This window comes from Capra hircus, chromosome 17 (assembly GCF_001704415.2).
Source record: "Capra hircus breed San Clemente chromosome 17, ASM170441v1, whole genome shotgun sequence".
Taxonomy (NCBI): domain Eukaryota; kingdom Metazoa; phylum Chordata; class Mammalia; order Artiodactyla; family Bovidae; genus Capra; species Capra hircus.
In genome coordinates, this window is record NC_030824.1 from 27,055,377 (window position 1) to 27,127,465 (window position 72,089).

The 72,089-nt window shown below is 40.4% G+C and overlaps 2 protein-coding genes across 3 annotated transcripts in view; both read right to left on the reverse strand.

The window, feature by feature from the left end:
• Positions 25,855-40,604, reverse strand: ZNF84 (zinc finger protein 84). Its single transcript, XM_018061461.1, has 4 exons — positions 40,451-40,604; positions 34,704-34,830; positions 33,348-33,443; positions 25,855-31,937 (listed from the first exon to the last, which is right to left on the reverse strand). The coding sequence occupies exons 1-4, from the start codon at positions 40,502-40,504 to the stop codon at positions 29,965-29,967; spliced, it is 2,250 nt and encodes a 749-aa protein (XP_017916950.1). The 5' UTR covers positions 40,505-40,604; the 3' UTR covers positions 25,855-29,964.
• ZNF26 (zinc finger protein 26) overlaps positions 71,560-72,089 on the reverse strand; it is a 20,312-nt gene continuing 19,782 nt past the window's right edge. For both annotated transcript variants that reach the window (XM_018061470.1, XM_018061469.1), the window contains one exon: positions 71,560-72,089. This exon is cut by the window's right edge and continues 1,973 nt beyond it. The gene's annotated coding sequence lies outside the window, so the exon portion shown is untranslated.

The following is a 72,089-nucleotide window of genomic DNA, read 5'->3' on the forward strand; positions in this document are numbered from 1 at the left end:
ATTTGGCAATAAGGAGTTCATGATCTGAGCCACAGTCAGCTCCTGGTCTTGTTTTTGTTGACTGTATAGAGCTTCTCCATCTTTGGCTGCAAAGAATATAATCAGTCTGATTTCGGTGTTGACCATCTGGGTATGTCCATGTGTAGAGTCTTCTCTTGTGTTGTTGGAAGAGGGTGTTTGCTATGACCAGTGCATTTTCTTGGCAAAACTCTTGCCCTGCTTCATTCCGCATTTCAAGGCCAAATTTGCCTGTTACTCCAGGTGTTTCCTGACTTCCTGCTTTTGCATTCCAGTCCCCTATAATGAAAAGGACATCTTTTTTGGGTGTTAGTTCTAAAAGGTCTTGTAGGTCTTCATAAAACCGTTCAACTTCAATTTCTTCAATGTTACTGGTTGGAGCATAGACTTGGATAACTGTGATATTGAATGGTTTGCCTTGGAGACGAACAGAGATCATTCTGTTGTATTTGAGATTGCATCCAAGTACTGCATTTTGGACTCTTTTGTTGACCATGATGGCTACTCCATTTCTTCTGAGGGATTCCTGCCCGCAGTAGTAGATATAATGGTCATCTGAGTTAAATTCACCCATTCCAGTCCATTTTAGTTTGCTGATTCCTAGAATGTCGACATTCACCCTTGCCATCTCTTGTTTGACCGCTTCCAATTTGCCTTGATTCATGGACCTGACATTCCAGGTTCCTATGCAATATTGCTCTTTACAGCATCAGATCTTGCTTCTATCACTAGTCACATCCACAGCTGGGTATTGTTTTTGCTTTGGCTCCATCCCTTCATTCTTTCTGAAGTTATTTCTCCACTGATCTCCAGTAGCATATTGGGCACCTAATGACCTGGGAAGTTCCTCTTTTGGTATCCTATCATTTTGCCTTTTCATACTGTTCATCGGGTTCTCAAGGCAAGAATACTGAAGTGGCTTGCCATTCCCTTCTCCAGTGGACCACATTCTGTCAGACCTCTCCACCATGACCCACCCATCTTGGGTTGCCCTGCAGGCATGGCTTGGTTTCATTGAGTTAGACAAGGCTGTGGTCCTAGTGTGATTAGATTGACTAGTTTTCTGTGAGTATGGTTTCAGTGTGTCTGCCCTCTGATGCCGTCTTGCAGCACCTACCATCTTACTTGAGTTTCTCTTGCCTTGGGCATGGGGTATCTCTTCACGGCTGCTCCAGCAAAGCACAGCCGCTGCTCCTTACCTTGGATGAGGGGTATCTCCATACCGGGCCCTTCTTGACCTTCAACGTGGCATAGCTCCTCTAGGCCCTCTTGTGCCCGCCCAGCCACCCCTCCTTGGGTCGCTCCTCCCGGCCTCTGGCCCTGGCCTCAGGCATGGGTGGCTCCTCCCAGCTGCTGCCCCTGGCCTTGGGCTCGGGGTGGCTCCTCAGGGTCACTGCCCCTGGCCTCGGGCGCGAGGTGGATTCTCCCGGCCGCCTCTGACCTCAGACGCGGGTGTCTCCTCCCAGCCGCCCCTGACCTCCGACGCGGGGTGTCTCCTCCCAGCCGCCCCTGACCTCGGACGTGGGGTAGCTCCTCTCAGCCGCCGCCCCTGACCTCGGACACACAGTGGCTCCTCCCGGCCATTCTTGCGCCGTCGCAGCCTGGCACTCTGGGCCGCTATCCCTGACTTCAGACGTGGGGTAGCTCTCAGCCAAACATTCTCTTTACAACAAAACTGCTTAGTCTCACCCCCCTTTTCTTGAGATATAGATTGTCTCTTGACCTTGTGACCATTATTATCCCTTGTTCCCTTGGTAATGGTTACTGTACGTTTGGTTTTCTGATCTTTATCATTGTCAAAAAAAATTTCTTGTACCACAGCCTATATATACTCACAGAAAAATCATTAAAGCACCTTTGCTCCATCAGAGCTCAGGTCCCCGTGTCATTTTTGTTTCTTTCTCTCCCCCCATCCCCTCTCTCTCTCTGGCTAATTCTCTGGAGCGTTAGAGACCTGTTGTGCTCACTTTCCTGTCTGGGCTTCTAAGACCCTCTTGTGAAGGCGGTCTGTGCCTTCACCCCCTCAAGAGGGCGCCTGGTGCCTTCGTGAGTGACACAAGCTCTGTACCAAGAGCTTTATTGGTTTTCTGCATAAACCAAGAAATATCAGCCTCTTCCTCTCTTTCACTTTCTTATCGTCGATTCCAGACCACCAGGTTCTGGTCCATTAAAGGACCCCAACCAAGTGGCTCCCAAACAGGGACTCTGATATACGTGACATTTCAGACAGAGTGACTCCAGGAGGTCAGGGCCTATTGAGGTTGGTAAGTACTAAGACATGGGTCAAACGGCTGGAAAGCCCCATCATTTCTCCACTTTACTTCACCATTTGTTTAAAGTTCAGGGATTTCTGGTTTCATGCCAATGAATAGAGGCTTGCCTTCAAACAGTAGTCAAACATAATCCCTGGTTCCCTGATAAAGACAGTTTTGATTTAGAAATTTGGCACTGGGTCAAAAAAATGTTGAATGAGCCACTGGACAAGGAAAAAATATTCCAATTGATTTCTGGCCTCTATGGGCTCTCATTAAAGCCATAATGTTGCCATTTCAAGATAAATCTAGCCCTCACGATATTCGATGACAGACAGAACACTTATTGCATAAATATGAATTAGATGATGAAACTTAACAAAAGGCCCAATTAGAACAACATAAATATTTCAAAAATTTCCTTCTAGCCCTGTCCCGGCTGTTCCAATTCCTCCTCCTCTGCCAACAGACATGAATCCAAAAGTCTCTCCTTTGTTAAAATGCAATGATTCTGACAACGACTCTCCTGAGACGTTTTTTGACACCAAAACTGACAACGCTCTTATAGGCAATTATGATAAGTCCTTGACACAGACTCATATTTACAAAAAATCAACACTTACTCACTCTCCTCCACAACAGAAGCTCTCTAAATCACTGGCTTTACAATTACAAGTTTCTGACGCTGATGGTTTTTCCGTCTTTCCAGTTTTAAAAAAATTCTGACACTCAAAGATAATACCTCAATATGACGGTATTAATCTTTTTCACATACAACAAATAAAAAAAGCTGTAACTATGTATGGCCCACATTCGCCTTTTACTAGACAGCTTCTAAATGTTGTGACATCTTCTACTAAAAACTTTATTCTCTATGATGGACAAACTTTAATAAAAACTCTCCTTAAACCGAAAAAATATCTTCAATAGACAGTGTGGTTTCATGATATAGCCAAAGATCATGCTAACAAAAATGCTTGAGCGGACACGTTCCCAAAACCAAATTACTTATAAAATGTTAACTGGCTCCAGACAATTTGATACCATAAAAGATACCAAATACAATGCCCTCCCTTGTTACATAAACAATTAAAAACAGTGGCCCTTAAAGCTTGAGATCAAATTACTCCTCAAAGGGAACCTACAGGTAGCTACACTAAAATATTACAAAGACCTAATAAAAGTTATGCTGATTTTTTAGCTAGATTAGAAACTGCTATTTCCCATACTGTAAAAAAAAAAAAGCCAAAAAACAGCTAAAACAATTACTTGCTTATGAAAATACAAATGAAAAATGTCAAAGAGCTGTCGCTCCAATTCGTGAGACTGAGACTATTATTGATTATTTGAAGGCTTGTCACAATCTAAGATCAAAAACTCAAAAGATACAAATGCTAGTTGAGACAATGGCTGCTGACTTTAAGAAAGAAAATAAAAGATGCTTTACATGTAGAAATAAAAACCATTTAAAAAGAGACTGCCTTAAAAAGGCTAATAAAAAACCTCCAAAAACTTGCCCTCGCTGCCATAAAAAAATACACTGGGCCAAAGATTATAAATCTAAATTTGATATTGATGAAAAACCTATTCCAAAAACTCCAAACAGGGGACGCGCACCCCTCCCCCCCCACGTCCCCTACAACAAAAACCAGAGACAAATTCTGTCTTTTCCCTCAAACCCTCAACATCTGACAGTGCTGCTATCGATATACCAGCCCTAAATGATTTTTTCCTTTACTCTCAAACAGTCCCTTCTAGAGTACCTACCAGACTTTTTGGACCACTGCCCCCACAAACCTTCAGTCTTTTGCTTGGCCGATGTAGTTTGACTTCTAAAAAAATTACTGTTCACCCTGAAATAATTGATTCAGATTATAAAAATAAAATTCAAATTATGATGTCATCTCAGATTCTATGACAATTCAAAAACAGAGACAAAATTGCTCAATTACTTCTTTTGCCTTACATTTCTATTAACTACTCTAATAATGTACAGACAGACAGATTTGACAGTACAAATAAAAAACAATCCTTATGGACATCATTGATACCTAAATATGCCTGACCAAATATAAATATCAAAATTAATGGTAAAAGATTTTCTGGTCTCCTTGACACTGAATCTGATATTACCATTATTTCCAAACACTTATGGCCTAAATCCTGGCCCGTACAAAAGGTCTTTTGCCAAATTGCAAAAGTTTTTCAAACTAAAATACAAAAAGTCTGTCAAGGTGTTCAGATATACCCATGTGAGAGACCAAAAGGCCAACCTACAACATTAAGACCTTATGTGATAAATGCCCCCTTAATCTAATAAAAAGAGACTTACTTATACAATGACAGACTCAGATAAACATTCCACATTTTTTCCTAGGGGTCACTGCTCATTTAACAAACAAAACAATTATTAAAATAACTTAAAAAAATGAAGAGCCTATTTAAACAGAGCAATGGCCCCTTACAAAAAAAAAAAAAAATTACAGGCTGCTAAAAAACTTATAGACACACAATTAAAATTAAAACATATTGAAAAATCTTGCTTTCCTTGAAACTCTCCTATTTTTGTTATATAAAAAAAAATCTAACAAGTGGCGCCTTTTAACAGACCTTAAAAAAGTTAATACATCTATAAAACCTATGGGAACATTAGAACCAAAAATCCCATCACCTGCTATTATTCCTCAAAGTTGACATATTGTTATTATTGATTTACAAAACTTCTTTTTAAATATACCTTTACACCCTTTAGACCGAGAGAGATTTGTTTTCTCTCTCCCTTTTCCTAATCACATCGGGCCTCATAAGCGATATCAATAGATTGTGCTGCCTCAAAAAATGATAAATTCTCCCACCATGTGTCAATACTACGTGGCTAAAGCCCTTGAGCCTGTGAAAAAACAATTTTCTGACTTTCTTGTTGTTCATTATATAGATTATATATTGTTTTCAGCTCCATCTGTTTTAAAAACTCAACATATGTTTGATATAGCTCAAGAATGCTTAAAAGCTCTTGGTTAATCATTGCCCTTAAAAAAATTCAAACCTCTACACCTTACCATTGCTTAAGATTTATTGTTGATAGACAATAAATTATTCTTCAATTAACTCAGATTCATACTGATAAATTATCAACTTTAAATGATTTTCAAAAACTCTTGGATGATATAAATTAGATTACACCCTCATTAGACATTGCTAATTATCAACTGACATCTATTTAATACTTTAAAAAGAGATCCTAATTTAGATAGCCCTCGTTCACTTTCTCAAAAAATACGAGAAAAACTCTATTTAGTACAAAATAAATTACAAAAACAGTTTATTACTCACATGAGATTAAATTTACCTCTAAAATTATTTGTACTCCCTTCTCTTCATTCTCCCACAAAACTTCTCGTGCAACAAAAACACCCAATAAAATAGATCTATACCCCTTAAAAAAAATAAAGTCACTTACACCTCACCTTGATTTAATTGCTCTCATCATTATCAATAAAAAAACCCCTAAAACTCTAATTGGCTTTGATCCTCATAAAATTGTAATACCTATCAATAAATCTCAATTTAAAAACACATTACAAACTTCCACCGATTTTCAAATAGCCTTTCTAAAATATTTTGGAGAAATTTCATTCTAACAAGCTATGAAATTTCTTCAAAAATACTAAATTTATTATTTCCCATATCGTCAGCTCACAGCCTATACCACAAGCTAAAGTTTTCTATATAGATGAGACTAACAACGCCAAAGCCTCATTCTGGTCTCTCAAAAAATATAAAGTCTCTTACACTAAATTCCATTCTGCTCAACAAAATAAATTATATACTCTTATTCAAGTTATTTGCCTACATCCTTACCCCATTAATATAGTCTGATTCCTTATATTCAGTTTTTGTATTAAAAAATATAAAAACCTCTACTATAAACTCCAATCAACCTATTATTCAACAACATTAAAAAAATTACAATCCATTATTAAAAACTGTACTTCTCCCAATTATATTACCCATACTCAGACACATTCCTACCTTCCTCGTCCTATGACTATGGTAATAAAAAGACTGATAAACTTGTTTCTTTTGCTACTCCAAAAAACGATATGCTCTGTTACACAACAGTGCTGGCTCCCTACACCAGCTATAAAAACTCCCATACCGCCAGGCTAAAAAAGTCATTAATAATTGCTCTACTTGTAAACCCCTACATCTTCAACCCATTACACAAGATATTAATCCTCAAAGATTACAGCCTAATAAACCATGACAAATGGATGTAACTCATTGTTCTAAACTTTCTCCATCTTCCTTCCTACATGTCTGTGTTGACACCAATTCCTTTATATGAGCCACACCTCTTCATGGTAAAGCTACACATCATGTTATAACCCACCTATTAGCCTGCTTTGCTATAATAAGAACTCCTAGTTCTATTAAAACAGACAATTGCCCTGCCTACACTTCAATACAAACAATTTCTACAATCCTTTTCTATTAAACATATTACAGACATTCCTTATAACCACAGACACAAGACATAGTCAAATGAACACAGGACACACTAAAATTACAAATAAAAAAAATTAAAAAAATACACAAAAACACTGCTGTCTTCCTTATCTAAAGGAGTCTTTACTAAATTCCAACATAAGATATTTTCTAAACCTACAACTATTGTTCAGTTCAGTTCAGTTGCTCAGTCATGTCCGACTCCTTGCAACCCCATGAATCACAGCACGCCAGGCCTCCCTGTCCATCACCAACACTCGGAGTTCACTCAAACTCAGGTCCATCGAGTCTGTGATGCCATTCAGCCATCTCATCCTCTGTCATCCCCTTCTCCTCCTGCCCCCAATCCCTCCCAGCATCAGAGTCTTTTCCAATAAGTCAACTCTTCGCATCAGGTGGCCAAAGTATTGGAGTTTCAGCTTCAGCATCATGCCTTCCAATGAACACCCAGAACTGATCTCCTTTAGGATGGACTGTTTTGATCTCTTTGCAGTCCAAGGGACTCTCAAGAGTCTTCTCCAACACCACAGTTCAAAAGCATCAATTCTTCAGCACTCAGCTTTCTTTAGAGTCCAAATCTCACATCCATACATGACCACTGGAAAAACCATAGCCTTGATTAGACGGACCTTTGTTAGCAAAGTAATGACTCTGCTTTTGAATATGCTATCTAGGTTGGTCATAACTTTCCTTCCAAAGAGTAAGCGTCTTTTAATTTCATGGCTGCAGTCACCATCTGCAGTGATTTTGGAGCCCCCCCAAAAATAAAGTCTGACACTGTTTCCACTGTTTCCCCATCTATTCACCATGAAGTGATGGGACCAGATGCCATGATTTTCATTTTCTGAATGTTGAGCTTTAAGCCAACTTTTTCACTCTCCTCTTTCACTTTCATCAAGAGGCTTTTTAGTTTCTCTTCACTTTCTGCCAAAAGGGTGGTGTCATTTGCATATCTGAGGTTATTGATATTTCTCCTGGCAATCTTGATTCCAGCTTGTGCTTCTTCCAGCACAGCGTTTCTCATGATGTACTCTGCATAGAAGTTAAATAAGCAGGGTGACAATATACAGCCTTGACGTACTCCTTTTCCTATTTGGAACCAGTCTGTTGTGCCATGTCCAGTTCTAACTGTTGCTTCCTGACCTGCGTATAAGTTTCTCAAGAGGCAGGTCAGTGGTCTGGTATTCCCATCTCTTTCAGAATTTTCCACAGTTTATTGTGATCCACACAGTCAAAGGCTTTGGCATAGTCAATAAAGCAGACATAGATGTGTTTCTGGAACTCTCTTGCTTTTTCCATGATCCAGTGGATGTTGGCACTTTGATCTCTGGTTCCTCTGCCTTTTCTAAAACCGGCTTGAACATCTGGAAGTTCACAGTTCACGTATTGCTGAAGCCTGGCTTGGAGAATATTGAGCGTTACTTTACTAGCATGTGAGATGAGTGCAATTGTGCAGTAGTTTGAGCATTCTTTGGCATTGCCTTTCTTTGGGATTGGAATGAAAACTGACCTTTTCCAGTCCTGTAGCCACTGCTAAGTCTTCCCAATTTCCTGGCATATTGAGTGCAGCACTTTCACAGCATCATCTTTCAGAATTTGAAACAGCTCAACTGGAATTCCATCACCTCCACTAGCTTTGTTCTTAGTGATGCTTTCTAAGGCCTATTTGACTTCACATTCCAGGATGTCTGGCTCTAGGTGAGTGATCACACCATCGCGATTATCTTGGTCGTGAAGCTCTTTTTGTACAGTTCTTCTGTGTATTCTTGCCACCTCTTCTTAATATCTTCTGCTTCTGTTAGGTCCATACCATTTCTGTCCTTTACAGAGCCCATCTTTGTATGAAATGTTCCCTTGGTATCTCTAATTTTCTTGAAGAGATCTCTAGTCTTTCCCATTCTGTTCTTTTCCTCTATTTCTTTGCATTGATTGCTGAGGAAGGCTTTCTTATCTCTCCTTGCTATTCTTTGGAACTCTGCATTCAGATGCTTATATCTTCCCTTTTCTCCTTTGCTTTTTGCTTGTCTTCTTTTCATAGCTATTTGTAAGGCCTCCTCAGACAGCCATTTTGCTTTTTTGCATTTCTTTTCCATGGGGATGGTCTTGATCCCTATCTCCTGTACAATGTCACGAACTCCTGTACAATGTCACGAACCTCCATCCATAGTTCATCAGGCACTCTGTCTATCAGATCTAGTCCCTCAAATCTGTTTCTCACTTCCACTGTATAATCATAAGGGATTTGATTTAGGTCATACCTGAATGGTCTAGTGGTTTTCCCCACTTTCTTCAATTTAAGTCTGAATTTGGCAATAAGGAGTTCATGATCTGAGCCACAGTCAGCTCCCAGTCTTGTTTTTGCACTAACACTTGTTTTGTATTTATAACTATTGTTAATACAGCTTTATTTGTTTTTTTTTTAATTTACCACAAGAAGACATCTTGACAAGAACAAAAAAACATTTCAAAAAGTTAAAAGACTCTTTTCCTCCTCTGCCCATTTGATACCAAGATGGGTTAAATAAACAATGAAAATCTGAAAAATTAATCTTATAGAAAAAATGGTATGCTATATTTCCCCAGAGAGATCCAACAAACTCACATGGCTTCCTTTTCAAAAGATCCAACCCAAGGGGTCCCCCAGCTTTCAAGATAGAGAAGAAACAACAACCCCCCCTGAAAAAAAAAATTCCAACATGGGCCATGGTGGCTCTAAATATCTCCAAAAAACATCACCCTCGGCAATATCAACCTTATAATCTCCCCTCTTGGAGACAAATAAAAACCCTTACTAATCAAACTAAAAATCTGGTTTCTCAACAAAAAATGCCTAAAAATCCTAAAAACCTCACTATGCTCACTTTGCTTGCGCCTCCTCTGCTCAAAATGAACCAATTAATCACACTTACTGGACTTACATACCCAACCCCCCTTTACTTCAGGTTGTAAAATAGAAAAAAACCCAATCATATTAACCAATGACTCTATACATATGCCTTCTCCTTAGAGCCTTAAAGGGCCCTCACACCCTTAAAAAAAAAATAATTAATATCTCTCTAAGTTATAAAGTTCTTCCTTTGTGTATGAGCCAAACAGAATTATACATAAACATTAGCCAACAAACTTGGGCTTTCGTCCTGCCTCCAAAAAAAGACTTTCAGACACTACTTAGATTACTTACTGCCCTTTGTCCATAAACCATATTTATACTACTAAAACTTTAGAAAAAAAGTTAGAAAAAATAACACTATACAAAGAGTTTACTAATAAAAACTTTAAGTATATTCCTGTTCATTGGGACAAATGTCAGGCCAAATCAAAAAAATTAATGTTTGTGGCTAATCATACAATTGTCGATTGGAGACCCCATGGTATGTGGTTATCTAACTGCTCAGATGATATTAACAAAACTATATATGATTATGTTACTCAAGCAATATAAAAGGTCACTAATACTACAATAAAACATTACCATGACAAAAGACTTCTTAGATGGTTTGATGGTAAAATGGCCCCCCCTCATCCTCAAATCATTCTTGATAAACAGATTGGGCCTGAACAATGAGACATCTAAAAATTTGCTACAAACACCAAAAAACTTGAGACTTAGACCAGACATTTCACAAAAACTAGTCATAGCCATAAGAATTATTTCTTTCACTACAATCAATCATATTTTATACAAGCCTGTGTTCCACTTCCTTTTGTTATAGCTATAAAAATTTTACAATTCAATAAGACTTTACGTTCTGTAACTTACATAAATTGTAAATTATATACTCATCTTAACTCTTCTATTTCCTTAAAAATGACTCCCTTTTGATTCTTCAATCGCCACATAATCTGTTCAGTTCAGTTCAGTTCAGTTGCTCAGTCGTGTCCGACTCTTTGTGACCCCATGAATTTCAGAATGCCAGGCCTCCCTTGTCCATCACCAACACTGGAGTTCACTCAAATTCACGTCCATCGAGTCGGTAATGCCATCCATCCATCTCATCCTCTGTCATCCCCTTCTCCTCCTGCCCCCAATGCCTCCCAGCATCAGGGTCTTTTCCAATGAGTCAACTCTTTGCATGAGGTGGTCAAAGTAATGGAGTTTCAGCTTTAGCATCATTCCTTCCAAAGAAATCCTAGGGCTGATCTCCTTCAGAATAGACTGGTTGGATCTCCTTGCAGTCCAAGGGACTCTCAAGAGTCTTCTCCAATACCACAGTTCAAAAGCATCAATTCTTCGGTGCTCAGCTTTCTTCACATCCATACATGACTACTGGAAAAACCATAGCCTTGACTAGATGGACCTTTGTTGTTGTTACCAATAAATCTCCCGTGGCCCTGAAAAAAGGTCCCACGCCTAGACTTGCTTCCCAGTTACTTACTAAATTGCTTTGATGATCTAAACAATTCATTAGATGGCTGATTTTTGACATTTTGAAATTAATAGCTATTTACACCACTGCTGCTGTCACTGGTGTTGCTTTACAAACCTCAATTCAAACACATAATTTTATTCAAAATTAGACTAAAGATCCCCAAACTATGTGGGCCACTCAGGCTCAAATAAATAGAGATATTAAAAAAAACACCCAAACTAAAAATGGCCATCAAATGGGTTAGTAATCAATTAACAGATATACAAAAACAGGTGATGCTAAAATGTGATTAAAATTCTACTCACTTTTGTGTTACTCCTCTTCATTTCAATAATAGTGCCTACAACTGAAAACAAAGCAAATTTCATTTACAAAACTTACATGATAATGCCTCTATAAATATACAATTATTACAAAAAATATTTAAAACCTTTTCTAATAATCTGCCCTCTTCCACTAATTAAGAAACTCTAACTAAACAACTAACTGATCAATTATCGGGGCTAGACCCACACAGATGGTTTCAAAACATTACTCACAACATCAAGTCTTAATTTTAGTGTTTGTCTTGACAATTATATTTGTCATCTACCGTTGCCTTCATACAAAGATTGCTAAAACTAAACAAACTCTTATAGCCAAAACTCTTTTTACAAATATTATAAATAAAATTTTAAAAAATGGGTAGAAATGGGTAGAAGTAAGGGTAAATATAATGGACTAGTCTCATGAGCTTTTAAAATCACATTTGATAGTCGAAACAGAAAATTACACCACCATCTGATGTGGAAATCCAATGTATGTTGAGGAAACCCTGAAGGTAGTTATATTAGTGAGTGAGGAGGGAAGTAAGGTTTTTGCACTTCATTCTAATGGGAAAATGTCAAAAACCAGTAGACTATGTTAAGTAGGATGTGTAATATCTAATGAAACCACTAAAAAAAAAAAAAAGAAAACTGTAAAGAGACACTAAAAAATACTTTCAATAATTAAGAATAGAATTCTAAAAAATGTTCAAGTAACCCACAGAAAAGTAAGAAAATTGGAAAAGAGGTATGATAAACAAGGAGCAAAAAATGTAAAAGTCCCAACTCATGTTTATGTACGAAACCAGTACATACTCATACTTAGCTATGAAAATGAAAGTGGAGAGTGAAAAAGTTGGCTTAAAGCTCAACATTCAGAAAATCAAGATCATGGCATCTGGTCCCATCACTTCATGGGAAATAGATGGGGAAACAGTGGAAACAGTGTCAGACTTTATTTTGGGGGGGCTCCAAAATCACTGCAGATGGTGACTGCAGCCATGAAATTAAAAGAGGCTTACCCCTTGGAAGAAAAGTTATGACCAACCTAGATAGCATATTGAAAAGCAGAGACATTACTTTGCCAACTAAGGTCCGTCTAGTCAAGGCTATGGTTTTTCCTGTGGTCATGTATGGATGTGAGAGTTGGACTGTGAAGAAGGCTGAGTGCCGAAGAATTGATGCTTTTGAACTGTGGTGTTGGAGAAGACTCTTGAGAGTTCCTTGGACTGCAAAGAGATCCAACCAGTCCATTCTGAAGGAGATCAGCCCTGGGATTTCTTTGGAAGGAATGATGCTAAAGCTGAAACTCCAGTCCTTTGGCCACCTCATGCGAAGAGTTGACTCATTGGAAAAGACTTTGATGCTGGGAGGGATTTGGGGCAAGAGGAGAAGGGGACGACAGAGGATGAGATGGCTGGATGGCATCACGGACTCGATGGACGTGAGTCTGAGTGAACTCCGGGAGTTGGTGATGGGCAAGGAAGCCTGGCGTGCTGCAATTCATGGGGTCGCAGAGTCAGACACGACTGAGCGACTGAACTCAACTGAACTGATACTCTATTTTTGTTGCTATTTTTCTTCTCTTTCTCAAACATACTAAGATAATTGTTACCGATTTCTCTTTCCTCTGCCTACAACATTCTGTGGTCTCCACTCAAATTTATCTTCTCAAAAGGTTCTTTAAAACTACTCCATCCAAGAGCAGCTTATCTCACACTCAAATTATTCTACATCATATTGCCCTGTTTTGTTTTTATCATAGCATTTGTTTATACTAGATAACTTCTTCTGTTTTTAAAAATTTAATGATTATTGTCTATGTTCCTTCATTAGAATATCAGATCCTGAGTGCAGAAAACTTTTTTGTCTTATTTGGACCTTTACTTCATTGCCTAGAACTGTGGTAAATGGTATGTATAGGCTCATAAATTTTTTGCATAATTGAATATATTCAATAAGTATGTTTTTGTAAATGTGCATTCCTTCAATGTATCAATTTACTGTAAATTAGTCAAATAGATAAAAGATTTAAATGTTAAAAATAAAATCATAGTCAAGTAATAGAAGACAATTTTATAGCTTATAACATTGAATTTGTAAGGTGAAATCTATGCTTTATAATTGATCTCCTCAATATGCCTTAAAAATCTTTTTCATCCATAATATTATAAGTATCCATATGATTGTATATGATACTTTTGTTGTTTCTTATATTGCAATTACAAATTACCCCTTTTGGAATTGGTGTTTTTTAGTGTAACTTAGGGGTGAAATGGGGCTTCCCAGGTGGCTCAGTGGTAGAGAATCCACTTGCAATGTGGGAGACTTGGGTTCTATCTCTGGGTTAGGAAGATCTCCTGGAGAAGGAAATAGCAACTCACTTCAGTATTCTTGCCTGGGAAATCCCATGGACAGAGGAGCCTGGTGGGCTACTGTCCATGGAATGCAAGGGTTGGACATGAACTAGTGACTAGATAACAACAGCAAGGAATGCGATGCTATTATATTGTCCAAAATGTTTGGTTGAAGGTCCCAACAACATATATTTAATGAAACATCCTGCTCTTAATTTTTAAATTTACTTTTTAGTTGGAAGAAAATTGCTTTACAATGTTTTGTTGGTTTCTGCCATACAATTTAAATTTAAGTGACCCAGAGATTACATAAGCACAAATCAGAAGTATTATGTTCACATGGGCTCCCAGACTCTGTCACATGAAGGTAAATTCCTGAACAGATTTTTAAGAATAAGAATGTATAGGTACACCCCCTCAGGTTTCTCCTTTTATTGACTTTTTCTTGTTCTTTGACCCTCAGATCATAGTTTCAGCAAGAGACCAGAAGCAGAGACAAATCAAACCTTCATTAAACTGATCTTATGAGCTAGGTATACAAGCTTTTATGGACATTTTCATTTTCCTTGGGCATATAGCTAAAAGGAGAATTGCTGAATCCTGTGGTCAGTTCATGTTAATCTTTTGAAGAAACTGCCAAACTGTTTTCCAAAGTGGTTGCATGTTGTTTTATATCCCCACCAGCAGTGTATGAGGGTTTTGCTTTCTCACACGATTGCAACACTTTTCTTGGAGTCTTTCACGTCTGGCCATTCTGAGTATCATGTTGCATCTTTGGTTAATTCTTAAGAGTTGAAAACATGAAACAGACCAAATGTCCATCAGTAGGTGAACGGATGGACTAACTGGTGTAACCATACAATGAACTACTCAGCAATAAAATAACAGGCTACTGATGCCCACAAATTTCAAAAACATTCAGCTGACACAAAGGATTACCTATTGTATAATTCCATTCATGTGAAAGTCTAGAAAAGATAAAAATAATCCATAGGGTTGAATATGAGATCAATGGTTGCAGTTAGCAGTAGGAGTAGATCTGACTGGGAAGAGGCATAGGAAACATTTTGAGTGCTGGAAAGTTGTACATCTTGGTAGCAGTGGTGGTTATATAGACTCAGGCATTTACCAAAATGCATGGAACTCAGGGCTTCTCTGGTGTTCCAGTGGTTAGGATCCCGTGCTTCTACTCCATGCAAGGGGCACAGGTTTGATTCCTGGTCGAGAACTAAGATTCCACATGCTATGTGGCAAGGAGCCTCCCCGCCCCCCAAAAAGGCTTGGAACTTGACCTTTACGTTAAAATAGATATATTTTACCAAAAAAATTTATTTTTTAAATGTGGTTCTGAAGAAAGAATGAAAATAGGTAGACTAAAACTTGTTAAAGGAACAATTTAAAAAATTTCGATTTATGTTTGGCTGTGTTGGGTTTTCATTGCTGTGCAGGCTTTTCTCTAGGTACAGTGAGCAGGGGCTACTCTCTAGTTGCAATGCTTGTGCTTCTCATTGCAGTGGTTCCTCTTGTTGCAAAGTAGAGGCTCTAGGGCTCTCAGCCATCAGTACTTGGGGCTCCTGGGCTCTAGAGCACAGGCTCAATAGTTGTGGCTCAGGGGCTTAGCTGCTCCATGATATGTGGGATCTTCCTGAATCAGGGATCGAACCTGTGTCTCCTGCATTGGCAGGCAGATTCTTTACCACTGAACCACCAGGGAAGCCCTTAAAGGAACAGTTTTTAAAATAGCAGGTCTAACCCCGTTAGAAAGCAGCAATTGATCAGAGCCTGGGCCCTGTGGAGGACAGCTCTATTGCTATTTTTTAAGGGGTAGCAAGTACAGATGCACTGGTAACACACATATGCCCCAGAGGTGTAAGGCAAACCCCAGAAAGATTTAGAAGCCTGATATCAATGATGTTTTTAGATGTTTAGTGAACTAGGAATGCTGAGACAGCCCTGTAAAGTAAGGGAAAAGTTATTTAAATTTACACTTGACACCACAAAGAGGTATAACACTTAGTGGACCTCTCCGCATTAGGAAGGCAGTTTGGAACACACTCGGAAATTCTACTGTGAACAGTTTCCAATTCTGAGTGAAGCTCAGATCAAGAGCTTGGCAGCAGGCCCAGCGCAGTTGCAAGATTTCCTCCAGATGAAACTGCAAGATGCTTCAGCTCTTGCTGTGTTAGGACAGGAGGGAGATGGGATGCTGTGTGGAGTGGACTTCAGTCTCTAATAGACTTACAAAGGCCTCAGATTTGGGACGAAGACCATGACTTCTGTGGCAGAGAACTATTTCACTATATCACTGGAGAAATAGATTCTGTGGCAACACACTCTAATAGAGACCAATCTCGTCACCACCATGTGGTCCTTGAACAGTGACAGCCATCCTCTGATGGATTATCAGGTTCGTTGACTGCTGCTGCATCTCATCATATTGTGGAAATGATCTATTTGGAATTGGGCCCTGGAAAGTCCATAAAGTAAAATGAATAAGTGGGGAGTCCAGAGCCCTATGTCTTTCATGGGGACCTCCCTACGACCACTGGCTGAGGAGGAGACAACTCAGGCCTAATTCACAGATACATCAGCACCATATGAAGGGCACCACTGATACATGGAGCCCCCATTTTGTGAAGACTTCCTAGTGGTCAAAGCTATGAGCAGGATACTTGGAAATCTGCTTTATGTAGGAGGAGGGATGCCTGCGAACATAGATATGAATCAGTTTCTTGGCAGAAGTAACTCACTTGTCTGGTTGTTAGAATCCCAGCAGGACACAAAACTGGGACACCAGGGACAAGGAAGTGTGAAAGAAAGGCAATGTGGTTGAACTTGGTACTTTGGTCATGGACATAAAGCGTGTGGAGTTTTGTGTTTCACACTGATGCCTAAAAGAGACAGAGAAAGCAAACAGGACAGAGAGGCTCATTTTGTGCAAATGCAACAATATCTTTTTAGGCAGAGAAAGTGTAGTGATAGAATCATGATCATGGGTAAGTCCACTAGTATTAACATTTATCTGCTGCCCAGAAGCAGTCAGTCTGACACACAAGAAAGTGGCCTGTTGACTGTTCCTAAATTTTACTGTATGTACTTGTGACCCAATGACAGGGTCTGTCCTCAATGACATCCAACTATATTTTTGATATTACAAAGATAAGTCCTTCATAAGTTGTCCCTCTATTTTGATCCTTAAGATCCCACGATCAATCAACCACTTCCAAAGACTTCTGTAGGTCAAGCAATTCTGATTACCACAATGACCTTGAGCCCACTGTAGTTGTAATGGATGAGGTAGGTGCATGGCCACTGGAACATGATCATTACCACAAGGCCCTTAAGGAGGGACCATTAACTCAGCAGTTAGAAGTCCTACTAGGTCAATAGTTAGACTTGCAGGGGTCCTGGGTCAGAGAGAGTTCGGTGAGAGACGGCTGGTGGCCTTCTCCCTGGGGCCCTTCAGACTTTCTGGCCTTGGGACAATGGGTGAACTGGGGAGCCCAGGGACAAGTTGGGGGCCAACTGGGTCCTGGACACCTGGCTCCCTCAGTGATGATTGCTGGACAAAGCCTGGGGACCTGACCCTGAGGGCCCTGCCAGCTGAGATCTGCCTCCTCAGCCAGGCGTGGGCACTGGTGGGAGGACTCAGACTAGGTCCTGGACAAAAACTCTCAATCAGGGTGACCAGTCCATACAGGAAACCCCCGTTATTAAGCAGGGCCTGGACTTCAGAGGGTGAAAGTCAAGGCTCAGGACCTTAAACAAATAAAGTGAGGGATAATAATGCTGCTTTGCTTACAGGGTTTGCTAAGTATTAAAAGCTGCAAGGAGGAATGGAGACAGAATTAAATGCCTCCTCTTTTCTTTCTTCTTAACAGAAAATAACATTAAAAAACATTTATTTATTTGTTTTTGGCTGCTCCATCTTTGTTACTACATGTGGGCTTTGTCTAGTTGAAGAAATCAGGGGCTACTCTCTTGTAGTGTGTGGGCTTTCCGGTTCGGTGGCCTCTCTTGTGGAGCACAGGTTCTATGATACATAGGCTCAGGAGTTGCAGCTCACAGGGTCTAAAGCACAAGCTCAGTAATTGTGGTGCTCAGGCTTAGTTGCACCAAAGCATGTGGAATCTTCCCTGACAAGGGATTGAACTGGTGTCCCCTGCATTGAAAGGGAGATTCTTAACCACTAGACCACCAGGGAGGCCCTGACATTTGTTTTGTTAGAGGTTTATAGGCTCACTGTGACCTGACCGTGACCTGACCATGACCTGACCTCAAGAACTCATATTTTTCTAGGATGCTGGGGATCCAATCACCCAGCATTTTCTCAGGGTCCTGGCAGAAGTGTCTTCTAGTCCCTCTTGGAGGTCAAAATTGGGGGAATTGGTGAGTAAATTACTCATGATAAATCTTCATCAACAACCATATTTCCTTCAGTATTTATATTATGCCAGGGCATTTCTGATATCTTAGTATTGGCCTCTGCCCAGTTCAGCTTTCAGCTAATTAATTAAACAGAAACAAAGGTACCGACAGATCAACAAAATCAAAATCTTGCTCACTAAAAGCTAATAGACACACTCCTACCAAAATGGAATAAGAAAACAGAATTTATTGAGATTATTAATGAAAAATTCAATGTAAGCACTGAGAAGATTCCAGTTAGTAAGAACCTATAACTTGATGTCAATACATCACATAAATTACTAAAAATCCAGCCCTGAATAATCTATGAAGCAGGGGCTTCCCTTGTGGCTCAGTGGTAAAGAATCTGCCTGCCAATGAAGGAGATACAGGTTTGATCCCTGATCCCATATGCTGTGGAGCAACTAAGCCCATACACTACAACTACTAAGCCTGTGCTTAAGAGTAACTCTGAGCCTATTAGCCGAGGCTACTGAAGGCCACATGCCTTGATCCCATTTACCACGAGAGAGGCCACCTCAATAAGAAGCCTGTGCACCGTAACTAGAGTAGCCCCTGATTGCCACAACTAGAGAAAGACCATGCAGCATTGAAGACCCATCACAGCCAAAAATAAAACAAGTGAAATTATCATTTTCTTAATTTAACAAAAATCTATAAATCAGTGTGCAGAAATGTGAGTCCTATGGTATCTTCTGTGCTGCTACTGCTGCTAAGTCACTTCAGTTGTGTCCGACTCTGTGTGACCCCATAGATGGCAGCCCACCAGGCTCCTCCATCCCTGGAATTCTCCAGGCAAGAATACTGGAGTGGGTTGCCATTTCCTTCTCCAGTGATGAAAGTGAAAAGTGAAATCAAAGTTGCTCAGTTGTGTCCGACTCACAGCGACCCCATGGACCGCAGCACCAGGCTCCTCCATCCATGGGATTTTCCAGGCAAGAGTACTGGAGTGGGGTGTGAGTTGCTAATCCTTCTCAGGGTGTTGCCTAGCTTCTGGAATGGATGTGGTGCATCAGGTCTCCAAGCTACTGGCCACTTCCTGCACAACTTGTTTGACTGGCCTGATTTCACTGCTGTGGTGGAGCATGCTGATGTTCTGTGCATGTTCAGATAGTCTGGATCTCTTCAAGCTATATTACAACAATCCAGGAGTAAAACTGAATGTGTAGTGCTGTCTGCTCCGTGGTAATGAAAATATTTCCTTTTTCCTGAGAAGGATACAAAGAATGAAGTTGTGAAATCAAAGGCTGCATATTATGTATCTTAGGGCATGAAAATCTGCTTTAGAAACAATCCCATGTGTGCAAATTGGATCACTACTTGACGGAGCTTGTGTCCAGTCTATAGTCATTCTCTAGGCTACCTTGGGCTTCTACACCATCTATGCTACCTAATTAAACAGGATTATTGTGGGGCCCTAAATGGGAAACCTTAAAGATGGGCTAGCTTTGCAGTTGGAAACTAAGATGGCGCCTGGTGGAAGAGATAGGGGCGTGGTCTATGTTACAGTTTTTGATTGGCTCTCTTGATTTCCGTGCACGTGGACAGCGCGTGATCACCATAGACTCCTGTTATAATGAAGGCACATGACGATTTGATCTTTAACGTGATTGGTGCAACTATGGCACATGACAATTTGACCTTTAACATGATTGGTGCAACTATAGAAAGTCCCTCACAAAACCCCCTTGCTTGCCTATATAAACCAAGAGTTTGTGGCAATAAAGCGGAACTGCTTAGATGGAACCCCTGTCGCGTCTGATTGTCTCTCACTCGCCGCTCGACGAGGGGCTGGGTTGGCGGACAGCAGGCTCACCTCTCCTCGGGACCCCTTGGCTTTGCTGAGGGAAGTTCCACTGCCTCTCTCTTTCTGCGGAGCGCCCCCCGCAGAAACTGGCGTCCAACGTGGGGAGCGAAGTGGATGGACAGAGGTGGTGACACCATGTGGCTCTGAAAGAAGGAGCGACGAAGGACTCTAGGCTGGTCACATCATGGCGCTCCCCTTTAGAGGAGTATCGCCCGAGGTAATCCGGATTTCAAGGTGGGCCCCCCTCTGTTTTGAGGGAAGTGGCAAAAAACTCTCCTGACTTTTCATTCTCCTCTTCTTTTCTGATCTGCCCTTGACTCCTTTTTCGGGAGTTTCAGTGAACAGGAGAACGGTTGTGGAGGCAATTGATAAGTCCTGGCTAGGGCCACTCTCTGGCAGACTTTGAAGGCTCCGCAACAAGTGAGCCTCAGTAACTAGAGCCCGACCGGGTGAAACTCCCCTTTAATCATTGTTAACTGAGGACATGGCCTAGAATCTTCCCTGTGGGCACGGGTCAGGCACTGAAAGGCCATTAGGGCGTCTGCCACTTGAAGACTCCCGTGACAGGATAAGGGGGTCACGGACCGGGCAAGAAACCTCTAGGGTGCCCGCCCCCAGCAAGAAAACTTCCGTGCAACAATGCAGGCACATAAAAAGTTTCAAAAGCATACCACAAGCCCAACTTTCTGGCCGCCACCACTCCCGGTAGGATTTTTGGTGGTTGTCCTCAGTGACTTTTCTTTCTATTCTCTCTCAGCAGCATGGGAACTAACATTGGGAAATCTGATGAGCCCACACTCAGGGCACTGAGATATATGCTCATAAGCAGGGGACTTGAGATTTCTGACGCTCAGGCCATTTAGGTCTGGGGGACCATTGTACGGTTAGCCCCCTGGGTTGCTTCGGCCAATCTGTTCTCTTGGGACACTTGGGATCGAGTACAGACCCTTGCTAGGCAGCGAGAGGTTCAACACGGTGAGGGCCCCCCCTTAGGGTTCTGTCTGACCATTTTGGCCCTCAAGCTCTGCTTTTCACGGAGCGAGGAGCATGTCACTGATACCGGTACCCACAATTCAAAATCAGAAAAACAATGGGAAAAGTTTGACGAGGAATGACTCATGTCGGACCAAAATATAGCAAAAGAGACTGTTGGGAATAAAGACTCTAGAGTGAATAGTGGGCCATGGGAGCCTTTTGGGGATAATAAAGGGGTGAAAGAGAATAGAGACCCCTCTGATGCCCTGAGACCGGGAGCCCAGGGGAGAGACCTGTGCCCCTCCCTGACTCCCCGATTTGAGGAAGTTTTGGGAGCACCTTGGGTGGGAAAGACAATGAGGTCACCTTGGGAAAGGAGAACCTATCCCGGGGACACTTGGAGATCCTCGCTGCCCTTTACCGGCCCGACTCAAGCCTTTCCTGTAAATGTTAACCCGGGGGGGAATAGGCCAGCAGCCTGGTACCCCTGGGAGGCCAATGATTTAAAAAGAGCTCAAAAAGGCAGTGGCAGAGGATGGCCCGAACTCCCTGTGGGCAGAAACTATTCTCCAGGGCCTGGCTCATCAACCTTGTACGACCCAAGACTGGAAGATGCTATGTAAGGCAGTGCTCCCCAGTAACACCTATATCAAATGGTGTGCCTTTCTTAAGGAAGAGTGTCATGCTCAGGCAGAAAGAAATCAAGCTGCCAACCCTGTTATACTGGTGACTTTCGGGATGTTGTCAGGGACGGCAGATCAATGGAGTACGGGACCTTAACAGGCCACCATTCCTGCTCCTTATACAGATTAGGTTAGGTCCATATGCCTGGCTGCCTGGAAAAAGCTTGCGGAGGGTCCCAGTGAGCCCCCTATATTGGGCATCACTCAAAAAAATAACGAAGACCTCTCCACCTTCATAGATCGGGTGGAAAAGAGTACACAGAGAAAATTCCCTCCAGGGCCTCTGAGAGATCAATTTGTTAGGCTATTAGTCTGGGAAGGGATGAACTCAGACCATAAGTTGGCTTGCGCAGGGCAGAAAGACTGCTCTATGGAGCGATGGATTATAGCCACCAAAGACATGGGGATACAGAGCCATCAGACCTGCTCTATTTCGACTGCCCTTCAGGCTCAAACTGAAGCCCTTACTGAGGCGATGACCAAGGCCCTCTCCGCTATGATGGCCTCTGGGGGGACCACATCCAAGGGACCCCAGCCCTATATGGGTGCCAGCAAGAAATCTTAAAATTTACATCACAAGAGAGAGGTCAAATCAAAATCTGACACAGATTAAAGAGACACTCACATATTGAGCCCAAGAACAAAAAGTTCTTGAGGCGACCTTTTCTTCCCTTTCAGATCATCGATGCGGTGACCCTGGTGGACACTGCTCCTGGTGATCGTTGGATTACCTATCCTCTCCTTGCTGACCTTCATCATGCTGACCATGGCTGTGCAACAGTTTTTAGAATCTTTGAAGCCTGGGTTTAATGACACACAAGGCCATCAACCATGAGGGTAAAACAGTGTCAGCATCCATCGAGTTCAACAAGCTCAGACCATCGAGGTTGTAAACATATCCACTGCCTCTGCTCAAGGATTTCAAACCAGCTCGAACACCTGAGATCCGCCATAATGGGACTCCAACAGCAGCTTGATCTCCACGCCAGGGCGATCGAGACGTTGAGTGTCTTGGCGCGCACAGACTGCGATGTGAGATACCCCAGCTTTTGTCTGACAGCTTTTCCAGTGTTAAAAGAGACTCTAACAGGTGAAAAAGGGAGCAACGGATCTATGGGACTGTACAAAGTCCATTTACCTGGTTTAAAAATGCCTTCTATTTGCTTGTTTTTGTCATTCGCTTGTTTTTGTTATTCCGCTTGTTGTAATGTTTAAGGTAAAAAATCTCACAGCCCGCAATAGGCGCTTACAACAAAAAATAGTTATGCTTGCCCAGGTCACGGAAAAGGAGCCCCACATTAGGCGCCCACAAAACCCCTGGATTAATTTAGCCCTTCGAGAGGTTAACCGAGACAGATAAAGAGTTCTAGATGCCCATCTAGAGAGATTCCGCCTAGCCCCCAAGAGGTGGCTGGATAGCCAATGATGGGTAAGACCCTCAGAGGAGGGCAACCTAAGACAGGCACAGCTGCGAGAGGGGCTGGTGAGGCTGGAGGTTGGCCGCCTACAGCTTTACGCCTTGCTCTACAGAACATCAATATAAATGTCTGGAGGGCTTAAATAAAATAAAAAAGGGGGAGATGTGGGGCCCTAAATGGGAAACCTTAAAGATGGGCTAGCTTTGCGGTCGGAAACTAAGATGGCACCTGGTGGAAGAGATAGGGGCATGGTCTATGTTACAGTTTTTGATTGGCTCTCTTGATTTCTGTGCACGTGGACAGCGCGTGATCACCATAGACTCCTGTTATAATGAAGGCACATGACGATTTGATCTTTAACATGACTGGTGCAACTATGGCACATGACGACTTGACCTTTAACGTGATTGGTGCAACTATAGAAAGTCCCTCACAAAACCCCCTTGCTTGCCTATATAAACCAAGAGTTTGTGGCAATAAAGCGGAACTGCTTAGATGGAACCCCTGTCGCATCTGATTGTCTCTCACTCGCCGCTCGACGAGGGGCTGGGTTGGTGGACAGCAGGCTCACCTCTCCTCGGGACCCCTTGGCTTTGCTGAGGGAAGTTCCACTGCCTCTCTCTTTCTGCGGAGCACCCCCTGCAGATTATGATAGGAATAGTCACCTTGCCAGTCTTTGATGCTGCTGCTAAGTCGCTTCAGTCGTGTCTGACTCTGCGCGACCCCATAGATGGCAGCCCACCAGGCTCCCCCGTCCCTGGGATTCTCCAGGCAAGAACACTGGAGTGGGTTGCCATTTCCTTCTCCAATGCATGAAAGCGAAAAGTGAAAGTGAAGTCGTTCAGTCATGTCTGACTCTTCGTGATCCCATGGACTGCAGCCTAACAGGCTCCTCTGTCCATGGGATTTTCCAGGCAAGAGTACTGGAGTGGGGTGCCATTGCCTTCTCCTTGCCAGTCTTTAAGAACACACTAATCTCTGCCACCCTCCCTGCTGAGCCCCTTACCTGGAATGCTATATATATATATATATATTTTTTTTTTTTTCATTTACTATCTTACCTGGGGAGTAAGTTTCAGAGCCATCCATCTGGCCTCCTCACCATGGTGGCCCTTAACAAAAGACCAGGGTTCCAATGCAGGGGTTACTCTAATGGCCGAGAATGTCAATCCTGTCCAACAGCAGTCTCTTCCACCAGGGCTGATTTGGCCACTACTGAATGTCTAAAATAAGAGACGAAGACTGAGCCCCCAGTATAGCACCATTACTAGGAGAGACCAACTAGCATTTGACTATTTTGGCCCTCAAAAGGCCAATGTTTGTCCTCACAGGAAAATCTAATATCCCAGGCATGTGTTTTCTTTCCTGCCCCCAGGGCCTCTGCCGGCACCACTATCCAAAGGCTTACAAAATGTCTGGTCAGCCAGTATGCTATCCCATATACACTGCATCAGTCCAGAGGACCCACTTTGCATTAAAGGATGTGCAAGACTATGTCCAGCACAAAAGGACCCACTGCATGTACCAGTAGCTGCTTCTGCAAGAGAGCTTTGGAACAGCCTCGTGAAAGCACAGTTGAAGCCCCAGCTCAGAAGCAATATTCTGACAGGACAGAGTGCTTCCCTTCAGAGTGCAGTCTACGAAATGGACAAAGGCAGTGCTGTGTTCTCAAAGTGGAAGAACCCAGCAGTGAGGGTAGGCCTCACCAACCACCACTACCAAAGACCCTCCAGGGGCCGTTGTGCTTCCTGGACACTCCACTCCAGGCTGCAGAGTTAAGAGGTCTCTGCACAGGAGACATACATTTCACCAGGGACAGAGCGTTTCCCACTTAATTAATAAAGACAGACACGACTTGAGGATTGTGCTCCTTATAACCTGGGACCAGCAGGAAAGAGGAGCTGTTGTCTATGCAGGTTATCTGATACATCATGAGGAGAATGGGCTGCCATCATACATGGGGCAGAGAATCTGAGTTGATGCAGGTAACCCACCGAGATCCTCCTTGGCGTTTCCTTGCCCACTTGTGATGGTAACTGGAGAAACACAGCAGCTTGGGTGTGAGAAGGGCATGGTGACCAGGGCCCTTAGGAATGAGGATCTTGCTCTCACTGACGTTAGCAATGGTGGCAGCTGTGAGAATCTGGAATGCGTAACAGGTGAGAGCAAACAGTTGCAACAAGAGGGCTGTAGTTCTTCCGGATTTCCCTCTTCTTAGTCTCTCTCTAGACAAACCCAACCTTGGAAGGGATGCTCTGTGCAGTTGTGGAGCTGAACCACCCAGATCCCTCTTCCAGGAACAACCTGCTGCCCAGAGGCAGGGACTCCCTCCACTTGTCAGTTTGTCCAGAGTTGGTCTCAGGGGAAAAGGGCTGCTTCACCTGAGATCACTCTCTCCTCAGGGCAGCCTGCCTCTACTGACTGACAGCTCAGGGTTGTAAGGGCCTGAATGTCATGCCAAATATGAGATACTTTTATGAGTGATTCTCTTCAGAGCCTCTGCTGGTCTGGCCAATGTCTCCACAACCTACAGTGCAGTTTTGACTTTTCCTTTGACCAATCCATTCCCTTCTCTTCTCCCATTACTTCATGTTGATTCTCAATAAACATCTTGCACCCCAAACTTCACCTCAGTATCTGCTTCCAGAGGCCGCAACTTATGATATAGTCTGACCTTGCTGTCAGTGAGGAGCAGCACTTGGGTTGTAATAATGAACACAACTTGAACCAGCTGAAACAAACATGGGGATTTATTATAAGGATATTTGGGATATCTCACAGAAAATCCAATAATCAAGGCAAGAAAATGGTAGAGATAAACCCAGACTTCAAGACAAGAACCAGATCCTGGAACCCAGCCAGGACGCTCATGACTTGGCTTCCGTGGTGGCTTCACACTTCTCTCATTGCAGCTATGCCTCCTCATGTGGTAGAAAACACAGCCACTGACACCACTCACATTTATGTACCAAAGCTTCAGTTGTTAACATTATATAGACAAATAAGAGAGTCCTAGCTTTCCAGAAGCTTCCTAATGGGAAAGAGAAAACATGCAACGATTTTATCACCAGTGAAATACATGTACAGGTTCACATAGGTTGAATAGCTATTAACAAGGAACAAGGGCATTTCAGTGGCAGTAGATTGACAAAAAAGCACACACACACAAAAGCATAAAGACAGATTGTAGAGATTGTAGAACTCTCAAGTAGGTTAAGGACACAAAAACAAAACAAAACCAAGACTGTAAGAGGAAAGATAAAGTATTCAGAAATTATGAACAGGTATGGTTTTGTATAAAAGTACTCATATACCACGAGGACATTACAGCTTCAGTCCACAATTGTATGTGTGTGTGTGTGTGTGCACGCACATGTGCTCAGTCATGTCCAGCTCTTTGCAACCTCATGGACTGTAGCCCACCAGGCTCCTCTGTCCATGGGATTTTCCAGGTAAATACTGGAGTGGGTTGCCATTCCTTCTCCAGGTGGATCTTCCTGATCCAGGGACCAAAGCCATGTCTCCTGTGTCTCCTACACTGGCAGGCAGATTCTTTACTGCTGAGCCACCTGGGAAGCCAAGTCTATAATTAGCCACATGGTATTTCAATAGAAGAGTATATAATCAGAATTGCATCTTAAAATAAATAGTATGTATATAAGTGCAAAAAATGAACTGAAAGTACGAAAAGGGCAAAAAATATGCATACAGCTGCTGAGTCATAGCTGAATTAGTTAATTGGCATGCAGGCCACCACTAGGTGCTCAGCATCTGAAAACTTGTTGGTATCATGTTTGTAGGCTAACAAACTCAATGAAATTGACAATCTGGGCACATACTGGAGTAAATGACCAAATGACTGAGATCTCCAGTGTAGAGTCCAAATGTCTATGGATGTATACTTTGCTATGTAATGCAGATGTTGGTAGATATGTCTGGTATTCTTTGGGTTCCTTTCATCTCAGGGTTCTACATGTGATCAAAAAGTCACATGAAATAAAAATGTCAGGAACATATATATCCATACAGATAATGGTGTCTGAAAATATCAAAGCCCACAAAGAAAAGCTGAACACAAGGCAATCCTGGTATAGGTCTCAGAATTCATAGATAGGACCTCCAGAAGATCCAGTATTTAATGTAAGGAATATAATAGAAAGTATGCTCTGCAGGATTGCTTCCACACCAGTGGAGGAACCTGGGAGGTGAACGAGGAAAGGGAAGGCGATGCTCCTCCTCAAGTATTCCATCTAAATCTCATTTATTGAGCTTCACAAAACCAAAAGTAAATCCAGCCTAACTTTAAAACTGGCTTTCTTGATGCAGCATTTGTAGTAGGAATCAGTGAGGGAAAATATATTTTTGTGGTTTACCAAGGTGTCTTAAAAATGTAACACTAAGAATCTCTAATTTCAGAATCAGAGGCCTCTTGCGACTCTTCAGAAGACAGAATGCCAAGTGAGTTCTACACCACACACTTGGGAGGTGGAACATCAGGTATTTTGATAAACAAAACCCCTGCTGCCAGCATCAGCCCTGGCACAGGATGACTGACATCAGACCCTTAGGAAACACATTTGCCCTTGGGATTCAATCAAAAGGCCAGTGAAGTTTCATCATCTCAAAAAGGAAGTTCTAAGATTAACTGCTTAATAGTTCAAAAATAATCTAGAACAGGAGTGAGCAAAACTAGGAAGTTTTTAGACAACAGACTCCTGGACCCAATCCAAGACCCAACAAGCCAATCACTGGGCTGAGGAAAGAGACCCAGGATAGATGGAAAAGAAAAAATGGAAAACAACAACAGCAACCCACAAAGTAAACCACCACACTGTAACTACTTGTTCTTTTACAAAGGTCTGTTTCACCAACCTGGTAAAATGACCTTAAGGTATTAGGGAGAAAAGTAGGAAGTCCATAAATTTATGTATGAATAAAAATTTGGGAAATAGGACTTTGTTGAAATTCTGGTACAACAGTTCATGAATTTACCCTCATTTATTTAATATTCCAATTTTCCAACAATGATGTAAAATTGTACGTAAAGAAAAAAATACTGCTAGAATCAAAGGTACCAAACACCACACTGTTAAAATGACTTGTGCATGAGAGAAGGCCTGATTTTTCCAAGTATGGAAACTAGACTAGACTTTTCTGAATTTCACCATCATACAAAAAACATAGTTGATTTTGTCAAACAACATTATAGAGAGATTGCTACAAAAGTCTAAATAAACCTAGGCATGGGCCATGCATTTTCAGAAGGAACCACCCTTATAAAATGGTAAGCACACATAGGAAATTTCTCTTGGTGCATGATATGACAGTTGAAAGGCAAGTGAAACACTAATATTTCCAATGATGAAATAATAAACACTTGTTTTCTGATACCTGTCTGGTAATCACAGAAATCTGCAGGAAGGCAAAATAGGCTTCCTGGGATACACAAAAAATATGGTTCTCACCACGAAATCCTCTATATTTTATATTCTCTGCATAGTGACTCTCAAGTACTAGTTTCTTCATCTAATTTTTACAGGATATTTTACGAAACACCAAAACATCATAGCAGCACACAATATTCATGACAATTCATCACAGTAAATTAAAATACAAGTTGTACGTGGGTGACATAGCACTTAAGATACACACACTGGATGCATGGAGGCACCTTGTTACATAAGGAGGGCATTCTGCTCAAAGTTAATGCCACTGAGCAGGAGTGCAGAGCCACAGTGCCCACTCCTCACAATTCACTCGTGCCATTCTGCAGTTCTACACTAGAATACTTATTAACCAGGTTATATATAAACTGTTTCTCAGAGTCTAGGATCCAAAAGACTTTATATAATGTTGGCTTTTGCTACTAAAGAGAAAGGTCAGTGACAACAACAGAGCCTTTTATTAACTAAGAAATCATAAGGAAATGTGTTGATATTACATGCTACTTATTGAGCAGTAAGACATATCCTATGAGTTACCATTTTTATAGTATTATTGAAATAGAAAAACCAGTGGCACATGGTATGTCTTCATAGACATCAGAGGCACTACAAGGCATGTACATCTCATGCTCCCAATTACATTACCATATGTAATTCCAAAATACAAAACACAGCCTGTGACACAGGAAAATAAGCCATTATTATATACCATGGAGAAATTTTGTATTCCAAAGACTCAATTTATTCACATTTTTAGAAACTTCATACTTGAGCCTTAATATAATTTAGAACCAGTTATTTTTGGTACCCATGTCTATAAAGAGTGCATGGCTTTCCATTATAGCATTATATCTAGGGGCATGTATTTCTAATGTCTCTAAACCACAGGATACAATATGGTGGGGTTACTTGCAGAAGATTGTCCCATATTTAGTATTTTCAAAGAATTCATTCCTGAGGGCATCTTCTTATGTACAATGAGCTGTTATTTCTTGACGAAAATATCACCTCACTTGCTGTATTCATGAAGTTTTCCTTAACTCACTGGAATAGGGTTCATTTTCAGTGGTAATTTTTCCAATGGCTAATGAAATTTGATCTCTGGAAAGCTTTCTGATAGTCACAGTATTCTTCTGTACTGTTAATTTTCTACTGTAAAAGGTTTGACAATGGTTTGAAATGTTTTTGAAATCCACTGCAATTCATAGGGTCATTCTACCTCTATGGATTCTAATATAAGAAACACATCAGTCTGCTGAAAGCTTCCCCGACATAACCTATTTAGAGTTCCTAACTTAAAAGTGTATTCAGACATATAATGTGATGTAACTATTATCTGAAAGATTTACCATAACTGATGAGGTAAGATCTCTTCAAAGACTAACATTAATACTATTCTTAGGATTTCTTTACTGTATGAGTTCTCCGATGATTAATGAGCTGTGACTTTTGGGAGAAGGCTTTCCCACATTCACTGCATTGAAAAGGTTTCTCTCCTGTATGGATTCTCTGATGATTAACAAGCTGTGACTTCTGAGAGAAGGCCTTTCTACATTCACTGCAACTGTAGGGTTTCTCTCCTGTGTGTGTCCTCTGATGTGGTATGAGATGTGACTTCCGAGAGAAGGCTTTGCCACAGTCGCTGCATTCAAAGGGTTTCTCTCCTGTATGTGTCCTCTGATGATTTATGAGACTTGACCTCTCCCTGAAGGCTTTCCTACATTCACTGCATTCATAAGGCTTTTCTCCTGTATGAGTTCTCTGATGTCTAATTAGTTCTGATTTTTCAAAGAAAGCTTTTTGACAAAGACTGCATCCATATGGTTTCTCTCCTGTGTGAATTCTCTGGTGAGTATTGAGCTGTGACTTCTGGGAGAAGGCTTTTTCACAGTCCCTGCATGCATAAGGTTTTTCTCCTGTATGGGTTCTCTGATGTGTTGCAAGGCTTGACTTTTCACCAAAGGCTTTCCCACATTCACTGCATTCATAGGGTTTCTCTCCTGTGTGTGTCCTCTGATGTGATATAAGATGTGACTTCTGACAAAAGGCTTTTCCACACTCACTGCACACATACGGTTTTTCTCCTGTATGAATTCTCTGGTGATTAGTGAGGCTTAATTTTTCACTGAAAGCTTTCCCACACTCACCACACTCGTAGGGTTTTTCACCTGTATGAGTTCTCTGATGTCTGACAAGCTGGGATTTCCTACTGAAAGCCTTCCCACACTTAGTGCATACAAACGGTTTCTCTCCTGTGTGTGTCATCTGATGTGATAAGAGGTGAGATTTCTGGGAAAAGGCTTTCCCACACTGGATGCATCCATGAGGCTTCTCTCCTGTATGGGTTCTCTGATGGTTAATAAGACTAGACCTCTCTCTGAAGGCTTTCCCACATTCACTGCACTCATAGGGTTTCTCTCCAGTATGAATTGTTTGATGTCTAATTAGCTCTGATTTCTCAAAGAAGGCTTTTCTACAATCGCTACATCCATAGGGTTTTGTTCCTGTGTGGGTCCTGTGATGTGTGACAAGCTGTGACTTCCTGCTGAAGGCTTTTCCACATTCTCTACATTCAAAAGGTTTCTCTCCTGTATGAATCCTTTGATGATTGATGAGATTTGACTTTTCACTAAAAGCCCTCCCACATTCAGTGCATCCATAGGGTTTCTCTCCTGTGTGTGTCCTCCAATGTGATATGAGATGTGACTTCCGGGAGAAGGCTTTCCCACACTCACCACATTCATATGGTTTCTCTCCTGTATGTGTCCTCTGATGGGATGTCAGCTGTGACTTTTGGGAGAAGGCTTTCCCACACTGGCTACAATTGTAAGGTTTCTCTCCTGTATGAGTTCTATGATGTGTAATAAACTGTGACTTCTGGGGAAAAGTTTTGCCACATTTACCACAGCCATAGGCTATTTCTCTTATATGTCTGCTCTGATGTTTAATGAGACTTGATTTCTTACTGAAGCGTTTCCTACATTCACTGCATTCATAGAGCTTCTCCCCTGAACGACTTCTGTGATATATGATGATCTGTGACTTCTTATAGCTAATTTTATCACATGCATAGTATTTTAACCAAGTATCAGTTTCCTCAGTCTTGGTATGGAGAAATAATTTATCAAATATGTTTAAGTCAGCTGGTTCCATTCTTCCATAGTTTGCTTTTGGAATAAGAAAATCTAAATGATGTTTTAAAATTAATCCATCTATGTCACCTTCTTTGTTTGATTTCCTTAAAGGAATAAAGTTCGTGCTCAGATTAAACTTTTTTCCAAGTGCATCACATTCATGATCTTGTTTCATATTTTTAAACTTCTTGTTATCCTTGTGCCAAGTCATGTGACCGTTTACTTGAAAGACTTGATCTATGAAGGAAAAAAAAAGTCCTATAAGTCCTTTCATAGTTGTGTTTATTGAATAAAAACCTAGAAATGCTATTTGATGGAATTAAGGCCTTTTAATGTTTAGTTTCCTAGTATGACTGCAATATCTAACCTCTAGGTATTGAAAAACACTTTAAACACTGTAAACAAGAACAGAAAGCAGACAGTAGATTAAGTTTAAATGAAACTGACCACCAACTTGGGGCAAAGGGAGTAATCACTGAACAGGCTACATGGGCTCACTCCACAGGTCCTCAGTGTCACCTGGCCCCCTTCAGCCACACTCAGAGGACACTGCAGCTCAGGTCAATTGTGGGACACAACCAGCATGCCCACATCTCTCCACCAAGAGACGGAGAGATGGGCTGCAAGTGCATTCTTGGGCCATGTGCAGGGATGCCAGATACTCTGGAGCCTTAATATTCCCTGGGGCAATACTCAGTCACTGAGAAACAGGAGACAGAGGGTGGTACTAGCTTTCTGGTTCCTCAGAGGGTTCCCAGAAGCACACTGTTCATGCATTTCTCACTTCCTCTTCTCCCACTAACACTGTAGAGATCACAGTCCCACTAAGTATCTCAGGGTCTGCTTTTGAGGGACCTTGAATTAAGTCAGTGTCACACAACAGGAAATGAGGAGGAGGGCCCAGCTCTTCAGAGCAGTGCTGGATGCTTGGTGGTGCCACGTAACTCACAAAAGAAGATGAGAACTGGGATCTACACTAGCTAGTAATTTCGGAAGTTCAGACTAGGCTTAGTTTAAAGTGGGAATAGAGAAGTCTTTCAAAAGATGTTTTGCAAAGGTAAAAAACTTAGTTAAAAAAAAAAAAAGGTAGAAAAGAGGTAATTCCATATACTCCATGTCTAAGCTACAGAAAAAGCACAACAGAACTTGACCAACTAAGGGGAGAAGTGGACCAACAGTTTGGGAGGAATAATAATCCACTTTCTGATATAATAAGGCTGAACAGAGAGGGTTTCACATCAGAGACACCCAAAGTGGGAAAAATAAAGCCCTGATGGTCAAGCACAGGTGTCTTTGACCACAGGAGAAGGGAGGACAGAAGGAGATTAACCACATCAGGGGACAGAATACCTAACAAAAAGTCAAAGTCCCAGATGTGAAAGACTGGGAATAACATCATGGGCCAAACCAGCTGGAAACATTTCACTTCAAGCTACGAGCAAAGAAGCCATATGTACTTCAAGCTATGAGCAAAGAAGCCACATGTAATGTGATTCACTTCAGTAGCTCATGTTAACTGTTCTGAATCACCATTAAGGGTTTGAGATTTTGAAAAGAGCCCTCTAAGGCACATTTCAAGGATGCCAAGCACCACCACCTGAGAATGACTTCCACCTTCTCTCCTCTGTCTGGTCTTCATACACTCACCTAACGAGTCTGAACTTGGAATTTCTCCATCTCCTGTCCATGGTTCTTCTCCTTGCTCCAACTTAAGGATGACACCAGGTTTCATAACTTCATAACCTGTTCAGGGAAAATCACAAAAACCTTGGCCCCTACTGCATGGCCTTTGAGGCCTCTGAAGAAGAAGCAAGGTTTGGAATTAGCTGACCCAGTGAAGCCACCCACATGAATACCAACAAAGTAAACAATCCTCAGAGGAATGGTAACAGTCTCCCCAGTGGATAATATGGTCTAAGAATCTTTGACTTCTATAACTCAAGTCCAAAACCATAAACCTTTCAGAGGCTCTGTAGTTGGTCTGCCCTGGTTCAAATTCAGGCTCTTTCATTTCCTAGCTGTCAGGCCTTGGGAAAAATACTTAACTCTTTTCTTTGTTTCAATTTCCTCATTAGAAGAAAAAAAAAATAGTGCAACACACCTGCCACACAGGATTACTCTTACAATTGAGCCAATATAAGAACAATATGTGAAATTCGGTAAATTACATGCCTCAGGAGCTTTGTTGCTGTTCAGTCACTCAGTCGTGTCCGACTATTTGTGACCCCATGGACTGCAGTATGCCAGGCTTCCCTGTCCTTTGCCATCTCTCAGAGCTTGCTCAAACTCATGTCCACTGAATCAGTGATGCCATCCAACCATATTCAATCTTTCCCAGCATCAGGGTCTTTTCTAATGAGTTGGCTCTTCATATTAGATGGCCAAAGTATTGGAGCTTCAGTTTCAGCATCAGTCCTTCCAATGAATATTCAGGATTGATTTCCTTTAGGATTGACTAGTTTGATCCTCTTGCAGTTCAAGTGACTCTCAAGAGTCTTCTCCAATACCACAGTTCAAAAGCATCAATTCTTCAACACTCAGCCTTCTTTATGGTCCAACTCTCACTCACATCCATATATGACAACTAGAAAAACCATAGCTTTGACAATATGGACCTTTGTTGGCAAAGCCTCAGGAGCCTCACTACCACTATTGCTATTAACTTCAGAGGTGGCACAATGAAATTAAGACTTCATTATTGGAAGGTGAGGTTCAAATACTTTCCCTGGGACTGTCATAGTCCAAGAACTTTGATTTCTAAAATTTAGGTCCAAAATCATTAAAAAATTTGCAAGTCCCAGAACTCTCAGAAACTAAAAAAGAACAAGCAAGGTACTAGACACAATATGAGATCTTCTGGGAAGTTTTTCTTTTTTTTCCCATGCCACAAAGCTCTCAAGATCATAGTTCCCTGACCAGGGATTGAACCCAGGCCCCCCTGAAGTAGAAGCACAGAGTTCTAACTGCTGGACTGTCAGGGAAGTCCTGGGTAGCTTTTCTTACCTAGGGACACGAGACTGCTATAATTCTCCAACATGACATCCTTGTATAAGTCCTTCTGATGGGGGTCCAGTAGCTGCCATTCCTTCTGGGTGAAGTCCACAGATAAATCTTCAAATGAGAATGACCCCTGTAAGAGCATAGTCCTAGTGAATCAGAAGCAGAAATCACTAGGTGATATAGGAAACAAGTATCAGAGCTTAAACACATCATTTTTATCATGGCAAGTTACAGAATGTCTATTGGGTCCCAACTTTTGCACTCTATTTTGTGGGATAAAAGGCAATTATGCATTCTTTCAACCTCTCATTTACATGAGAACTGAAATACATGAGTTTAAATTTTCCAAACCACTAACAAAGTTTTCACTGAATGTCAAATTTGGCACCAGAAGAGGCAGCAACAAAAGAAAGATAATAAAACAATATCCTCAAAAACTTCTTAGGTTGTAGACATATACAAATGTGTACACTTATAAATAAAGCAAGTTGCTTTAAGAGTTGAGGCAGAAAGTCCAGTGAGGGCATGACATGGGTCAGAGAGGGAGCCCAGCACTCCATCTATGGTCATATCAGTCTCTACTGAAGATGTGATACATGAAATAAAGTTTTAGGAAATTAGTAGTGGTTTCCATAGAAAGGGGATGCAAAAGCATTCTGAGTGACATCAGGTCCAAAATGGGGACCCAAACTGCTAGGGTAACACAGTATAACCAGTTCAGTCAAGACAAGGTCCCAGGGTACCTGTAGTGACTGGACTGCAGGCCACAGTGGGAGCAAGGCAGATGTGGTTACCACACCTTCTCACTGCTGACAATTAGCCATTAGAGATTTTACAGGATGGAAGTGATATAACCTAATTTACATTGCAGAAAGATATTCAGATATTAAAAAAATTAATTTTATTTATTTATTTTTATTTTTGACTGCTCTAGATCTTTGTTGCTGTGTGTGGCCTTTCTCTTGCTATAGTGCACAGGCTGCTCAGTGTGGTGGCTTCTCCTGTTGCAAAGCACAGGCTCTAGGGCACATGGGCTTTTGGTAGTTGTCGCATGCAGACTCTAGAGCAAGCAGGCTTAAGTAGTTGCAGCTCACAGGCTCTGGAGTGTAGGCTCTGTAGTTGTGGTGCATGGGCTCAGTTACCCCGTGGCATGAGGCATCTTCCCAGACTGGGGATCGAACCCCCATCTCCTACATTAGCAGGCAGATTCTTAACCAACGGACCACTAGGGAAGTCGTGGTATCTGGATTTTAAATCAAGATGGATTTCTGTCCCAAAGTCTCCTAAGATGACAAGAAAGCACAAACATACTCTTTCAAAAATTCAAAATACCACCAGAAAATAAGAAACCTGACTGTAAACAGCACATCACACACTTTGAGAGTGATGAAAGGGAAAAACCTACAATCAAGAATACTCTGCCTACCAAGCAATCTTGTTCAGATTTGACAGAAATCAAACACTTTACAGACTAAAGAAAACCTAAAAGAATTCAGCAGCACCAAACCAGCTTTACAACAAATGACAAAGGAATGTCTCAAGGTGAAAAAGAAAATTAAGAAACGAGAAAGTCCACCAGTAAAGGCAAACACACAGTAAAGCTGGTAATCCACACACAAAGCTGGTGAGAAGGTTAAAAGACAAAGCTGGTAAAATCATTTATCAATAAGCAGTTAAGGGATCATAAAATAGATGTAAAATATGGTAACAACAGTAATTGTGAGGGGAGGAGAACATAAATGCAGGCTTTTAAAAATGCATTTGAAATTAAAAGATGAGCAACTTAAAGTAATCACTTATATATACAGATTGCTATACAAAGACCTCATGGTAGCCACAAATCAAAACATCTGTAATAATAGATATACATACTAGAAAAGAAAAAGGGATACAAGCCTAACATTAAAGAGAGTCATCTAATCACAAGAGAAGAGAACAAAAGACAGGAAAAAGGAGACCTACAGAAACAAATCCAGAACTTCTCTGTTACAAGACAAAAGAGGACACTATATAATGATTAAGGGATCAATCCAAGAAGAAGATATAATAATTGTAAACACATATGCACCTAACATAGCACCTCAATGTATAATGCAAATGTTAACAGACATAAAGGGAGAAACTGACAGTAACACAATAATGTGCTGTGCTGCTGTGTTCAGTCACTTCAGTCATATCCAACTCTTTGCAACCCTATGGACTGTAGCCCACCATGCTCCTCTGTTCACTGGATTCTTTAGACAAGAATACTGGAGTGGGTTGCCATTTCGTTCTCCAGAGGATCTTCCTGATCTAGGGTTTGAACTTGCCATCTCCTGTGTCTCCTGCATTGCATGTGGATTCTTTACCGCTGGGCCACTGGTTTTATATATTACACCCACACACAAACACATAAAATAGGGGACTTTAACACTTCACTTACATCAATGGACAGATCATGTAGACTAAAGAATCAGTAAGGAAACACTGGCCTTAAAAAACAGACTAAACTAGTTAATATAAACATAGAGAACATTACACTCAAGACCAGCAGAATATACAATCTTTTCAAAAGCATATGGAACATTCTCCAGATCACTGCAAAACAAGCCTGCATAATTTTAAGAAAACTGAAATCATATCAAGCATCTTTTGCAACCACAACATGGTTGACGTTAGAAATCAACTGCAAGGAAAAAAAAAAAAAACTGCAAAAAACACAAGCACATGGAAGCTGTAATATGCCAGTGATTCAATGGACCACTGAACAAATCAAGGAGGAAAAAAAAAACCTAGAGACAAATGAAAATAAAAACATGATGACCCCAAACCTACGGGATGCAGCAAAAACAGTTCTAAGAGAGAAGTTTACAGTGATACAAGCTTACTTCAGAAAACAAGAAAAATCTCAAATAAACAAGCCAACCTTACATGTGAAGCAACTAAAGAAAGAAAAACAAAATCCAAAGTTAGTAGAAAGAAATCATACAGATCAGAAGAGAAATACCTGAAATAGAGATAAGGGAAGAAAAAACAAAAAAGGAAAAGATCAATGAAACTAAAAATTGGTTTTTTGAAGAGACAAAACTGACAAACCTTTAGCCAGACTCATCAGGAAAAAAGGGAGAGGGCCCAAATCAATAAACTCAGAAATGAAGTTACAACCAACACTACAGAAATAGAAAGGCTCATAAGAGACCACTACAAGTAACTATATACCAATAAAATGGTCAACTTGGAAGAAATGCAAGAAAAAGACATAAAAAGGCAAAATGGTTGTCTGAGAAAGCCTTACAAATAGCTGAGAAAAGAAGAGAAGTGAAAGGCAAAGGAGAAAAGGAAAGATATACCCATATGAATGCAGAGTTCTAAAGAATAGCAAGGAGAGATAAGAAAGCCTTCCTCAGTGATCAGTGCAAAGAAATAGAGGAAAACGATGGAATGGGAAAGACTGGAGATCTTTTCAAGAAAATTAGAGATACCAAGGGAACATTTCATGCAAAGATGGGCTCAATAAAGGACAGAAATGGTATGGACCTAATAGAAACAGAAGATATTAAGAAGAGGTGGCAAGAACATACAGAAGAACCATATAAAAAACATCTTCCTGACCCAGATAACCATGATGGTGTGATCACTCACAAAGAGCCAGACATCCTGAAATGTGAAGTCAAGCGGTCCTTAGGAAGCATCTCTACGAACAAAGCTAGGGGAGGTGATGGAATTCCAGTTGATGTATTTCAAATCCTGAAAGATGATGCTGTGAAAGTGCTACACTCAATATGCCAGCAGATTTTGAAAACTCAGCAGTGGCCACAGGACTGGAAAAGGTCAGTTTTCATTCCAATCCCCAAAAAGAGCAATGCCAAAGAATGCCCAAACTACTACACAATTGCACTATCTCACACGCCAGCAAAGTAATGGTCAAAATTCTCCAAGCCAGGCTTCAACAGTACGTGAACTGTAAAATTCAAAATGTTCAAGCTGGATTTAGAAAAGGCAGAGGAGCCAGAGATCAAATTGCCAACATCTGCTGGATCATGGAAAAAACAAGAGTTCCAGAAAAACATCTACTTTTGCTTTACTGACTATGCCAAAGCCTTTGACTGTGTAGATCACAACAAACTGTGCAAAATTCTTCCAGAGATGGGAATACCAGACCACCTTATCTGCATCCTGAGAAATCTGTATGCAGGTCAAGAACCAACAGTTAGAACCGAACATGGAACAACAGACTGGTTCCAAATTGGGAAAGGAGTATGTCAAGGCTGTATATTGTCACTCCGCTTATTTAACTTATATGCAGAGCACATCATGTGAAATGCTGGGCTGGATGAAGCACAAGCTGGAATCAAGATTGCCAGGAGAAATATCAATAACCTCAGGTATGCAGATGATACCACCCTTATGGCAGAAAGTTGACAGGAACCAAAGAGCCTCTTGATAAAAGTGAACAAGGAGAGTGAACAAGTTGGCTTAAAACTCAACATTCAGAAAACCAGGATCATGGCATCTGGTCCCATCACTTCATGGCAAATAGATGGGGAAACAATGGAAAGAGTGACAGACTTTATTTTGGGGGTCTCCAAAATCACTGCAGATAGTGACTGCAGCCATGAAATTAAAAGATGCTTGTTCCTTGAAAAGCATCTTTTCAAGAAAAGCTATGACCAAGGTAGACAGCACATTAACAAGCAGAGACATTACTTTTCCAACAAAGGTCCATCTAGTCAAAGCTACGGTTTTTCCAGTAATCATCTATAGATGTGAGAGTTGGACTATAAAGAAAGCTGAGCACCAAAGAATTGATGCTTTTGAACTGTGATGTTGGAGAAGACTCATGAGTGTCCCTTGGACTGCAAGGAAATCAAGCCAGTCAATCCTAAAGGAAGTCAGTCCCGAATATTCATTGGAAGGACTGATGCTGAAGCTGAAGCTCAGTACTTTGGCCACCTGATGCAAAGAACTGACATTAGGAAAGAGCCTGATGCTGGAAAGATTGAAGGCAGGTGGAAAAGGGGACAACAGAGGATGTGATGGTTGGATGGCATTACCAACTTGACGGACTTGAGTTTGAGCAAGTTGCAGGAATTGTGATGGACAGGGAAACCTGGCGTGCCGCAGTCCATGGGGATGCAAAGAGTCAGACACGACTGAGTGACTGAACTGAACTGGAAGAAATGGAAAAATTCTTAGCAAAGTATAATCTCTTAAGACTGAACCAGAAAGAAATAGAAGATATGAACAGATCAATTACCAGTAATGAGATTGAATTAGTAATTTTAAAACTACCAACAATAAAAGTCCAGAAGCAGATGACTTCACAGGTGAATTCTACCAAACATTTAAAGAGTTAATACCTATCCTTATGAAACTATTCCAAAACTTGCAGATGAACACTTCCAAACTCATTCTATGAGGCCATCATCACCCTGATACCTAAACCAGACAAAGGTATCACACACAAATAAAGAGAATTACAGGCTGATATCACTGATAAACATAGATGCAAAAATCCTCATAAAAATACTAGCAATGTGAATCCAACAATATAGTAAAAGGATGGATCATACACCATGATCAAAAGGAGTTTAACTCAGGGAGAGAAGGATTTTTCAGTATCTGCAAATCAATCAACATGATATACCACATTAACAAACAATAGAATAAAAACCATATAATCATCTCAATAGATGTAAAAAAGGCTTTTGACAAAATTTAACAACCATTTATGATAAAAACTCCAAAAAGTAAGCATAGGGGAAACATACCTCAACACAATAAAGGCCATATATGACAAACCCACAGCTACCATCATATTCCATGGTGACAAGCTGAAAGTATCCCTTCTAAGATGAGGAACAAGACAAAGATGCCCACTCTTGCCACTTTTATTCAACAGTTTTGGAAGTCCTAGCCATGGCAATCAGAGAAGAAAAAGAAATAAAAGGAATCCAAATCTGAAAAGAAGAAGTAAAATTATCAGTTTTCAGAAGATATAATACTATACATTGTTGTTTAGTTGTTCAGCCATATCTGACTCGTTTGCAACCCCATGGACTATAGCCCACTAAGCTCCTCTGTCTGGGACCCCCTGGGATTTCCCAGGCAAGAATACTGGAGTGGGTTGCCATTTCCTTCTCCAGGGTATCTTCCCAACCCAGGGACTGAACCCTTGTCTACTGCCAAGTCTCCTGCAGTGCAGGCAGATTCTTCACTGCGGAGCCACTGGGGAAGTCCCTGATACTATACACAGAGAGTCCTAAAGATGCCACCAGAAAACTACCAGAACTCATCAATAAATTTGGTAGAGTTTCAGGATACAAAATAAATACACCAAAATCCATTGCATTTCTATATACGCAAGAATACACAGAACTGTACAAAAAAGATCTTCATGACCCAGATAATCATGATGATGTGATCACTAATCTAGAGCCAGACATCTTGGAATGTGAAGTCAAGTGGGCCTTAGAAAGCATCACTAAGAACAAAGCTAGTGGAGGTGATGGAATTCCAGTTGAGCTGTTTCAAATCCTAAAAGATGATGTTGTGAAAGTGCTGCACTCAATATGCCAGCAAATTTGGAAAACTCAGCAGTGGCCACAGGACTGGAAAAGGTCAGTTTTCATTCCAATGCCAAACAAAGGCAATGCCAAAGTATGCTCAAACTACCACACAATTGCATTCATCTCACATGCTAGTGAAGTAATGCTCAAAATTCTCCAAGCCAGGCTTCAGCAATATGTGAACCGTGAACTCCCTGATGTTCAAGCTGGTTTTAGAAAAGGCAGAGGAACCAGAGATCAAATTGCTAACATCCACTGGATCATGGAAAAAGCAAGAGAGTTCCAGAAAAACATCTATTTCTGCTTTATTGACTATGCCAAAGCCTTTGACTGTGTGGATCACAATAAACTGTGGAAAATTCTGAAAGAGATGGGAATACCAGACCACCTAACCTGCTTCTTGAGAAATCTGTATGCAGGTCAGGAAGCAACAGTTAGAACTGGACATGGAACAACAGACTGGTTCCAAATAGGAAAAGGAGTTCGTCAAGGCTGTATATTGGCACCCTGCTTATTTAACTTATATGCAGAGTACATCATGAGAAATGCTGGACTGGAAGAAGCACAAGCTGGAATCAAGATTGTTGGGAGAAATATCAATAACCTCAGATATGCAGATGACACCATCCTTATGGCAGAAAGTGAAGAGAAGCTAAAAAGCCTCTTGATGAAAGTGAAAGAGGAGAGTGAAAAAGTTGGCTTAAAGCTCAACATTCAGAAAACGAAGATCATGGCATCCAGTCCCATCACTTCATGGGAAATAGATGGGGAAACAGTGGAAACAGTGTCAGACTTTATTTTTTGGGGCTCCAAAATCACTGCAGATGGTGACTGCAGCCATGAAATTAAAAGACGCTTACCCCTTGGAAGAAAAGTTATGACCAACCTAGATAGTATATTCAAAAGCAGAGACATTACTTTGCCAACAAAGGTCCGTCTAGTCAAGGCTATGGTTTTTCCAGTGGTCCTGTATGGATGTGAGAGTTGGACTGTGAAGAAGGCTGAGCACCGAAGAATTGATGCTTTTGAACTGTGGTGTTGGAGAAGACTCTTGAGGGTCCCTTGGACTGCAAGGAGATCCAACCAGTCCATTCTGAAGGAGATCAGCCGTGGGATTTCTTTGGAAGGAATGATGCTAAAGCTGAAGCTCCAGTACTTTGGCCACCTCATGCGAAGAGTTGACTCATTGGAAAAGACTCTGATGCTGGGAGGGATTGGGGGCAAGAGAAGAAGGGACGACTGAGGATGAGATGGCTGGATGGCATCACGGACTTGATGGATGTGAGTCTGAGTGAACTCCGGGAGATGGTGATGGACAGGGAGGCCTGGCGTGCTGCGATTCATGGGGTTACAAAGAGTCGGACATGACTGAGCGACTGAACTGAACTGAACTGAATAATGAAATATCAGAAAGAGAAATTAAGGAAACAATCCCATTTACCACTGCATCAAAAAGAAGAAAATATCTAGAAATAAACTGATCTAAGGAGGCAAAAGACCTGTGCTCTGAAAACTACAAGATGCTGATGAAAAAAAAGGTGATACAAATAGATGGAAAGATACACTATGTTCTTGCATTGGAAGAATCAATACTGTTAAAATGACCATAATACTCAAGACAATCTACAGATTCAATGTAACCCCTATGAAATTAGGGCATTTTTTTCACAGAACTATTAATAGAATAAACAGTATTAAAATATGTATAGAAACATAAAAGATCCCAAATAATCAGTAAAGAATCTTTAATAGAGCTGGATGAATCACACCCTCCGACTTCAGACTATACTACAAAGGTACAGTAATCAAAACATTATGGTACTGGCACAAAAGCAGATATATACATAAATGAAACTAGATAGAAAGCCTAGAAACATACCCACACACTAGGGTCAATTAATCTACAACAAAGTAGGGGAAAACATACAACAAAGAAAAGATAATCTTATCAATATGCAGTGCTAAGAAAACTGGGCAGTTACACATAAATGAAAGTAGAACCTTCTCTAACACCACATATGAAAATACACTCAAAATGGATTAAAGACCTAAATGTGAGACTGGATACTATAAAACTCCTTGAGGAAAACACAGGGAGAATACTTTTTGATATAAATCTCAAAAATAATTTTTTGGATCTGTCTCCTAGAGTAATGGAAATAAAGCAAAAATGAACAAACTGGATCTAATTAAACATAAAATCTTTTGCACAGCAAAGGAAACCAGAAACAACATTTAAAGACAACCTACAGAATGGAAGAAAATATTTGCAAATGATGTGACTGACAAGGTCTTAGTTTCCAAAATATACAAACAGCTCATAAAGCTCAATATCAAAAAAACAAACAATTCAATCAAAAAATGGGGCAGAAGACATTAGTAGACATTTTTCCAAAGAAGACATATAGATGGTCCAAAAGCACATGAAAAGATGTGCACCATCACTAATTATTTAAAAAGTGCAAATCAAAACTACAATAAGGCATCACCTCACAGCAGACAGAATGGCCATCATCAAAAAGGCTAAAAATAATAAATGCTGGCGAGGGCATGGATCAAATGGAACCCTCCTACACTGTTGGTTGGAATGTAAATTTGTGTAGCCACTCTGGAAAACAGTATGGAGGCTCCTTAAGAAACTAATAATAGAGTCACCACAGACTTGGCAATCTCACTCCTGGGCATATATCCAGAAAAGATTAAAACTCTTATTTGCAAAGATACATGTGCCTCTTAAGTTCACAGCAGCACTATTTACAATAGCCAAGGCATAGAAGTGATCTCAATGTCCACGGAAAAATGAATGGATAAAGATATGGTATATATATACAGTGGAATACCAGTCATAAAAAAGAATGAAATCATGCCATTTGTAGCAACATGGATGGACCTAGAGATTATCATGCTGAGAAGTAAGTCAGATAGAGAAGGACAAATATTATATATCACTTATAAGTGGAATCTAAAAAAGTAATACAAATGAACTTATTTATTAAACAGAAACAAACTCACAAATATAGAAAACAAACTTATGGCTACTAAAAGGGTAAGGAGGGAAATGTGAAGGGATAAATTAGAAGTTTGGGATTAACATATACACACTACTATATATAAAATCCCATTGATAACCAACAAGGACCTGCACAGGGAGCTATATTCAGTATCTATAATACCCTATAATGAAAAAGAATCTGAAAAAGAATATATGTATATATATATATATGCATATACATATAAACGCTATAACCTGAAAGTAACACAACATTGTAAAATCACCTATACTTTAATAAAATACTTATAAGTGATTGTTCATATTAGTACTACTTATAGAAATTTATTTATATAACAAATATACCAAAAAGTATAAATATTCCAAGTGTCCATCAAGTGGTGAATGGATAAATAAAAAATGATATATTCAATACAATGGAATACTATTCAACAATAAGAATGTGTTTCTGACATATACTAAAACATAGATGGACCTCAAAAACACTATGCTAATTGAAAGAAGCTAGAAACAAAAGATTATGCTTTTATAAAAATCAATTTATATGATATTTCCAAAAGGAAAACCTGTATAGACAGCAAGCAAATTAGTGGTTGCTTCAGGCCGGGGATGGGAGGAGAAACCGACTGCAAATGTCACAAAGATTCTCTTGGGATGATAGAACCCTTCTAATACTGGATTTTGATGATGGTTATATAATACAAAGTTGCTAAAAAATTACTGAATTATATACTTGTCAGTGATGTCAGTGGATCCTACTGACATAGTTCAATAATGGTGTTAAAAAGATAATATTAATTTATGCCAACATACATGGTAACTTAGATAAAATAGATATATTTCTTGGAAGACAATGTACTCAAAAGTGACAGAAGAAAGAAGGTCTGAATTAGTCCTTTAACTATTACAGGAATTGACCCTCACAATTAAAAACCTTCCTTCAAAAAAACCGCAAGTTTTAGATGGCTTCAGAGGTGAATCCTTCCCAACATTCAAGGAATAAATAAAATGATCTCATATAAATTCTTTCAGAGAATAAACAGTGCAAACTTCTCAATTCATTTTGTAAGGCCAGCAGACCTCTAATCCCAAATGAGACATGAACACAACAAAAGAACATTACAAGCTCTTAGAGAATCAAAATTCCTAACAAAGTGTTAGCAAACTGAATTTAGCCATGCAGAAAAGGGGCTTCCCTGGTGGCTCAGATGGTAAAAAATCTGCCTGCAACGCAAGAGACCTGGGTCTGATTCTTGGGTTGGGAAGACCTCCTGGAGAAGGGAATGGCTATCCACTTCAGTATTCTTGCCTGAAGAATCCCATGGACAGAGGAGCCTGGAGGGCTACCGTCCATGGGGTTGCAAAGAGTTGGACGCGACTGAGCAATTAACAAACACACATGCATAAAAAGTATAATGTGGCCTGACCAAATGAAGTTTCTTTCAGTTATTTAAGATACTGATTCTGAAATCACTATTATATTAACAGAATAAAGGAGAAAAGCCATTATCATTTCAAAATGCAGAAAAGGCATATTGTGAAAATCTGTTCATTGTAAAATACTATCAACAAACTAGAAATAGAAGGAAATTTAATCTGATAATCATAATCTATAAAATATGTACAGCTAGCATCATCAGTTCAGTTCAGTTCAGTCGCTCAGTCGTGTCTGACTTTTTGCAACCCCATGATCGCAGCACGCCAGGCCTCCTTGTCCATCACCAACTCCCGGAATTCACTCAGACTCACGTCCATCGAGTCAGTGATGCCATCTAGCCATCTCATCCTCTGTCGTCCCCTTCTCTTCCTGCCCCCATTAGAGACTTTTCCAATGAGTCAACTCTTCGAATGAGGTGGCCAAAGTACTGGAGTTTCAGCTTCAGCATCATTCCTTCCAAAGAAATCCCAGGGCTGATCTTCAGAATGGATTAGTTGGATCTCCTTACAGTCCAAGGGACTCTCAAGAGTCTTCTCCAACACCACAGTTCAAAAGCATCAGTTCTTTGGCACTCAGCTTTCTTCACAGTCCAATTCTCACATCCATACATGACCACAGGAAAAACCATAGCCTTGACTAGATGGACCTTTGTTGGCAAAGTAATGTCTCTGCTTTTCAATACACTATCTAGGTTCATACTTAATGGTACAACACTGAGTGTTTGGTCTCTGAGGACTAGAATAGCACTGTCCAATAGAATTCCTTGTGACGACTGAAATGCTCATATCTAGATCATCCAATATAGTCACTGGCAGTCACCAGTGTCTACTGAATATGTCAAAGGTGACTAGAATCTGACTTTTCTATTTTACTTAATTTTAACTAAACAGTATGTGAAGCTAATGGCTATAGGTTATATAACTGGTTTTTGTGCCGTTTTTTGGGATGGCAGGTTTCTGTGCTGTTAGTGGTGGGTCCCTCCTGAGTTTATGGAACAAGGTAACTCATGGTGGGCTGCTGGAGTCTCCAGGTGAGCACTGGCCATGCTGGAAGAACCAACCATTGGATTGGAGGGTTGCGGCTTTCAGAGAGATGCTATCAGTCCAACCTCCACGGAGCAGACAGGACTGGAGGCTGAGTTCCATCAAATGGCCAGGGATTTAATCAATCATACCTACATAGTGGACACCCAATAAAAACTCTGGATATTTCTGCCTCAGGTTAGCTTTCTGGCTGGTAAGCAGACACACACCAGGAGGATGATGTATCCTGATTCCATGGGGAGAGGGCACAGCAGCTCTGTGTTTGGGACACTGCCAGACCTCACTCTGTGTCTCTTCATTTGGCTGGTCCTAACTTGTGTCCTTTGTAATAAAACTAGTTTTAGGTATAGCACTTTCCTAAGTTTTGTGAACTGTTCCATTGAACCTGAGGGGGTCATAGGAACCCCCCAAATTTGCAGCCAGTTGGACAGAAGTGTTGTGTGTGGCCTGAGGACTCTCGAACTTACAGCTATCAACTAAAGTGAAGGCACTCTTGTTGGGGATGATGCTCTCACCCTGCAGAGTCTGTGCTAACTCCAGGTGGCTGGTGTCAGAGGTGAGCACCTGTGATGTGCTATGTAGTGTACAGTGCAGGCCTGGGTGTTCCTAATGAGACAAGGGTGTTCCTAATGCCACCTCTAGTCCACAAAGTACTGCAGGAAGTCAGAACAATACAATGCGAGGAATAAGTATAAATATTGAAAACAACATGTAAAACTGTCATAGATGTCATGATTGCATAAAGAAAATCCAAAAGACTCCACAACAATTAGAATTAGTTCATTGTGGACATTCTTTGATATCACATCAAAACTAATCAACTGGTCTCACAAAAATGAGCTGCAATGTAGAATCTTCATTCTACACTGAAGACATGAACTTCTCACATGGTCACATTAAAATCTATTGTTTTATCTTGCTTCTTAAATGGATCATTTACTCATTAATGATTTTACAAATCATGCATTGGCCATGTGGAAAACTGGTCTCCTGAGTTTAAATCTCACAAAAAATGGCTTTACCAGTTAATTTTATAAACATTTAATGCTGAAATAATTTCAATTTTATTAAACTCTTATATAACGTGGAAGCAACTTTTGATAAACTTTTTGACACTTGCATGATCTTGATAACAAAACTCAATAGGGATACCGCAAGAAGGGAAAAGCAAAGGCCAAGTTACACATGAACACTGATGTAAAAATCCTAAGCAATATCACCAAGCTACTATACTGAATAAAATATAAAGAAGAAAATATATCAAAAATAAGCTGGAGTTTATCCCCAAAATTCAAGGTTGATCTAATACTTAAAAAAAAATCATTGATATTTACTATATTAATAGATTAAGGAAAAACATATTATCACCTCAGTAGATACAGATAAAACATATCTGTAAGTGGAAGAATGTACATCACAAGAGCTACAGATAACAGAAAAATCTAACAGCTTTAAAAAAGCACATTTATGTTTTTCAAAAAGAAGGACTAGATTTCATAAGGGAGAATATAAAAGTATGAAAAAGAACAAACAGATGAAACAACACACCAAAAATTGAAAAATAATCAACATTTATTTGTTATAGAAAGTCTTAGCAAACTAGGAAGTCAGTGGAATTTCTTTTTATTAAAAAAAAGTATTGCTGGTATTTTTATAAACATGGAAATCTAACCAAATCTAAAGAAAAATTATTAGTTAGTTTAAATGGGCTTATGAAGTTCCTGAATACCAAGCCAATATGCAGAAATCTAGTATATTTCCATGTTTTGGCCATACTTTTAAAATTATAACAAAATTTTACGATGACTAAATTTTAAGCTACTAATTGTAGGGCAGATGTACAAACTGAGCCTTGAGGTATTTTGTGGTACTAGAGAACAGCATTCTAGTTAGTAAATAAGAAAAAATGTTACAAGGAGGATGTTATCATTCTGCAGCTCCTAATGAAATGATCCATACAAGCAGTGATCATTTAAAGCCATAGCAAGACAAAGAGGGACCTGTGGGCATCGTGCACCTCCTGAAAGAAGTACCACAACAACTTCTGAAGCATTCTTGCCAAGAAGTCACACTTGAACCTGATCAAACCTCAGTGTAGAACTTGCTATGATGATGGAAACATTCTTTACCTGTTCTACCCAGTTCGCGGCTGTCCAATCTGTGGCTACTAAGCACTTGAGAGGGAACAACCGTGACAAAGGGATTTAACTGAATTAACTTAAGTTCAGTCGTATGTGGCCAGTGGCTTCAGTACTGGACAGCACATCTTTGAATCTACCAATTTACAGGAAACACAAGTGACAACACACCAGTAACACCATGGGGATGCATTACCCACCACATCTCTTATTGAGAGCCTTCAGATAGTGAGAAACTACAGATCAATGGCCTGGCCTCTTCAACAAATGATTTGGATAGAAAAAAATACGCAGTGCCCAAATTAAGAGACAGATCAACTGCACTGTATGAACTTCACTTGAGTCTGATGCAAACAAATGACAACTTATGAATTTATGAGACTAATGGAAACTTGATAATGGCTGGATTTGATGATATTAAAGAGCTGCCTTCAGGGACTTCCCTGATGGTCCAGTGATTAAGAATCTGCTTTGCAATGCAGGGGACAAGGTTTGAGTCCTGGTTTGAGAACTAAGACTCGACATGCTGTGGAGTAACTAAGGCCATACACTGCAACTACTGAGCCCATGTGCCACAACCAGGAAGTCTGTGCACTGCAATGAAAGATCCTGAAAAGATGCAGGAAGAACCTGCGTGCCACAACTAAAACCCGACACAGCCAAGTAAATAAACTTTTTTTTTAAAGCTTTGAAAAAAATAAACTGAGGAAATGGAATGTATATTTCTTAAAAAAGAAGCAGCTGCCTTCATTGAAGAGGTTGCAAATGCAATGAATCTCAGAAACAAATGAAAGTGACAGTCTAAGAAGCAAAACACAAATGAGCATGAAAACAGCAGATGAAACCAACTGCAGTGTTTGTGAATAAAGGCTTAGGAGCAAAACTAAACAGACAAGCAAGGAAATGGTTACAGAAGCTAAAGTCCTGATTCCCTCTGCCAGGAAGAAGCTGTGATTGGGAGGGGATGTTCAGTTTCTTGAAATGAAATGGTCGTTTCATGGGTATTCATTTGATAACACATTAAGCTGCACTTTAACATTTTATGAATTTTTCTCCATATGAATTCTGCTTCACAATTTAAGAGGCAAATAAATAAATAATTACAGTGATTAAGTTCGGCTTTGGCATACTACCTTTGGGTCACATTCTGTGGAAAACCATGAAAAATGGCTACAATACTCTTGTATTTATTACAATGTTTCCCCTGAGGACATTACCACTATATCATTTATTTAAAGGCTTTCCCAAGGAATGACCAATAAATACTTACTTTCCATGAAGAACTTTGCTTTTTCCTTTGGATAATACAATTCATATATTTATTACACTTGTTGAGAATTTGAGAAGTTTATAGCTCATTGAATAATTATGTTGGACACTAAGGCTTACAAAAGTCAAAACTTTAAGAACTTCTCAAGGTCCTATAGTTATTGCATCACTGCTTTGATTTTGTCCCAGTTTGGATCTTCCATTCGGAGGGTATCTTCCCCTGACTTCTTAACAATGTAATACAAGCAGTGATCATTGTCACTTGTCACAAGTTGTCACTTGTGTTTCCTTTTTCACTCAAGTCTTACATACCTCTTCTAATCCCCTGGAAAAATAATGAGGAATAAACACAAACTCACCTGTAACATGGTCATTTCTGCAGCCTGTGTGAGATGATCAGCAAGTCTGAGGTTTGTTCAGTCCTGTGGCCTCTGCTTCTACCCTGAAGCTCTGGAGTGAGGTCTCTAACACCAGGAATGAATTTCTCTGCTGGGAATGTCTTTCTTGTCTCACACGAGCAGGCTTATTTGTGGGGAACCAGGATCTGTGAACCTGGGGACCAATGCACTTCAATTGGTATATTCATAGTGCACCTAAAATACCTTCCTTTCTTGCTAGGAAATAGGAATTCATAATCATCTAATGCCAGAGTGTGTTTTCTGTATAACTGACACAGGACTACCAGGGACAGAAATAGAATGTGATACAAAAGAATGGCAGAAGTCTATGTCTCTGCACACAGATAAAGATTACTCAGCAGAAGTAATCCTAAAATCCAGTTAATGTCCACTGAGGACATTGAGAAACAGGTGCTGGGAAGGACAAGGCAGCTCTGTGTTAGACAGATAGACTTTTGGAAAGCTTATGTGCTTTGTATTAAAACAGATCTGAGTTTTAATCAACTTTTTCCTTTTCCTGGCTTTGTGACTTTGGGTAAGAACAAATAGGAAACTAAGGTTTAAAATCTATAACATTCCTAATTTATGTCTGCCAATCATATCAATTTCTAAAAGAAGTATGTTAAATTCTCCTAATATTACAGATTGGTCAGTTTTTCCTTGTACTTCTGTTGATGTTTGGATTATATGCTTAAAGTTATGTTGTTTGATGCATAGAGAGTATATATTTCTGCAGAATTACTCTTTAGTCACTATGTAATGCCATGGGGATTCTGAGGAATAAATGAGATATTAAAGGGAAAGTGACTAGTTCCTGGCAATAACAATAGCTCTCACATCTGAGTGCTTTCAATATATAAGACAAAATACTAAGCACTTTATAACAACCCTCACAGACAACCCAAAAGGCATTTGACAAAAAAGCATTAAAATCTCCATTTTATAGAACAAAAAATGAAACTTAGAGTGTGGCAATGACTGTACAACTATTAAGTATCAGAAATGAATGCTATTTCTCTTTTTTGCTATGTTGAGGGTTGTTGTCATTTAGTTGCTTAGTTGTGTTTGACTCTTCCACCATGGACTATAGCCCTCCAGGCTCCTCTGTCCGTTGGATTTCCCAGGCGAGAGTACTAGAGTAGGTTGCCATTTCCTTCTCCAGGGATCTTCCTGACCCAGGGGTCAAACCTGCATCTCAATTGGCAGGTGGATTCTTTTATGACTGAACCATGGGAAGCCCTACATTCAAGATATTTACTTCCAAAATCATAAAGTTATTTGTGTGTATTCATGTACACATATGTTCACACACTCACCATACATCCCAGAATTAGCTCTTATTTCCATGTACACATTCTGTCACCTTAGTTCCACAGAAGCACAAATGAAGAACAGCCTGCTCATCCCTATGTCACACTAAAGCAGCACTTCAAACACCAACCTCTTCCCTTTCATGTCTTCCTGTGATTCAGCCCTTGGTATCAACTCAGAAATATATATTGAAGTTCTTTCCAGTTACACAAGAAATGATTCCTTTATATACCCTAAATTGTGAAAATATATTCATTTTAGAACTGGAACTGGCACACATAAGACAAAAAGAGACATAATTATTATTACAGAAGTAAAATATGATGACAAAACTTATAAATGTATATAAACTAAATAAGAAAAATTTCTTTCTTGTGACCAAACATAACCACTCTTAAGAGGTGGTATAAACAATCTGGATATTTTTAACAAAAATATAAGGTCACATTTAAAAACTGTTTTTGCTTTCTTCCCACTATGCAAACCATCTTTCCAGATCAATAGACATAGTACTGTAATATCAACAGCCTTCTTATTTAAACAAATAAAAATGTAGAAAAAAAATCTACACATATCAGAAAAAAATACATAAAACATAGAATATACGTGACAAGAAATGTATACAGTTCACAGGCTAAAGCAAACTAAAGCCACCAATGGGGACTATAAAAATAGACTTCCTCACACACAAATTGGTCTTTCTAGGACAGAAAGACTTCATAATTCAGCCCTGAATGATTTATATTTTTAGTCAATTCCAATCACAATCTCAAAAAAAATTTTTTTAACAAGCAATTCTAAAGTTCACCTGGGAGAAAAAAAGGTACAGGAACAGCTTTGGACATTTTGGGAAACACAAGATAATGAGTGTAAATAGGTCCATGTAATATTAACATATATTGTACAATTATATTTAAAAAAAGTATTTCATACTGTCTCCAGAAAAGATTTACAGCTAAATAAAGCATAACAGCCCAAATATGTAAATCTCTCATGCAATAAATGTGGCACTTCACACCCAAAGTAAAACCTGATTACTTAATGAATAGGAGAAGTGATTAACACTTGAAAGAAAAAAAAGCCAGATGTCTATCTCATATATTACAACAAACTACAGTTGACCCTTGAACAATTTGAGGGTTAGGGACACTAATCCACCGTACCACCCATGCATTCAAAAATCCTCACATAATTAATTTTATAGTCAGCCCTCTATATCCAAGGTTCATATCTGCAGATTCAACCAACCTCTGATCATACAGTACTGCGGTATTTATTGAAAAAAAACAAAAAACAAAAACAAAAACCACAAAAACACTGCATATAAGTGGACCCATGCATTTCATACCCCTATTTTTCAAGGGTCAACTATCAGAGGAATCAGAACTTAAAATAATGAAAACCATGATAGTGTAATTTGGGAGAAAATGTCCCTATACATGCTACAAAGGCAAAAGTAAAAAAATTTTACTTAAAAGCCAATAGATTTAACCATTAAAAAATGTAACAACCTCTGTGTGGTTCAAGAAAAGTCAATCATAATACAAACATACACACATACCCCAGACAAGGAAGATACACCTCTAGTAAAAAAAATAGGTCATTTCCTTCGTGTTACGCTTTCACTTTATTTCATGGAATAAAAATTAAGCAGACAGCCAAATTCACAATGTGATCTTTAAATTTCCTTTGTCAGAAACTACTTGGCAAAGTTTAGTTGGGTTTCAGCAAAAATTTATCAAGAGTAGAGAGAAGTGTTGAAATGAGGTATAAGAATCTGAGGTGGAAAGTGTGATAAGCCATCAGTGTGGTAGTTTTTAAAAATTTGATGTTAATTGCTCAGCACAATAGATTCGACCTTATTTTCATTTAATTTAAACAAATGTTTTTGCTGGTTGGCTCTTAAGAGAGCTCTCCCTGAGTGCTCTTCCTCTTGACTTCCATGTGTTCCTTTAGCAAATGGAAGCCTACCCCTCTGCTATAAAATTTGACCCCTTTTAACTTCGTGGGTTTGACTTTACCTCAGCAGTTTCCTGCATAGGACTGCAGTTCTCCCCATGACATGCGCACGTTCACCTGCAGGAGGAAGGGCCACCTTCATCATCATCCCACAGTTCCCACTCAGCATCAAGTCCTGTGGAATTACAAGGGGAAAAGAACAACGAAAAGTGACATTTACTCACACCTATCATGTGCCAGGCTTCCCTGGTGGCTCAGTGGTGAAGAACTTGCCTGCCAATGCAGGAGACACAGGTGGGATCCCTGTGTTGGGAAGATCCCCTAGAGAAGGAAATGGCAACCCACTCCAGTAATCTTGCCTAGGAAATCTTGAGGACAGAGAAGCCTTGCCCTCCTGCAGTCCATGTGGTCCCAAAAGAGTCAGACACAATGCAGCAACTAAACAACAACTATGTGCCAGATGTTCTATACACCATGCTGTCTTTTTTGATGCATTCAGCATTCATTACAGAAGTAATACTGCACGAAAGTTCATGTGCCCCAAACAGATGATATATGCACGAATGGTAGATTGGGGCCACTGTTTCCATGCAGTCTACCCCAGGGCCTGTGACCAAAGACCCGCAACAGCTGTAGAAAGAGGGATGGGCAAATGTCCTGGGAGTCCCTGTTTATGTTCCCAGTACACGCACGATACAGTCCCCTATCCAGAGACGATGGCAGCAAGGGAGACTAAGGAGAAAAAGAAGAGAAAGAAAAGATCTCAGGGGCAAGTTGAAAGAACTCCTCCAGAAAGGTCAAACTCCCCACTTGGGACAAAATGTTTCAACTTAACATATTTGTGATAGATTGTAAGGGCTTTAAGCAGGATATGTAGCATATTTCCAATTTTGTTGTTTTTTTTTCTTAAAGGGAACAAATTAGGTTATTAACAATATACACACATTTATTGACTAAAAGATGTACAAAATGTTAGCCTAGCAGTGACTATTTCCTGTTGATTGGATCATGAATGATTTTCATTTGAACCTGTTTATCAATACACTCTAAACTGACGACAGTGAACATATTTTAAAATCCTTAACCCAAGAAAACAGGCAAGCAAAGTAGTTTCAGTCCAGCACCATGTGGCTGAAACAAACAGTAATGAATCGATAAGTAACCAATAAAATATTGTTTTAATGACTGCAAAAAGCTTCCAAGCTAGGGAAGAAAAGGTCATTTCTTGCCACTCCCTCGGTTTCAGATGAAAAGCCTGAGACTCAGAAATTGTGAGCTGACTGATTCAAGTGGCAGTTGTGGGTCAAAGTCAGAAACAAGGCTTGAGGCCAACGCTGTCCTCAGTGCATTAGCAACTGTCAAAGTTGTTTGGCTTTTTTGTTAGTAGAGACGCCTCGGAAAAAATCCTACTGATAAAAGCAGAGGCAAGCTGGGTGGAGCCGGGATGGAGGCGAATAATCGGGTCGCCCCGCGTACACTCCCAGGGTGCCCCTACGACTGGCCGTGTGTCCCTAAGGTCGCGCGCGGCCGGGCACGCGCGTGGGAGACACCACCTGTACGAGCCGGTCTGGAAGGAAACGTCCAGGCGCTCTGAGCACTGGCCGCAGCGGAGAAGGGCCTCCCCCCACCGCTAGAGCCCACCGGTGCCCACCGCAACCCAGCCACTGAGACCCAGGCCGAAATGCGGACTCCCACTTGCAGCCCTGGCACGACCCCCAACCCGGACCCCGCGAGCCCTCTCAGCCCACGCCGCCCGCTCCACAGGGATCCAGCCCCGGAACCTGCAAAAAACGCCTCGGACCACGGACGCGCCGGACGGGGACCGGGACCCAAGTGACCGCCCCGCCCCCGGGCTTTGCGCGACCCGGGCAGATCCGCGGGATTCCCGACAGCCTGGAGCCTAGCCGGGGAACAGCGCGCACGAGCACGCGGACACTCGCACAGTGGCCTCTAGCGTGGTGGCGAAAGACAAAGAGAGGGGCCAAGCCGGCTGCAGAGGGTTGCGCGTGCGCGCGGGAAAGGCCCTGCCGAACTACACTTCCCAGGAGGACCTGGGACACGCAGCGTCGGGCTTCGTTGGAACGCGAGTCGGTCTTGGAGAAAACAGAAAAATAATTCTAACACATTTATGGAAAACAGATAGTAAAGTACAAAAAAAGCGCAGTTAATCTACAACTCAAGTGCAGTGGGGTAGGTTATAATTAAGTCACTATATTTTTTTTAAAAGAGAGTGAAAGGTAGGATGAAAAAAGAAAGTGCAGAGCCACAGACCCTTAAGGGATTGAGAATCCACTCTGTATTAATAAATTCTAAATTCGTTATGGTTCTCAAGGAGCAGATGTGTCAGATTTGATCCGAGAAACGAGAAAACCTGGACGTGAATAAAAATGAAGACAGTATCACGGAATCTGTGCCGAAAAGTATCCATCATTGTGTTTCCAATGAATTCTTTCAAACATCCAGTGATCAGAAAACTCATATTTAAATTGTTTTAGAGGAATTAGAAGAAGGAAAAGTTTCTATTTATTTAATAGCATAAAGGTACCAAAATGGACAAACTATGATTTAAAAGGAAGCACAGACAGAACTTGATTATTGCTGCCCATGCAAAAATACTGAGAAGTTATCAACAGATAATTTTTTGTAGGATATTTTGTTAATATTTTGTAGAAATAGAAATATTTTCGTAGACTAGAAACCAAGTGGATTCTATTCTAGAACTATAAGGGTAATCAGGGTATATATTAACATAAGTAAATAAGTTAAAGGGAAAAACTGATATTACCTCGATGAGATGAAAAAAATGTTTAGCTGAAAAAATACATTATAGGTTTTAAAATATAAATTTAAAAAGTTGTTTCCTAATTTAGCCTGATTGAAAAAATATCCATTTCAACTATTAAACCACTATGCTGCTTAAAGGTGGAATATCATTAGGAGTTAGAAACAAGGGATCCATACTCAGGATTCAGATTTTTTTTAACCAGGCTAATACTGATAATTTCCAGGTGCTCCAGTGATTAGAATTCCTTGCTTCCACTGCAGGGAGCTCGGGTTTGATACCTGGGCGGGGGGAACTAACCAAGATCCCACAAGCCTGAGTGGCATGGCCAAAACAAAGCACCCACTTCCTGGAAAAATAATTAAATCACTATAATTTAATTATTTTATTCACGGAAAAACTAAACAAATACTTAAAATGCAGAACACAAGCGAGTCCAAGTTCATGGTGGCAGCTGCATGACAGGGCAATAAATCCAGAGGTGAGTTGCTGGGGCAATGAATAGTGACTTTATTTGGAAGGTCAGCAGACAGAGAAGATGGTGGACTAGTGTCCCAAAGAACCATCTTGTTGTTGTTGTTCAGTGGCTAAATAATGTCTGACTCTGTGACCCCCATGGACTGTAAAGCACACCAGGCTTCCCTATCCTTCACTATCTCCCGGAATTTGCTCAAGCTCATGTCCATTGAGTTGGTGATGCTATCTAACCATCTCATTCTGTGCCGTCCTCTTCTCCTTTTGCCTTCCATCTTTCCCAGCATCAGTTTTGTTTTTGTTTTTCCAGTGAGTCAGCTCTTCTTATCAGGTAACCAAATTATTGGATCAGTATTCAGCATCAGTCCTTCCAATGAATATTCAGGGTTGATTTCCTTTAGGATTGACTGGTTTGATCTCCTTGCAGTTCAAGGGACTCTCAAGAGTCTTCTCCAGCAGCACAAGTCGAAAGCATCAGTTCTCCAGTGTTCAACCAGAGTCATGGCCCAACTCTCACATCTTTACATGACTACTGGGAAAACCCTAGCTTTGACTAACAGACCTTTGTCAGCAAAGTGATGTCTTTGCTTTTTAATATGATGTCTAGGTTTGTCATAGCGTTCCTTCAAAGGAGCAAGTATCTTTTAATTTTATGGCTGCAGTCACCATCCACAGTGAATTTGGAGTCCAAGAAAATAAAGTCTGTTACTGGTTCTACTTTTCCCCCTTCTGTTTGTCATGAAGTGACGGTACCAGATTCCATGATCTTAGTTTTTTGAATATTGAGTTTTATAAGAACCATCTGACCTGAGTTAGAATTCAGGCTTCTTTTATAATGAAAGGAGAAGGGGAGTGGTTGGTTTTTGCATACTTCTTAGTGTTGGAATCCTTTGTTCTCAGAGCTGTTCATGTAGGTCTGGTCAAATGTTCATTTAAACCTCCAATAAGAGAAATGTTATTCTTCTGCAACTTCTTATCTCTGTGTGAATAGAAAAGTGTTATACCTTTAAAGGTCAGAGACTTGAGAACGGGTTATCCCGTAAATTTTAGACTATAGGCAACACTATTGTAGCAAAAGCAATAGAATACAAAGATTAAAGTAAAAGAAACAGATCAAATATGGAGTCAGATTTGTTCTTCCCTATTTTACAAGGATGTGCGTCAACAATCACTGCTGAAGCATACACATTTTTACACCACTTGGGGCTTTTATTCCATAAATAGTCAATTATCTTTGCCATTTTTCAATTGTGTTATCTGTTCATGGAGCTGAATGTATATTGTTTACTAATCCTCAATATGCAATATATGTTTTAATTTTTTCTGTCAATATATGCTTTACTTTGTTTATAAATTGTTGATCCCATAGGCTTTATTTTTGACATAAAATTTATCTAGCTTTTCCTTTATCGTTTCATTTGTGGTTTACTTATGTGTTTTGTTAAGAAATCTTTCTCCATTCTGATATCATAAAGGATTTCCATGTATTATCTTTTAATAGTTTCAGTGTTTTGCTTTCATATTTAACTTGTATTCTGTCTGGAGTTGTATGTGTGCACAGAGTATGAGATACTGTTCCAGTTTCATTTTGTTTCCACATGGGAAGCCAATTTCCTCATCTCCAGTTTGGTTGCTAGAGCTGCCATAACAAAATATCACAGATGGGTGGGATAAACATCAGAAATTAATTTTGTCACAATTCTGGAGACAGGATATCATGATTTTGTAGCTTTGGTTTCTTCTAAGTTCTCTGCTTGGCTTGCAGGTGGCTGTCTTCTTCCCATGTCCTCACCTAGTCCTCCATCTGTGCATATCCTTGTCTTAGTCTCCTTTTTTTCTCCAGTTGTATTGATATATAATTGACATACAGCACAATATGCATTTGGGCTTTCCTGGTGGCTCAGAGGGTAAAGAATCTGCCTGCAATGCAGGAGATGAGGTTTTGAACCCATCTCTGGGTCGGAAAGATCTCCTGAAGATGAGAATGGCAACCCACTTCAGTATTCTTGTCCGGAGAATTCCATGGACAGAGGAGCCTGGCGGGCTATAGTCCATGGGATCACAAAGAGTCAGACACAACTGAGCAACTAATACTTTCACTTCTTCGCAATACACAGGGTGTATAGCATAATGATTTGATTTAAATACATCATAGAATGATTATGACAAGTTTAGTGATCATCACCTCATATAGATACAAATTTAAAGAAACAAAATATTTTTCATTGTGATGAGAATTCTTAGATTTACTCTCTTAAAAACTTTTATATATAACATACAGCAGTGTTGATTATATTTATCATGTTGTACATTACATCCCCGTCAGGAAGCATTTAACAAGAAACTTCCTGTATGCTGTTTTGGATCTGTCATGAATCCTCCATCCCTTATAAATTCTTCAATATTCAGGAATTAAGTGGAGTAGCAAACTACTCCCAGGGAAGGAAGAATGCATGCATTTCCTTCGTTAGTTTTTCCATACGGTGATAAGTAACTATTTATGACCCTCTTCCTTTTTATGAACCATATGGTAAAAGTGATTATTTATAACCCTCTGTCTTTCATATGAATTGCCTTATGATAATTTGTAAGTTTGGACTTCTGATTTTTATTTTTGCTGAAAATAGTTACCTTATCACTTCATGGGAAATAGATGGGGAAACAGTGGAAACAGTGTCAGACTTTATTTTGGGGGGCTCCAAAATCACTGCAGATGGTGACTGCAGCCATGAAATTAAAAGACGCTTACTCCTTGGAAGAAAAGTTACGACCTAGATAGCATATTCAAAAGCAGAGACATTACTTTGCCGACTAAGGTCCATCTAGTCAAGGCTATGGTTTTTCCTGTGGTCATGTATGGATGTGAGAGTTGGACTGTGAAGAAGGCTGAGCGCCGAAGCATTGATGCTTTTGAACTGTGGTGTTGGAGAAGACTCTTGAGAGTTCCTTGGACTGCAAGGAGATCCAACCAGTCCATTCTGAAGGAGATCAACCCTGGGATTTCTTTGGAAGGAATGATGCTAAAGCTGAAACTCCAATACTTTGGCCACCTCATGCGAAGAGTTGACTCATTGGAAAAGACTCTGATGCTGGGAGGGATTGGGGGCAGGAGGAGAAGGGACGACTGAGGATGAGATGGCTAGATGGCATCACTGATTCGGTGGACGTGAGTCTGAGTGAACTCCAGGAGTTGGTGATGGACAAGGAGGCCTGGCGTGCTGTGTGATTCATGGGGTTGCAAAGAGTCGGACACGACTGAGCAACTGAACTGAACTGAAGACAGTATAAATACCCACACTATGTTGAAATAAATACCCACACTATGTTGAAATAAACACCTTTGCTCCATCAGAGCTTGGGTCCCTGTGTCTTTCTTTCTCTCTCTCTCTCTCAGGCTAATTCTCTGGAGCACAGAAGCTCACTGAGCTCAGTTTCTTGCCCGGGCTTCTAAGACCCTCTGGTGAAGGTGCACTGTGCCTTCACCTCCTCGAGAGGGCGCCTGGTGCCTACGTGTAGCAGTGCAAGCCTTGTGTCAAAGGCTTTATTGGCTTTCTGCGTAAACCAAGGAATCAGCCTCTTTCTCTCTCTCTCTTACTTTCTTATGATAGACTCCAGACCACGACGTTCCGGTCCATTAAAGGACCTCAACACATTCCTAGTACTTGTTTGTCTTATAATTGCAAGTTACTTCCTGTTACACAACATAATGTTACCAACTTGGGTTCTTGGACTCTTTAATGGATAGAAATTGGTAAGTGGCCAGATAAGGAATTCAGACGAGGCTTTATTGGGACTCACACTGCAGAACAAGAAACAAGTGCCCTTGCTTGCTTTCTGAGATAGGGTAAGCTGGTCCCTCAAATGGGGTGAAGGTAGGGGTAGATCAGTGGGTTGGGCCAAAGGGGTGGCTTAGGGTGGTCTACCCACCCACTTTGTTCAGGGATCATGCACAGTATCCTTCTTTTGCTCACTGCACATCAGAACTAGCAGTTATTTTTGGCCTTTATATGTCTTATTATTCATAATTTTTCCCAATTGCACATATGTACAGTTATTTTTTAGTCCTTTATAGTTTCTTTGTTTTCCATTGTTCAAGGAGATGTTTGTCCATTTGCAAATCCTCCCAGGTGCCAGCCTATCTCAATTCAATATTTTTATACATTTCAAAATGATCACCATGTTAGGTATAGTTGCTGTCTGTTGTTACCTTACAACAGGGGTCCCCATCCCGTGGATCACAAACCAGTGTCAGCTTGTGGTCTATTAGGAACTGGGCTACACAGCAGGTGGTGAGCGTCAGCAAATGAGCAAAACTTCATCTGTAGTTACAGCTGCTCCCCATTGTTCGAATTACTGCCTTAGCTCCATCTCCTATCAAATCAATGGCAGCATTAGATTCTCATAGGAGCTCGAACCCTACTATGAACTGCACTTGCAAAAGATGATTTGAAGTGAAGCTGAGGCAGTGATGTTAGTGCTGGGAAGCAGTTGCAAACACAGATTATCATTAATACAATAAATGTTGTACACTTGAATCATCTCAAAGCCATTCCCTACCCCCACACCCCTGTCTGAGGAAAAATTGTTCTTCCATGAAACCAGTCCCTGATGCCAGAAATTTTGGCTACTGCTGCCATATGGGATATTACATAATTATTGATAATATACTACACACTGTATATTTCATACCCATAACTGATTTATCTTGTAACTTAACGTTTGTACCTCTTAATTACCGTCACCTATTTCTATCCTTCCACTCCCCCATGCTGTTTTTTCTATTTTGGCTGTACTATGCGGCATGCGGGATCTTACCTGTGCCCCTTGCATTGGGAGCAACAGAGTCTTAATCACTGGACAGTCAGAGATGTACCCCCTACCATGCTGTTCTGAAGAGAAAACTATTCGAACTAATAAATGAATTCAGTATAATTTCAGTAGAAGGTTGCAGATATCCTTTATCACCTTAAAAGGAAGTTACTTTCCATTTTGAATTTGTTAAGGACTTGATCCTGAAGAATGGCTGGAATATATTGAATATTTTTCTTTAGCTATATAGGTAAATAAATATGTATTTTTATAATAACCTATTGCTGCATTAAGATTAATATGATGAATACATTAATAAACTTCAATATTAAATTATCTTGAATATTATTTACTTATAAAGTTGAACAATACTGTCCTTTTGTGTGTGGTCCAGTTGTTCAGTCATTATGTCCAACTCTTTGTGACCCCATGGATTGCAGCATACCAGGCTCCTCTGTCCTCCAGTATCTCCTGCAGCTTGCTCAAATTCATGTCCATTGAGTCAGTGATACCATGCAAACATGTCATCCTCTGCCACCCTCTTAAATCTTTCCCATCATTAGAGCTTTTTTCCCAAGTGAATTGGCTCTTCACATCAGGTGGCCAAAGTATTGGAGCTTCAGACTCAGCATCAGTCCTTCCAATGAATATTCAGGGTTGATTTCCTTTAGGATTGACTGGTTTGATCTTATTGAAGCCCAAGGGACTCTCAGGAGCCTTCTCCAGTGCCACAGTTAGAAAGCATCAATTCTTCAGTGTTCAGCCTTCTTTATGGTCCAACTCTCACATTTGTACATGATGACTGGGAAAACCATAGCTTTGACTAATGAACCTTTGTCAGGAAAGTGATGTATTTGCTTTTTAATATGCTGTCTAGGTTTCTCATAGCTTTCCTTCCAAGGAGCAAACATCTTTTAATTTCATGGCACCTATCACCATCCACACTGATTTTGCAGCCCAAGAAAATAAAATCTGTCACTGCTTCCACTTTTTCTCCATCTATTTGCTATGAAGTGATGGGACTGGATGCCATGATCTTAGTTTTTTGAATGTTGAGTTTCAAGCCACCTTTTTTTACCAAGAGGCTCTTAAGTTTCTCTTCACTCTCTGCCATTAGAGTGGTATCATCTGCACATCTGAGGCTGTCTACATTTCTTCCAGCAATCTTGATTCCAGCTTGTGATTCATTCAGCCCAGCATTTTGCATGATGTACTCTTCATGTGTGTGTGCTCAGTTGCTCAGTTGTGTCCAACTCTTTGTGAACCCATGAACTATAGCCTACCAGACTCCTCTGTCCGTGGGATTTTCCAGGCAAGAATACTGGTTTGGGTTGCCATTTCCTTCTCCAGTGAGTGCTCTGCCTCTAAGTTAAACAAGCATGGTGACAATATACAGCCTTGTCATGCTCCTTTCCCAAACTGGCATCAGTTTTTCCATGTCTGATTCAAACTGGTCAAGTTACTCTTCTACATAATAGATCACGTCACAATTTAGTGGCTTATTATATCTCACACTTTCCTGGGTCAGAAATTCAAGATAACCTCAGCTAGGCAATTTTTGTCTTGGGATCTTTCATGTGATTGCAATCAGTCGATAGCTGGAGCTAGAACAGCAGGTGCTGTAACACTTGGGGTGGTGTAGGCATCTCTCACTCTTCCAGTAGTCTCAGGCCTCTTTAGTTCATCTCTTTGTGTGAGCTGTTTGCACCTCTTCATAGCACAGCAGCCTCAGGGCAGTTGGACTGCTTACCTGGCAGCTGAAATTCTTCATCAGAAAGAGCTTCTGTGAACAAGGTGGGAACTGCATCTCCTTTTATGACCTGGGCTTGGAAGTCTCACAGCTTCATTTCTGCTGCAATCTGCTGTCTATGAACAATTCACTAGCCCATCCGGATTCAAGAGGCAGGGACACAGACCTCTCCTCCCCATGGAAAAAGTGACAAAATCACATTGTCACACTGAAAGAGGGTACTGTGTAAGAGGTGCTCTTGTAGTCATCTTAGGAATACACAATTACCACAGTCCTCTAGGTTTGACAGTTAATATCTGCAAACTATAACGATCTTCTGTTCCAAGACCCCAAATGTCTCATTACATTGTGGCATCAGATTGATCAATCTCATGCTAGAAATCAGGCCCTGCTTGGGGTGAGGCTCTTCAGGACTTCCCCCTTGGATATAGCTCTTACGTGCTATTTCTCTCAATCAAACTACCTGTTATCTTCATCTTACACACATGTAATGCAACAGTTAGACACTACTGTTCCAAACTGGGGACAACAGGAGTCCTCATACAGCAGTTGCTGGCGACAGAGCAGCCACTGATCCATAGAAATTCCAAATCATGCTAGGTATATGTTACCAGTTCACTGCTCACGTACAGTTCTCCATACCTCTTAGCAGCACCTTAGATCTTGATTCTGCTGAGTCATCCTTCCTTATTCATAAAATGTGATCCATGTTTGCCATTGAGTATCTTTTCCAGCCTCCTTCCTGTCCAAAAATGATTGAGAGCCCAGAGATCTCTTTTTTATTTTGTCCAGCTTTTGTCTTTTTCAGTTCAAGGTAATATGGGAGTTTTTATTTAATTTTCATTTTAAAACTTTTATTTAGTTAGTTATTGTTTTGGCTCTGCTGGGTCTTCGTTGTTGTGTGGGCTTTTCTCTAGTTGTGGTGAATGGGGACTACTCTCTAGTTGCGGTGCACATGTTTCTCATTGCAGTGGCTTCTCTTGCTGCAGAGCATGGGCTCTAGGGTCTGGGGGCTTCATTAATTGTGGCTCCTGGGCTCTAGGACACAGGCTCAATAGTTGTGTCACTAGGGCTTAGTTCCTCCACAGCATGTGAAAGCTTCCCAGATCAGGGCTCAAACATGTGTCTCCTACATTGGCAGGCTGATTTTTTACCACTGAGTCACCAGGGAAGCCCCAGTATGGCTGTTTTTTAATACTTTGTGGTGCATATGTATATATTTATATTATCTTTCTGTTTACAATTAGCTTTCACTTGTTCCTCTTCTTGCTGGGAACCCTACAATTAGTCATTGTTGTTTAGTCTCTAAGTCATGTCTGACTCTTTGCTACCCCATGGACTGTAGCCCACCAGATTCTTCTGTCCATGGGATTTTCATTACTTGCGGTTGGAGGCATGCTAACTAAAGGGATAAAACGAGTGTCTAATAAAGAAAAATGGTGAAATTGGAACTTGTTTGAGTAGAAAGAAAAATACAGGACAAAATTACATAAGTATGGCTAATTGTAGGGCTTCCCAGGTGGCTCACTGGAAAAGAATCCACCTGCCAATGCAGGAGACACAGGTTGGATGCCTGGGTTGAGAAGATTCCCCTGGACAAGGAAATTACAACCCATTTCAGTATTCTTGCCTGGGAAATTCCAGAGGAAACTTGTGGGCTACAGTCCACTGGGTCACGAAAGAGTCAGATATGACTGAGTGACTGAGCAGGCATGCATATATCAAAATATTTTTTTAGGGATAAGACTTTGTCTTAGGGATAAGTCTTTGTTATCCCTTTCTTTGTCATGGAAGGTTTGTTTTTTTTATGAGAAGTTTCACAGAGGCTTTCTTGTAAGATCTTTCTTTTCCCCTCTGAAGGGGTACATGAGGTACCCTCTGAGATTTTCCTGAAATCTTCCCTAAGGATCTTTTGGTCCCTGAGGACCTTTCTTGCTTTGAGAATGCTTTCCTGGAATAAAAGACTGTACTAAGCCACTGATAATTCCTCATGGAGTGGTTCGTTTTTCAGTTCCTCTCTCTTCTCTCATATTATTATGAAAAGTGAAAGTATTTAGTCGTTCAGTTGTGTCTGACTCTTTGTGACCCCATGGACTGTAGCCTGCCAAGTTCTTCTGTGGAATTCTTCAGGCAAGAATACTGGATCAGGTAGCCATTCCCTTCTCCAGGGGATCTTCCTGACCCAGGGATCGAACCCAGGTCTACCTGCATTGCAGACAGCACTCTTTGCTGTCTGAGCCACCAGAGAAGTAGCATGAGAATAAGGCAGGTAGCACAGTAACACTGTCCCTAGAAAACTCTCAGCTCTACCATTAGAGGTCATTATGTTATTGAACCAAACTTGGGTCCAGTTGCCCCCACCCAGCAACACCAATCTACTGACACTAGGTTGTGGTGAAGGTAAGTGCAGTGTTTACAGCAGGTGCCCAATGTGGGACCAAGCAAGGTGCATGGTTGGCTATTGCTTGATGGCTTTCAGGGAAAGTTTTTAAAGATAGGGTGAAGGAGAGGGATTACAAGGTGTGTGATCAGCCTGTGGACATTCTTCTGATTGGTTGGTGGTGAGGTAATCAGGGGTCAACGTCATCAATCTTCTGGTTCCAATCTCTCTGGGGCCTACATGCTGGTGTTCAGCATATACTTAATTTTTCCATCTGCTGCAGGTTTCAGTATCTGCAAAACATTTCAAAGGATATAGCTCAGAACATTATCTACAGCCCCTGAAAGAAAGAAAGAAAGAAAGTGTAGTCGCTTAGTCGTTCCTGACTCTTGGTGACCCCATGGGCTGTAGCCTGCTGGGCTCCTCTGTCCATGGAATTCTCTAGGCAAGAGTACTGGAGTGGCTTGCCATTTCCTTCTCCAAGTTATCTTCCTGACCCAGGGATCGAACCTGGGTCTCCAGCATTGCAGGCAGATTCTTTACTGTCTGAGCTACAAGGGAAGCCCCTGAGGAGGAACTAAAGGTCTTTGACTTTAGCAGCTAAACTATTATTATTTTGTCTTGCTTGACTGTTTTCCTTTCATTCTGCATTTTCTTACTTCTCTGACTAAATTTGTTCTTTGGAACTTGGGGAAGGCCTAGGAGGCTAAGTTTACCCCAATGTTAACATTTTGCAAAACTATAGTATAATATCACAGCCAGAGTGTTGACAGTGATACAATCCACAAGATTTAACTGTTTTCCCGTTTTACTTAACACTCATTTGTGTGTGTGTTAAGTTCTATTTTATCACCTGTGTGTTTATGCAGGGTTTCACAGGTGGCATGAGTGATAAAAGAACCCACCTGCAAGATGCAGGAGAGGCAGGTTTGATCTCTGAGTTGGGAAAATCCCCTGAAGGAAATGTTTATGTATTAATGACTACAGTTAAGATACAGCGCAGTTCCAACACTACAAAACTTATTTTGTATTTTGATACTTTTGAAAATGAATTCAGTGTATTAAATCCTATTTTGTGAAAATTTTGTGGTGTGTAGAAGTATTAATAGAATTGACGTGGATAATCTGATGTGGCATCCAAAGACCTTGCTAAATTCATTTTCCTCTTCCTAACTGTATCATTTACAAATAATTTCATGCTATTAAAAAGTTGAATAAATACTACGGAAACACAGAATTTAAAAAATTGTGAAGAGTTCCTAAATACCTTTTATCTATATTTATACAACACTTACATTTGACCACATCTGCTTTCTCTATAAAAGAACATATTTTTCTTGAAAGGTATGAGCATGAGTTGCAGGTGTGAGTCCTCTACACTCCCCAAAGCTTCAGTGAGTTTCTCCAACAAGGTCGTTCTATTATCTAATGACAGTTAAATTATAAAATTGAGGAAATTAATGCAAACACAGTACTATTATTTAGCATACAATACTTATCCAGATTCCATCAATTGCCCAGAAAATGTCCAAGAAACAATGTGGGTTCAGTGTGCAGCGCCCTGTCCCTTTAAGTGTTTAAACTGGAGCAGCCTTTCAGTCTCTGTCTTTTACATCCTCAATATTTTAAAAATTGCATGTCATTGTCATGGTAAATGGCCCAAACTTGGTGTTTGGTAGCTACTGCATCATAATTTCGATTCAGTTATGCATTTTGGGCTGGAATACTGTATAAATGATGTTTTGCCCTCCTCTGAGAATCAGAGCAACCAGTTTCCCGATGTTTGATTGTACCAATAGTTGTAATATTAGCTTTGTATATTTAAGGTGGTAAATGCCAGATTTCTTGTTTTCCAACTATAAGCAGTAAGCATTTTGTGGAAAGATGCTCTGAAACTAATGAAACTGTCACCTAGTTTTAGCATTCATGGATGACTGTTGCCTTAAAGAATCACTCTGCTGGCTGTGAGTTTCTAATCTGTCATTTCCTTTTGTATTTATTGATAGCCAACTTTTAAAAAAAGTTTTCCCTTCTTCCCTAGTTGTTTGTTGCTGCTGCTACTGCTAAGTCGCTTCAGTCCTGTCCAACTCTGTGCGACCCCATAGACGGCAGCCCACCAGGCTCCCCTGTCCCTGGGATTCTCCTGGCAAGAACACTGGAGTGGGTTGCCATTTCCTTCTCCAATGCATGAAAGTGAAAAGTGAAAGTGAAGTTGTTCAGTTGTGTCTGACTTGTAGCGACCCCATGGACTGCAGCCCACCAGACTCCTCCATCCATGGGATTTTCCAGGCAAAAGAGTACTAGAGTGGGGTGCCATTGCCTTCTCCGCCCTAGTTGTTTATACACATACAATTATATACCAATACAGATATATGAATTTTTATTTTATTCTTTTGAGTTGTAACCTGTTATTTGGTCCCAGTTTTGACCAAAGCCTTAGAGCTGTTTGTGATGCCCTTTGGGGCTTGTTCTGTGGCCTAAGGTGTGATCTGTGCTGCACAATGTTTCACAGTACTTGGAGAGTATGCATTCTGCTGCAGTGAAGCAGAGTGGTTCACATGTCTGTTAGGTCCAGTTGGTTTAGAGTGTTGTTCAAGCTGCCTGTTTCCTTGTCAAGTGTTATGGGGTCAGTTGTTTTCACCACAAGAGATATGTTGGAGTCTTCACCCCCCACCTCAGAATGTGACCTTAGAGACAGGGTCTTTATAGGGATAATCAAGTTCAAATGGTCATTAGGGTGGGCCCTAAACCAATAAAACTGGTGCATGTATGTGTGTGTTTCGTTGTGTCCAACTCTTTGCAACCCCGTGGGCTATAGCTCACCAGGCTCCTCTGTTCATGGAATTTTCCAGGCAGGAACTGGAGTGGGTTGCCATTTCCTTCTCTAATATGACTGGTATCCTTATAAAAAGAAAAAATTTGAACACAAATTAGACATACACATGAGAAAGTGATGTGGAGAGACAAACGGAGAAGATCAATATCCAGAAGTCAAACAGAGGCCTGGAGCAGATTCTTCCCTCAGAATCTGCCAACTCTGTTGGCACCTTGACTTCATATTTCTGGCCCCAAGAACTATGAAATATATGAAAAATAAATTTTTGTTGCTTAAACCACTTGTTTTGCAGTACCTTGTTACAGCAGACTAGCAAATATATAAAGATTTTGGCTAGAAAATAGGGTGTTGCTTTAGCAAATACGTAAAATTTTGGAAGTGGCTTTGGAATTGGCAACTGATGGAAGAGTTTTGAGGTACTTGATAGAAAAAGCCCAGATTACTTTGAGGGAGTTATTGGTAGAAATACAAGAATGTTAAGGTACTACTGGTGAGATGTCAGATAAAAATGAAGGACATGTTATTGGAAATTGGAGAAAAGTGGCAGATAACTTGACTGACGTGTCTCAGTGTTTACCAGAGGACAGAACTTGTGAGTGATGAATTGGGATATTTAGCTGCAGAGATTTCTAAGCTAGGTGTTGAAGGCATGACTTAACTTTTCCTTGATGGTGATGGTAAAACATGGGAGGACAGAGATAAACTGAGACTGCATTGTTAAGCATAAAGGAACTAGATTGCAAAGGTTTGGAAGACTCTCAGCTTACTCATATTGCAAAAAGCAAGAAAGCAAGCTCTGGAGAGAACACCAAGCATGTGGCCAGACACTGTTTGCTCAAGGGATTATGGGTATGTGGCTTATGAATCCAATCAATCATTTCGGCAGAAATGCTACCAACTTGGACTCAAGAGAACAGAGAAAAATTAAAATGAAGGAACTTTGTGAAACTTCTGAGATTCTATAGGCTGGAAACAGGTTGACAGAGCTATCTAGCTGTGGACACAGACTGAGGGTGGGGCCACTTTCTTGGTTCCAGAGGGTGAAGCCTCCTTTTCAATTCCAGAGAGCTGCCCCACTATTCAGAATTGAAGATGCAGGGCCACCACCTTACTGGGCTTAGAGAACAGAGCATTTAGCCACAGGCGATTATTCTCAAACCTTAACATCTAATGGAATTTACCCTGCTAGTTTTGGGGCTTCTCTGGGATCATAACACCCCTTACCCTGACAATTTCCTCCTTTTGAAATGGGAATGTCTATCCCATGCCTATCTGATTATTGTATTTTGGTAGCAAATAACTCTTTTGGTTTCATAGGTTCACAAATGGAGAGGAATATTGCCCCAGGATGAATCATATCCCAAATCTCACCCATATCTGATTTGGATAAGATTCTGGATTTAGAGTTGACGCTGGAGTGGATTAACATTTGGGTGGGGAGGAAATGTTGGGCAGGGGTGAACGTACTTTGCATGTGAGAAAGACATGAATTTGGTGGGGTTGGCGGGCAGGAGGGCCGACTGTTATGGATTGAATTGCATCCTGTCAAAAATACATTGAATTCCTAAACCCAGTATCTCAGAATGTGGATTAGAGACAGGGCCTCTACAGAGATAATTAAATTAAAATTAGGTCTATACAATGAGATCTAAGTCAATATGATCAGTGTCCTTATAAAAAGAGTACATTTGGACACAGCTGGTAACTGAAACATGGGGTACTGGAAGAATAAGCTTCCTCCTCCAAGGAATGGTCCACTTTTTCAGGGAAGGAAGGGCCTCTATATCAGGAGTTAGCAGGTTTCGGGGGCAATACTGTATATGCCACAACCACTCAACTCTACCACTGTAGGTATAAGCAATCTACAGCCAGATTATGGCTGGCTGTGTTCCAATGAAACTCGACTGATGGACACTGAAATTTTAATTAAATAATTATGTCATTTCATAGTTTGGAAAAATTTTAAACCATTTAAAAATGTAAAAGCTTCTTAGCTTGCCATCCATAAAAGTATCAACCATCTGTATTTGGCCTGTGGACTGCAGTTTGCAAACTTCTAGGTTGTATCCCCGAGTGACAAGCATACAAAGTGTATCATGAGTTTGCTAGGTTGAGTCCTCAGATTCTTCACAGGATCCTCTACTCAAATGATTAATTATCAAGAGACACTTTTTCTAACATTTTTACATAAGGGATTGGTGCACACTTAAGGTAGATGACTCTGTATTTCAGCAACTGTGTCTTTGATTTCCATCATCTCAACCCTACAACTCTTGAGTAAGCAATTATTACCACAATATCAGAGAGCTGCTGACAACACTCTGCCTTGAGATGAGATTCAGGCCATCAAGTCTGGCCTTATGTTTAAGAGCTGATGGAACCAGAATTAGCCATTTCATCTGATGTCCTAGATTTCCTCATAAATTTAAGAGTTTTCTAGGACAATAGCTCCTGAGTGTTGCCAGAATCTTACCAACAGAGTCCACAAGGTTCTTGGTATACATAAGCAACCACACTATTTCATACTATGAGCTAAAAATATCCACTTTGGAATATAAGTAGGAATCTGAAAGATTTTATTCTTGTCTTAGGAATAAAGCTAAACCACACACCCCACTTTTCTTTAACAGTTTACTAACAGTTTATTCCAGTGAAACTATTTACCAGTTAAAGTCTTTTAGTTACAAGAAATAGAACTCATTCTTCTTAACATTAGCAGAAAATAATATTTTTATTGCAAATATGAGGAAGCACACAGAACACCAGAAAACTAGGTTCAGAATATCCAAAGTTATCCTGAGAAACTGAAATAGCAGGAACTAATTGATGGTCTTAGTAAAACTGTGGGACAAGAATGAATTCTGATACTTCCCTTCTGGTTCATGTGAGACTGAATTAGAAAATCAAACTTCTGGAAAAGAGATTACCATGACTCAACCATGGCAGAATGCTCACCTATGGCTGGTGGGAAGGACACCCTGAGAGATACACCACAAGGATGTGCACAACATAGGAGGAGTATTTCTCCAGAGAATTCTAAGCCAGTCTTATCAATCAATAGGGAGCAGACACTGAATTGCTAAATATAATCAATCTTCACTACCATGAGTGCTCTTGGAAAGCAGCCCTGTAATAATGGATAGGCCCACTTATTGAATAAGTAAAATCATTTGGATTAAGATAAAATCCTTTCATTTATTAAAATTCACATTATTTTAGTTATATTGCTAAGAAATAAAGAGAC

What these genes read in the sequence shown, in the direction of transcription:
- ZNF84 (XM_018061461.1), bottom strand. Translation starts at nt 40,504, where the DNA reads ATGGAATATGATGGTAGCTGTGGGTTTGTCATATATGGCCTTTATTGT. An exon ending in TAGCAGTCTCGTGTCCCTAG is followed by an intron (nt 33,444 to 34,703) that starts GTAAGAAAAGCT and finishes TTCCCTGAACAG; the next exon opens with GTTATGAAGTTATGAAACCT. An exon ending in TCCAAGTTCAGACTCGTTAG is followed by an intron (nt 31,938 to 33,347) that starts GTGAGTGTATGA and finishes TTTCCTTCATAG; the next exon opens with ATCAAGTCTTTCAAGTAAAC.